This window comes from Chironomus tepperi, unplaced genomic scaffold (assembly GCF_022539635.2).
Source record: "Chironomus tepperi strain 1889 unplaced genomic scaffold, CSIRO-AGI_Ctep_v1 contig_455, whole genome shotgun sequence".
NCBI lineage: Eukaryota > Metazoa > Arthropoda > Insecta > Diptera > Chironomidae > Chironomus > Chironomus tepperi.
The window spans coordinates 1-72,089 of record NW_027226577.1 but is presented as its reverse complement, the minus strand read 5'-3'; the positions used below and the strand labels follow the sequence as shown (position 1 = coordinate 72,089).

At 33.5% G+C, this 72,089-nt stretch overlaps 1 protein-coding gene across 1 annotated transcript; it reads left to right on the top strand.

Annotated features, from left to right (window-relative positions):
* Positions 1–20,531: 20,531 nt before the first annotated feature.
* On the top strand, positions 20,532–71,709 carry LOC139098939 (voltage-gated delayed rectifier potassium channel KCNH8-like; the record flags this gene model as incomplete). The annotated part of the gene is given in 13 exon segments (XM_070651320.1): positions 20,532–20,602; positions 22,336–22,364; positions 25,368–25,478; positions 31,014–31,124; positions 38,247–38,366; positions 48,350–48,487; positions 64,719–64,870; positions 65,367–65,405; positions 67,421–67,523; positions 67,526–67,648; positions 67,828–67,943; positions 71,513–71,583; positions 71,670–71,709. Coding segments are annotated over 13 exon segments (1,167 nt in total), but the record flags the coding sequence as incomplete, so codon positions are not given.
* Between the last annotated feature and the right edge of the window lie 380 nt (positions 71,710–72,089).

The window sequence follows — 72,089 nt, the reverse complement described above, 5'->3', positions numbered from 1 at the left end:
GTAAGATCTCTTAACCCATCATGTATAAAAGCAACAGAATGCAGGTGATGCTAATAAAAGAGAATTAGCGGAGCCTTAAAAGCTACGTGCCGGAGCCATCTTCATTTATGTCGCCCGGGATTGTTGTATCTTGTTGAAACAATTTAATCGAATTGTCTGTTATTCTGTAGTAAAGCTTAACGAAAAGTAAGAATTTTTTTAAGCATTAGATTTTAGTTGGAATTCCGTTTGTAAATGTTTACATACTGATGTTCCAAAAAAGCCCTCAAAACCGCGTAAAACCCCAGAACAGAATTGTTTAGAATAGAAATTGTAGGCATAAAGTCGTCAAATTTAAACTTAAATCCAAAACTCAATCAACAGTTGTACAAGTTACTTTATCTTTTTATATTCTTTAAATCTTATTCATTGAATTTTATTATCCATTATGAAGCATAACATAAAAAAAAGCTTCAAATGTCATGGGAAATGAAATAATAGATAATAACATTTCCTATATTCAACGATAAGCTTTCAATAAAAATGCGAACGGAAATGAAAATGATGATAAAAAAAAATTGTACGAGATATTTCATTTTGTAGCATGTAAAGTTAGTATGGGGATTTAAATTTCCGTCTTGTCGTGAAAATAAAAAGCATTTCTTAAAGCTTTCACGTCAGTTGACTTGTTATCGCATGTAATTTTTATTTAATGCTTTGGTGGAGACAAAAAAGCAGCATCCGTAAAACGTGTGATGATTGTAAGTTATCACTTCTTTTATTTATGATTTGACACCAATAAGATTGGAGATGCTTGACATTGAAAAGTTATTCTTGATACAAACTTCAGGATCAGTTACAGATACAGCATAAATACACTTAAAGCCTTATCATTTGGCATTTAAATTCGTAAATGTTGAGTCAATTAACATTCAGAAACATCTAATTATTGTAAAAAGTTTAAATGCTTTGTTTTGAATGATAACAAAACATCCAGCGTAGGATGACAAAAAATCCTAAATTATTGAGATATATTATACAGTCACAGTGATCAACAAACTTTTAGCATAATAACAGAAGCATTAAAATTAAATTCTATCTGTTGACAGAAGTAATTCTTGGAAGGACGTGAATTCTATTTTCACAAGTTAAATTTTGGCTTTTTGGCTCATAATCCACAATTTGTTGGTTGTCTGTCTGTCGGAGGAGTTTGATGGGAAATAGATCAATCATGAATAGAATGATAGTAAAATTTAAAACGTTTCCAGAAGGTCTCGACTAGTTTATTGATAATCTTGTTATCGATATTGATGGATCAGTTTTTAACTGACTTACTATGAGCTATCCTTGGTCTTTCTTAACATTCATCAATAACTGCTGGAAAAATTGGATTGTTTTAAATTGCATTTTCATCTTTGGAAACCAGAGCTCGAAGTTGATTCGAATTTTATATGGAGTCGAGTGGACTCAAGTCGACTTTTCCATACAATATCCGGGTCGACTTCGAGCTCGGATAAAAACGTTCGGAAATTACACAGCACTAAAATAGCAATTTTAAGACCATTCCTCTTTCTCTGAAACGATTTGTACCTTAATTCTGAACCAAAATTTGTACTTCGTAACTAAATTGTATATCCTCCTTCCATCTTAACACCTTGGTGTTAAACCTCAGTCAAAACTGCACTTTCTTTATTGTATTTCTAAACATTTTTGTCGGCACACAGATTGCTGTTTTGCAGAAGTTTAGACCGCTGATCTAAACTTTACGTAATTTAAGAACTTTCTTACATGGATTTGTGTTGCTGTATGATGCTTTTGAATGAATTGCACAGATATTTTAGAGCATTTACTTAGTAATCTACAGTTTTAGACAGAATTGCCACCTATTGAGTCAAAACTGATACCTAGCTCAGAGGTCGATCGACTGATTAATCAACTAATGCCTTCGAGTTTAGCAAAAATGACTAAGAGTGAAGGTATATCGGCTTTAGATCCCCTTTTGGCCTAACTAGACAGTGCCTTAATATAATCGGTGGATAGGTATAAACACATATGTATTTTATCTTTTCTTAGTCATGCCTAGCTCCAAGTGATGTCTAATAAAAGACAGTAATCTTACAATAACAAAAAAAAAAAAACAGACACTTGGCTCGACAACTCTGCTTTTAGGCTATAATTAATGAATGATATCTTAAGGCTTGCAATTATCACTTACATAAAACACTTCATATACCTATGTATCCCTCCAAAACACTGTTGTATGCCACACCATATTGTACAATAAATTTTAATTAACGTCCTTAGATTGTACAGACTCTACAATTCCTGATCTTACATATTCTTAGGCTCCTCGTTATTACAACTTTACTTTTTTAAGGTACGACAATATTTCCCTCAATGTTTTTCTTACAAAATGCGTGTATGTGTCATATGATGATATAATGATATCATTATTTATTTCATTCCTTTCCAAAATCTTTTCTCATTTTCTTTCAAGATTTAATGAAAAGAAATGTGTTTATACTTAACATCGTTTTCTTTCCTTTCCTTACTTTTTTTTCTCATTTTCTCAGTTTGCGATAAACGAATTGAATGAAAATAAGACGATTGTATTATTGTTATGTCTGAATTGGTTGTGCTTTTTATTATAGCTCATTTTCAATGTTTGCTGTTTTTTTGTTGCTTACGTTGCCCATTCACATATAACTGTTGAACTTCTGACCGTAATGATGATGATCCTTATTATTTTTGTAAGTATAGAGGTTTTGGAATAAGGTAAAAAGTAAATTTGTTGATAGAGTAAGTCATCAAATGGTACAGAATTTTTTTGTGGATGCTTAAAGCTTCAACATTCAATAAACATGCTGGAAGAAACATGGTCTACAGGACACTGCACTCAGAACGACTTGATTCTGGCTTGAGGTTGGATTTAATCGAATCAGGCTTGAGAACGGCTTTTTGGTATACAGCTAGACCTACCCAAAGCATAAACCTACTCCTTTCTCTACTCAATTTTACATCTACACCTATCCATACCTTGAATAGAATAAAGATTAAGGTTCGTCGATGACGAAAGTGCACTGCGATCTACGATCTGTTGTTCCATACCCAAGACATACATCTATAACTACCCTTGCTCCAAGGCATACAATAACACCCCAGACATACACCTTTACCTAGCCTTGCTCCAAGGCGTACCACCACCTATTCCTCGTTATACATCTACACCTATCGCTACTCAAGCCGTGTATCTTTACCTATTCCTACCCAAAGAGTACACCAACACCTATCCTTAACCATCGCAGTGCTCTTTCGTCATCAACGGACCCTAATCTTTATTCTATCTATCTATCCTTAACCATGGCATACACCCTTAACTAGTCCTGCTTTAAGGGTATTCATACGCCAAGTGTAAGTTTAAGTAAAGCTGTAGATATATACACGTAAAGGTATAGAAACCGAGCACTGGATCCGGATACACTATTGTCTGGTATATATTTGCGGCTGTTCCAATGTCGTGTATTTTCAGGCCACGCTGTACTTCCAGGGCATTATTGATACTCTTCCAAATTCACTTGACTAAAATTCAATGTGAGCACTTCCTTCAAACTCATATCAACAATAATAAATCTAAATCTTCTGCTGTCTCTATGAGAACCTTTAATAGCTTAAAGAAAAAGACATATCTAAGAAAACATATTGAAGGATTGGATTCATGTTTAAAGAATTTATGAAATAGAATCAAATTGGGTTTTCCAGTGCCTACGCATCCAAACAATAATGTGAAGGCGTTGAAAAGTAAAAATTAGGTTACTCGTTAAACACAAGTGAAACAGCACCGAGTGCTCCTTTGAGTCAAGAAAAAAGATTGTTGAATTTTATGAGATGTTGATAAATTATGAACATTTTGGCTGAACAAAATTAATTCACGATGAATTGTTCTTGGAAATGAATATGAATATTTATGGTTAGTGAGCTTGTAGCGTAAGCTTGAAAATGATGTTGAATGGTTGAATGAAAATTTATTTGGATTTATGAGCTGTCTTGAAGGTAAGAGTGAGTATCACCTGCTTGAATGATTCTTTTTGTTCAAGACTTTTTTGAAGCATTTCCTTCATTGCTGGGTAGCACAGTCAAATGGCAAGCGCCATCAACAAACGTTTGATACCGATCAGCTGCTTACTTTTCTATCGGCATTGACAAAGACTTTGAAAATACTAAAAACTTTATTTAATTTCCAAAATTAACGCTGTCAAATGAAAATTGAACAGATGTGCTTCGATAATTAGTGTTATATCTTAAAATGCTTTACACCTCAACTGTTGAAATTCTTGAGCAAATGGAAAATTGGCACTACGCTATGGATAGATTTGCTAATAGCAAATAGAAGCAATGTAATAGTGTAGCATGTGGAACTGGTCAAATATTGGTATTTGGCAAATGGCAGCCAACAATAGAGCCAGATTCAGATGCCAATCCTTAGCGGACAAGAAGCATGCTCTAAACAGTGGATTAAACTAAGTTCAACGCTCACGAGCATGCTCATGCAGTATATTTAAGGTGAACAAGCTTTTGTGAGCATGTTCTTTGCCTGTTTTTAAAAAGCATTCATGAATCACAGTTGATCGGTATGGTCAGCGAAGTAAGTAAGTAAATAGAAGCTGCCTTCATGTGGAATTCATATACATAGCTGTCAAATAAAGGTGGATTCCTGATGGAATTTTGTAATAAATCTGCATTTACGGCAAAGATTTATCAACTGTCTAGGAATCAGCAGAGAATTGAAATTTTCAGGATTTTCCGTTGAATACCGATCCCGATAGCGAGAAAGCATAATTAGAGGTCGTTAATTCAAGTCACATAGTGGTTTGGAGACAAACTATTGTTAATTTAGGGTGCACTGGCCGAGCAAGCCGCCATTCTCAAAAGAAGGAATACCGGACTGGAACTAACAATGACGAGTAAAGCTCTTTTATCAACACTAAATGGAAATCGCTTAATTTTGGCAGCAACATGGGGGTCATGCGATGTGTGTTCTTCATGTGTGTTGCTTAGATATTGATAAATCTTTCTTTTCATTCTGTGTTGCTCGGGATGACTTACTTATTTCGCTGGTCGGAAAGATCAATTGAGATCCATGACCTCCCATCGCTGCTCGGTATCATTCTTTTGAATTCATTTCATCAATTTCAACACAAGATTTGTGTCTGCCATAAAAAACTTTTTTTTTTATCTCAAATCATAAAAGAAAAGTTTTGTTTACGACTTCAAAACTTTGCCATAAATAAATTAGCCTTCAATCTACAAACAATTTATTTTGTATTTAACAATGCATGACCGTAAACTACGTTTTAATTTATGGGAGGCAAACAAATGAGTTTTCCCATTCCATTTCCATTATTTCTTACAAATTATCACTTTAACTCTATCGGAATGAAGGAATGAAAGAACGGAAATTTTCTTTTTCGAGCACGCGAAATATGAATTCTAAAAATAGAGACTGTTTAGTTTTTGTGTGAACAGAACCACTGATGAATTTACTTTTCATGACCTACATCTCTATACAGTATTCCCTTCAGAACTGCTTGTTTCTTACAATTCTATTGTATTCAGTTCGCAATTTACTGCTTTAACTTTATTGTCATATGTCTTAAGTGAAGTGTGTCTCTATCTATTGTATGTGATGCTATATCCATATTCCTTAATAGGAAAATTACTATAGAAGATAGAAATTATTTCTTTCCGTACCAAAATCTAAGAACATCAGTGATAGTAGATGTCGGCATGTATAATCTGTTGCATTTCACACTTGTTTCATTCCAAAAAAGAATTGAAATTCATGCGCATGTCAAATGTTGTACATATAGCCCTAGGATGGAGCAATTTGAAATTTCCCCGATTTTCCAGTCACTCATACAGCTATAACATCCATAAGATACAAGTTCTTTTTTCCCTTGCTGATAAAGCTTTCATATGGGAAATTTTAATCAGTCTTCTCGGGACGGTCGATGTGAACAGTACAAAAAAAAGGAGAAAATTTTACTGCTGTACATCCAATTAAATATTTGCTTGCATCTTTTATGGTTTGAAAATCCAGACAACACATATTGTTGAAGTTAAAGCATTGAGTTGTCAATATTAAGGTTGAAATTTAAACTGAATTGAATCATATTTTGGATATAGTGTGTAATTGTGAAAAAGATTGATGGAAGTAAGGAAATGAGATCAACAGGCTGATGTGATCATGCATTAGGTAGAGGATTAAATTTGCCCATTATGAGAATCTGTGGTTGTAGATAAATAGTGCTAATAATCTTATGGATTTATTTCCAATTTTCAAAGTGCGCTCGTGAGTTAATTTTGTGTTAATAGCAGCGATTTTTCATTCATCATCAGCCATACCTCCCCTACATATGTGGAAAATAATATTTTTTGTGTCTATTGATAAGGTGGAAATTGATAAGGAGATATAATGAGATATAAAGGCTGAAACATGTGAAATGCATACGCACAAATTGTGTATGAATGAAATAATAAGTGAAGAAGCATAATGGAACCTGAAGAGATTAATTCCAATCATTTTTATAATGAAATCTAAATTTGGATATGCTGAAAATATTTATCAATCCTGCTTATATGCTATCCAATGCACATCACAATATGTGACTATGGATTTCAACTTTTTCTCAACTTTTTTGACATTTTAAGCTCTTGAAGTTTTGGAAATTTTGGTATGGGGATTAATTTCCCTCCCTGGGGATTATCTTGACTGAATTTTTATGTCGCATGCCTCAGTGAGTTATGGCTAGGATAATAAGAGTGATTTGTCAGATGAAATTTAGGCTATTGGTTAAGATATTTCATGAAAATTCATGTATGGGTCTGTTCAGCCATAAGTAATGTTTCTGAGTCATTGGAGCTGCTATTAAAGTTGTGCTGACTTTTTGAGACATTGTAGCTGGGGAAAAGAAGTGAAAAATTATAAAATCTGAGCCTTAACCGCAATCTTGAACTAATTACTTAAAATATTCTAATTAAAAACTTTGAGATTTTATTAAGAATCCATTAAAAAATTTTGGAACCGCTTTCCATTAATCATAATCCAACCATAAAATATTATTGGATGTGATTGAGTTGTGACATGAAAAATAAAATTACGGAAATTGTAGGGAAAAAAAAATATGAATGAATATTTTGTGCCTCCCTCTTTTATTGGAACTGCTCATGGAGAAATATTTAATTATTGGTTATAAAGTTAATCACTGGAGTTGTGACTGATAATTAATGGAAAATTACAGAGGGGTGATATATTTTCAATCATATGAATGGAATAAAAGTGATGATTTTGGGGTTTGATAGTTTTAATTATTCATAAAAAGTGTTATCCTGATTGGATGATATTGTATATTTGCCTACCTAGGTACATGCAATATACAGACAATATCGTAGAAGAAATAAATGAAATTGACATTTTTAAGAACTTAAAAATTTAAGTAAAGGATTTATGCTATTTTTGGTCATTTTCTGTTTTTCTACACTTCAAAAGGTTTTATTTCAAATTGGGAAATTTTATCAAAAAAATTTAAAGAGAAGATTAAATTAATTTTCAAAAAAGTTATTCGGAACCTGGCTATTGGCTTTAAGTTATATGAAAAGTAGAGGACGAGGCGATTTGCCATTTTTCTCGCGGGCGAAAATCTAGAGTGGCCAGAGGATTTTCGCAAAATATCGGGACACTTTTGGAAAAAATCTGGACACCTCTAAGTTTAGGACTATTGGGGTTCTCTTGAACTTTTTTTGGTCTAAATGTTCAAAGAACTAATTAAATTAAGTTAGAAACTTGCAAAGAAATGCAGACATTAATTGAAAGTCCGAAAAAAAAAATATTTTCAGTCCTTAGCTTGAACCCGGACTTTCAAAAGGAAAATGTTCAAAATTTGTCAAAAATAATAAAATTTGTATGGAGTTTTCGACTTCTTGAAAAATCGGGACATTTTGAGGCTTCGTCGGGACACAACAGCAAGGCTGAAAAGTACAGCAGCGTTCCGGCAAAAATACAGCAGATGGCCGCCCTATCACAGTCCGAATTTTGTATCAATTTGATCAACTCGAGTCGACTTTTCCATTCAATTCCGAGTCTACTTCTAGCTTTGATTTGAAATTAACCCGTAAATCACATAACGTCAGAAAATAATGTTTTTATGGGTAACTTTAGCGTAGATTTTTGCCTAATTTACTTGCTCAGGTCCCGAGTCATTGTGTTTGAACAATACACTCAAACTTTTTCACGTCGTGTGCCTTTCGGGCAAATTGAATTAAATTAGTTTAAGGAATTCCTACAAAAAATTATATAAAAGTGAATTTAAAAATTCACTAAAAATAACTTTAATGCTTACAATTTCAATGAAAATATTTTAGCCAGAGGAAATTAATTTCTAAACAAATATTCCATTAATTAATATGAAAAAAGCAATGAATTTGAAGGAACCATGACAGATTATTTTTACATTTATTGATTATTTCTAAAATTGTAAATCACCGAGTAGGTGTTCTGGAGAGTATAAAAATTTAATGAGTATTTTTTTATTACTTCATTATTTTCTAAAATGAAAACAGCAGCAGCGTCTATAATTCGATTAAAGTCTTTAAAAAACATTTCAATGTTCTGTAAAATTAATTAAAGGAAATTTTTTTATTTTCCCATTAAGCTGAAATGAAAAATCAAAAGAAAAGTTAATGAAAATAATCAAAAAAAAAAGAAGTACTTCAAATAATTTTTAAAGCAAATAATCTCAATGAACCCAAAAAATGTTGAATATTCATTTATAATTTAGATCCAGTCATGAGCAGAAATTTATTTTTATCAACTTTGATTTGAATTTATTTTGAGATTTCGGATGGTTCATAGCTCTATACCGAGTGACATAAATGAGCTAGGATCTACCACAAAGCCTATTAAACAGTCTAAATTTAGGGTCCATATGACACTAGCAGTATCCGAGGTGGAACAATGCTTTCTTCAAATTCCGGTCCCCGAATACTTTCGGGAAAAGGGACCAGGACCTTGACGGAGACTGACTTTCTCGGTTTAAGTCCCTAGACGGATTTTCTAGGCCTATGTCCCTTGACGGAATTTCTCGTTCCCGGTCCCGGTCCAGACACCGAGAAAGCAAAGATAGAACCCTCTTCACTTATATCACTCGAATTGTACATATTCATAGAATTTTCATGACAAAATTCCATAATGATAATGATATCAAAAATAACTTTCTGCGTGTAGCACATGTGAATTATTTGAGTTTGATGAGAATTATCTACTGAAATTTATTATCAGAGTTTAGTCTAAACATTTATTTCATACATATTTTCGTAATTGTATCAAATAAAAAAATTAATGGAATAATTTCTGCAGGGGTCTGTTCAGTTATTCACTTATAATGTAACTCAATTGTGTTAATGGTGGGGAATCATTCATTATTCGCGTCACAATTTTCCTTGACCGAAACCTTAAACAACATGCATTTTAAGACATTTTCAACCAATTTTTGGCATCACACAGACTATCCACCAATGACATCAGGTTACCCACGATTGACGTCAGGTTACTCAAGATTGACGTCAGGTTACCCACGATTGACGTCAGGTTACCCATGACTGACGTCAAGTTACTCATGACTGAAGTCAGGTTAACCATGTCTGAAGTCAGTTTACCCATGATTGACGTCAGGTTACCCTCCACCGACGCATAACCATCTGAAGAAATGGTTGAGCGTTACTAGATTTGGTTACGTCCTTTTGTCCCAAAGGGGGTGCTGTGTGTCCAAAACTCAAATTTTCACGGTTACGTAACAATTAAATAGCTTCAAAGCAGCACAACTTTAAATACAATAGAAAAAGAAGTCATTCAATTCAAACTTATAGCATTTCGCTCCTGTAAAGGAAAATTACTTTTAAGCACAAAGTGTTAGTGGTCGCGGTACACCTAATGCTTCCCATGTGGGTAATCGAAGTCGTAAAAATTTATATTTTTCTGTTCTGTAGTATTATCCAAAGCATCATTTTTTTGCGACTCTAATGTTCTTTGTTGTAGAAAAACCATCGAGCTCTTCTCAGAAGTGTATCCCGAATATTCAATGAGCATAAAATCGATTAATTTACGAGTTTTATCAAAGATTTTTTATGAATATGGAAATATTGTGTGAAAAAGTTGTCAATTTTCTCCTAAAAATTCAGTGTTGTGAGCTAGAAAATATTTGTTGGACTTCTTATTTTTTTGAAGAGGGAAAACTTCGCCGGAAATAAATTTTCATATTCCAATTAGGAACAGTTTAGTTTGGCTGAATTGGGGCAATAATTTAGGACACATTTAGATTTTTATCGCTAAAATACTTTAATTTTCGAGGGAAAAAAGTCAAGATTCTTAAATAAACTTCAAGTTTTGTTGGAGGTGCGTGAAAAATATTTGTCAAAAGAAAATCTTTTGAAGGAAAACTTTGGAAAAACTTCAAAGAATTTTCAAGTAAAATTGGGAAAATTGCGGAATGTTTAAGAACTTTTTTGGGTTCATTCACTTACACCTGAAATGATTTTGAAATAATTAGACAGTTTTGTGAAAATATTTACATATCAAGCTGTAATTGCGCTGTAATTTGGCACTTACCTGAGCGACAGAGATGAAGAAGGCTTCGGCAAGGAACTTGCAAGGCTCTACTTATTCTTTTTTAATGACACAAACTGGAAACTGTCTATTTGTGGCAGCCAAATGGATTTGAAACGTTCAAACCGTTTGACCATTCGTTCGGCGTTTATGTGGCTGTTATCCTTTCACGCTATCAGAATTGAAATTTTTCGATCCCGAAAAATGCCGGGATTTCGAAGATTTCAATTTTGGTTTCGAAAATGTAATTGGCTCCCAAAAATAGGAGGCTTCCATTTGGTGTTAATGAAAAAGTTTTTGCGGAGCCTTTTCTATTTGTGTCGCTCGGGTTAGAATGATTTCAGCATTATCTAATGAGTCATTTCAGAGTTATATCCAGTAAATTGTATTGGGAGGACTCTACCGTATTTGTAAAATCTATACGGTACATATTCAAATGTTGCCAGTACAGCGGAAATAAACTTAGGCAATATACTTAAAGGCACTTAAAAAAATTCACGTTTTCCAAAGAAACCTGAATTTTAAAGAAGTAACAATCCAAACGATTTCCAAATTTTGGGAGACAAGGGAGGACATGCCTTAATGCTTTCCTTTTTCCTTGACATTTCTCAATGCCCTAAATCTCCCTGAGCTTTCTCATTATGGGGAAATCCCGAAAATTTCAATCCCTATTCCTATTAAGAAAATTTATCGGCACTGGGATTTTGAGAAGGCATACTCTTCCCTCCTTGGCCTCCCTTAAGCATTTGGGTCATTAACATTTTTGATAATCTTGTATCCAAAAGTCCAAATAATCAAAAACTCAGTTCCTCTCTCACCCTTTGCTTTTTGTAACTCACGAACGACCCAAATAAGCGACAAAAATCCTAAATAATGTAAATATATCCAACAAAAAGCAAATCAGAACAAAAGTTCCTTATCAAAACACTCCAACCACATACTTATTAATGTCTTATTTAATCCTCAACCATTATGATACATCAATAAATCTAAAATAACAATAATTTGTGTTTTATTAATGACTAATAAATAATATTTTGTGAATTTCATCATCAACAGCTGATGGAAAGTGATGGAAATATGATGTTATTGTGAAATAAAATAAATAATAAAAAAAGCATAAAGCATAAAAATAACAAAAAAAAAAAAAATAATATTTGAACATGAAATATGAAAAATTATTATGTGTGATACAGTGAAGGAACAATAAATAGAAAAATTGTGAGTAAAAGTCATATGCCAAAAAAATGTAGAGCAAGGAAGGGGAAATGGATGTGGATGTGGATGAGATCGTCAATCAAGCATGAAAAACCTTAATAATGGAGAGAATAAATAAAAAAAAATTTTGTGGTTACTAAACAAGCAACTGGACAGCATTCATTAAGTTCCATTTGTTTTGTGGACCTCGAAAATTAAGTCTTTATTTTATTTTTTTTTGGTATATACAGTCGTGTCTGAACATTTCAAGCCTCAAATGTTGATTAAGGTATAGGAATGAAAATGGCATGACAAAAAAAGTAAGGAAATATGAAGCAATTTGAATTTTTACGAACCAGAAATTCTTGTCAAATGGATTATACAGGATTAAGGTTTTGTTTGAGAAAGGGAGCATTTCCTTCTTATTTTTCTTTTAAATGACATGCATATCCCATTAGAGTCCGTAAAATTGTGAGTTTCATTGATTCTTTATAATCCATAACTTTATTATTGCCACCCCAAATGGTCTGTTAATTTTCTCAAAATGTCATTGATATTATTCAATTATGATGAAGATTTTATTCAGGCATACAGCTGTGCATGCCTTTGTTCGATAATTTAATTTCCTTAACCCTGAATCTTTCTGGAAACATGCTGTCAGATTTTGTGTCTATGACCTTCTAATTAATGCATCTTGAGAAAGCTGGTGCTTACTGGGTACTTGCTTACGTTGCACGTCATACCACCAACAGACAATCAGCATGGTCACCTACATGAATGTGCTCATGACTATTCTCAATCAATATATTTGAGAATGCTCCTTGAATGTTTGGGATATGAATCAATTGTCATACATCCCTTGTCTGGCTTCTTGTCTGCTAGGGATACAGATCAATTGTGATTCCTGCCCTAACAGGCAAACAACATTCTCTCGAGAGCTTGGTATCCTACATAGGTATCCTAGGTGAACACACTTTTGAGCTTACCCGGAAAGTGTAGTTTTTACTCTAACCTTGTATTTTTCGCGGCATTTTCAATAATTCTTGGCGGCACACCAGTGTACCGCGACACTCAGTCTGCCTATCATTGGTCTAGAACCTAAGTTGTAGTAAGCTTCTTAACAGTATAAAAAATTCTAAATTTTAATTCCCTAAAATTGACCCAAAATGTTCATTGACCAAAGTTCATTGACAAAACAAACGACCACCTACAGAAAAGGATGGCATAAATAAGCTGATGAACTGATTTGCAACTATTTACATGCGGGAAATGGAATTTAAGTAAGCGAAAGAAAAGAAATTTGTCCCAAATGATTAGAAATAAAGCATTAAAAGGATTTAAAAACTTTTCATCGCACGTCCGCTGAGGAAGGATTCTTTTGTTTGTGCCATAAAAGCAGCAAAAAAAAGAAATTTATCATTTAAATTTACAATATATGTGGAATGAAAGGAACAAGAAGAATCATGGTGAACATTATGGGTTGAAGTAGTAACAAGTAGCAAGTTGTAAAGGAACAAAAAATAAATTTATGGCAACAACATTCTTTACCATTGAGAATATGGTAAACATCCTGAGTAAAAAATTCTTATTTTATCTGTATACATACATGCCGTATACACATGTCTTTAAGGGAGGAATTGTATTTAAGGAACAGAAATGAAATAAGAAGAATAACATTTTGTGAATGGCTGAGCAAAGCGCTGTCGAATTTCTTTACAATTTTTGTGCCTTTCTTTTATTTTCATGACTGACTGAAACCCCTTTTTTATGTGTTCAATGCATCGTTGGAATATGAGAGATTGCCTTTTTTGAGAATCTTCGGCATAATATGTTTATGAGAAGTTGTCAGGAAGGTCAAAAGGTGTCGAATACAGATGGAGGGTTTCCGATAAAGACAGAAGTTTTAGGGGATTTGGAACAGTTGCGTTGTTAGGAGTATTCGGCAAATTTCATCAAAATACGGACATGCTGAATATGGGATGATTGTAGAGTTTACTGTCACTTAAACTGTCCTTTATGTGTAATTTTTGGTGCTTTATTATTCACGGATTTATAGCGAAAATTGTAATCAATCTTCAATATTTGACTAATAATTGGACTGAATTTAACTAATTGGACGTATTTTCTTGATTAATCTCTAAGAAAGCAATCCTCATGGCAGTCATAAATCATAATGTAGCGTTCAGAATTTACGTAACGCCTAGGAAAGGGTGGCCAAGGGGGATACAATTTTTCTAAGGAGTCCGAATTTTGGTTTAGGATTTTGTTTTAAAAAAGCGTTATGGTGAGGAATAAGGGGTCAAAAATAGCTGGTCTTAGCATTACTTGATTTTCGAATGTTCCCTAAAAGCTGATTGGATATGGTGGTACCTGCCAAATAATATAAAAATCATCATATTTATCTCGGCATTTCAATACAACTTGCAAAAAATAAGAAGAAAATCAGAAGAGTCAAAAAAATATTTTTTTTAACTCTTCCCTGAAGACACATGCATGATCTGCAAGCAACAATAAAATCCCTGAGCAAGAATAAATTTATATTTCATCATTTTTCAGTACAAAAATTGTTCAATTTATTTTAAATTGTTAAATACTTTCTGTAAATGCTTTACATATATGGGATCAATTCAGAGCTTGAAGTCAGCTATAGCTTCCGAAAGGTACGATGTGGTGAGATGCAATTCTCGCCTTTTGATATTAGCCTTCACATTGTTATCAGGGCTTAATAACGTATGAACTTAATTATCTTCGCATTTTATTCCATATTATCTATTCATCTATCAATCGAATAACGGATCCCAAGTGGGAATCGAACTCACATCTTACGATTTCCGGTCGCATGCTCTTACTACTCTGCTATGGGTGGCTATTCGATGTCATGGCATTGTGCCATACATTAATCACACATTTTCTGTAACCATTTAACTCCTGTTCTCCATATACTCCATTACATAACAGTCAACTAAAGCTTAATCAACTTCATAAATATTCAAATCGACTTCCAGCACTGGATATCATTTAAATAAATATATTGGAAAAATGATACTTTTATAAAAAAAAAATTTACAATGAATTATTTCAATTTATTCCTTTTTTACTCTGTTTGCCTCCATTATATCCATTGATTAATCGTTCAATAAAGTAAAGCAGCATCGATTAACCTCGAAGCGGAATCGATGTAAATTCAGATTCATTAAAAATATTAATTTTTTTCATTAATCAAAAGAAAGGAAATAAAATAAATTAAAAAAATCAAGTTTTTTACGATAGCGCATTTTCTTATAATCAAGCCTTAGTAATGAGAAAACTTGGATGTACTTTATAAAGGAACAGAAAGGAAAAAGTTTGCATGATATTAAGAGTAAAGTTATTGGATTGGAAAAATCGAGAATTAATTTTCTCATCAACTTAAAAAATCAACAAATCCACAGTAAATGGGTTGGGGGTTTACTGTCTTACCCCTATCCACAACTTTATAGAAAGTTTTTCCTTTTTCTGTTTTCCTTCTCATAAGTTTTTCCTGCAGATGTTTGTAAACAAGTGGGAATTTTCTTATTTTTTATCAAGTCCCACGTCTTAGAATAATGTAAAAGGATTTCATCGATAGGGATGAATGATTTTGAGCTTTGGAACTGAATATTTTATGGATTTACATACTTGCTGCCGCCATTTTTGATTGGAATTGGATATTTTGGTTATTGGCAGTTTTGTGGATAGCATTTCAATGTATGTCTACTGAGATTCATGATGATTTGTTCCCGAGCAGCACTTGATAATTTGTCAGGGCAGTGCTGGGCAACCTTTTATTTTTCGGGGCACACCTTGGTGGAAAATCTTTACCGAAACAGCTCACGGAACACGATTTATGGCATTTCAAAACATTATTGATTGCACACTAGTGTGCCGCGGCACCCAGGTTGCTCAAAATTTGACTAGGGCAATGTTTCGTCGCAGTATCAACGGTAAGACGCAAAGTTGTCCAGACAGCCCTGTGATGGCTTATTTTGACCTTTTTTTATGGCTGCCTGGGTTTGTTTTCACAATTGCCAATTACCTGTTAACTTGTACATCCATTAAGTTCCTACAGAAATGGTTGACATTTATTTTTAAAACGATCGAATTGATACTCTTAATTCTATTTCTATTTCCATATTCTTCTAGCGACAAAACTATTAAAAGCGAATACTGTTGTCTACCTTCAATTGTGCCTATGCATAATTTTAATTACCACACACACCTAATATGTAGTCTCAATGGTGTAATTGCGGTAAACCAATTATACCAAGTGAATATACTTGTACGCATAAAGCAGACTTTACCAGTTTCCGTGGAAATGATAGTGAAAATGCGTAGTATTTGAAAATTTCCATATAAATAATTACAAAGGCTTAATAGTCTTCTTATTATGAATAATTTATAGCATGGCTTTATCATCCGGAAGCGTCGTTTCTGTTTTTGAATATTTAAAAATGAAGCAAAGGTCGATATTAACTTAATAATATGTCTTTTGATCCACGTGTAGAGCAATCTATAGCTTTAAATGGAATGAGTAATTTATGGCTACTATTATTGGTTTCGGATACTTAATTTAGAACAGCGGAGAGCTTTTACTGGTGATGAAAACCGTCAAAAGTTAGTTAAAAGCTTGCAAAAAGCTAAATTTTCCATTTTCAGGTTGCTATAATCACAGAACGAATAAGATTTATCTCTTCTTTTGATGACACATAACTTATTTACTTACTTCCTTGGCTGGAGCTGACGATGGCACATTGCCGCGCGTAGGGGATGTCTGAAGACAGCTCTATCCTTCGAAACCTTCTGCCAGTTCGGGATATTAAGGACTTTAGCGTCCTTTTCAACACATCCAATCCAGGAATTCTTCGGTCTTTCTCGCGATCTTTTACCATCCACAAAGTCTGAAGTAGTTACTTTAAAGACTGGGGCGTCACTTGGCCTTCTGTGTAAATTGCTTTACCATCTCAGGCGATGGTACCTAAAGCTGGTTCTATTGCTGACTATCGTTTATCAATTTAAAGTTCTAGATGTAATACTCTGTCTTTATTAACAGCTCTCTCTCTCAGTCTCTTTGCCGGCTGCCCTAACAGCTTCAATTAGTTTTGCTCAATTAGTTCTCTAGTCTTCTATGTAGTCTATTGGGTATTTTGAATAGGTTATGATGATTCTGTCCATCTAAGGCTCAGATGTGCTTCGAATACTTTTAGAAAATCATAGAAATTGTAGGTCTTTTTAAAAAAATTTCAAATCTTGACAGTTTATGCTGTCTATGTTTTCAAATCTAAATTCTCAAAGATGTGTGATTTCTGAGTTACAAGCCTCAACCTGACAGCCATCCAGCTATTCAAAGTGAAATTATAACCACAAAAAAGGCTGCTCAACACCGATCTAAGTGCTATATCATCAAATGAGCGACATAAACATCTCATCTTTAGATTGGCTCATAGCCTGGTAATCGCACGACAATAAAACATAAAACAAGACAGACAATTTGTTAATATTCATCCATTCTCTATGCTTAAATTTATTCCACAAGAATTTATTGTTGGAATTTTATAACAAATGATGTACAATAAGGCTTATCTCCACTCGTTGTTTATTCATTATATGCTTCATGGTTTTATTTTAAATTTAATATTTTTCATGTTCCATAAAAAATACTTTTTAAGCTTTAATGCGCAGCGATGTGGCAAAATTGGAACTAAAAAGATTTCATTTAATAATTAAAATTATGAAACTTTTCATCCAGGCATTTCATCGTGCGTCCAACAGAACTTTTCATTATCGTATCAGTCCATTAGTCCTACATATATAATTTATTTTTTTCTATGATCCTACCTTGGGATTATAAAGTACACAACCGCATAGGGACATGTTAATTCCATTTAAAAAAAGTTATATGAAATGTAAATTTCTAGTCTATTCTTTTATACAGAACAAGTTTTTCTATTCCCAGTCCCTTGTTGCTTATGAAAGCAAAAACTTTATCTGACCATTCCCATTGAGATGGAAAATGGAATCGACAAGTTTATAAAAGTGCTTATAATATATGGCATAACTAATTTTCAAAAGAACAACAAGGTTATGGTTTTTCTTAATTGACCGAGTCAAGTTTATACTTGATTTAAATCAAGAATTTGCTTAATATATGCACATAGATTGATGTTATGCAAAATATTGTTTACGGATAATGGATATGGATTTTGAGGTTTTATAAGTTTTAGAAAGAGAGACTTGTTGATGAAAAAATCAGAACTTAGACACAAATCTGGAAACTGGAGAAATTGAACGATTTTACTTGATTGTCACAAATCGACAAAAAAATCGAGTTTTTTGGCATTAGATTGTCGAAAAATTCGAACAATTTGAACTCAACTAATTTTAAAATAAAAATTTACGTTACAAAGAAAAGTAAAGGTAAAGGTCAAAAATAATTTGAAAATTAACCACCAAAAAAATTTTTTGAAAAAAATTAACGGACATTCTTGAGAAAGCCACACTCTGGATATTACAAATTATGAAGATGCATCCCGAGGAACACAAATTAATTAGACTCCACCACGAAGCTTTGAAGGCTCCGTTAAAGCTCTTGTATTAAAAGCCTGCAATTGGCAGCCATTATCGACATGGAGGCAGCTTCCATTTTATCCTAATAAAAGAGCTTTAAGCTATGAGTCCTAAAAGCTTAAGATGTTTTGAAAGAAATTCTATGGAATGATTTTCAAAATATTGACTTAAAAATGAATCATTTTTCTCCATATTTCTATATACACAAGGGGATCGTTCACTTATTACGTAACGTGAAAAATTGATTAATTGATCCCTAGAAAAGCACAAGAGCCCCATAAACAGCACCATCTTCTTTTATAGCTGCTAACAAATATTTACTTGCAACAACTTAACTAGAATCATTCACTAGCCCAGCAAAGGGCCGTTCACTTATTACGTTCGCTTTTTAGGGGGAAAGGGCGGGTCTACGATTTTGTAACAGCCTAAACAAAAATTCTTTTTTCCGTGGACATTTTGTAACAAGGGGGGAGGGAGGGTCTAGAAATTTGTTTTTTTTCGTAACGTAATAAGTGAAGGACCCCAATTTATTTCCCACAAACAAGAGTCCACCTCTTCCGTTACTAAATATCAAAGCATCTATTTCATTATTTGACGTCAGGTGAGCCCCTCTTTCCCCTCAAGAGCGACGTAATAACGTAATAAGTGAACGACTACCCAAATTGAGAAAATTAATCTTCAATCAATCTCACAACTATGACTACATATTACTCATCAGGGACATATCCTGAAAGAAGAGGAAGTTTAAAGGTTTTTATGAAGCAAAATGAAGAATTTTGCACCAAAAAGTCGAGGTTAACCTCAAAATCCCTCTATCTGAATACTCCCTATTACTCATCCTGTAAACGTCACAGAACTAGTTTCCAAATCATCTTGATTTCTAAGTATTAAAATGCAATTTCAGATCCTCTATACATTGAAATATAAAACTACATATTATTAATATATTTGCTTCTAAATTGTATTGATTCATCCAGTTATTTCCAGTCGATTGAGTGCCAATAAATAATATATTAGTGAAACCAATAAGTCACATTGAATTAGGATGTTGCATCAGTAAATTTAATCATTCAAACTGTGTATTTATGGCTGCCAAGTTTTAAAACATTTTTCTCGCCTTCGATTTTTTTTCGGATATATTTCAATGGATATACTACAAACCCATAATGCAAATCTATACAAGCGTTATCAGGAATTGAATGTGAGCTAGTCAACGAGAATATATAAAAAAAATGTTGATATTTCATTTCTTTGCTTCTGTCACTCGCACATACAATTTTTATCGATTTAATCAAATATGATTTTCATTTCCAATCTAAATACATTCCCTATTTCTCGCATGGTGTGAGATTAAATGAGACTTTTTTTTTCGCTGTGCGAGTTTGATTTTCCCTCCATTTTTTTTCATGAATTTATATGTGTGATAACGTTCTAGGGCAGGGGTGCACAACCTTTTTTGTACCACGGCACACCTTAGGGGGAAGCCTCGACCAAAACTGCATTTGATATAGAATTCATGGAATTTATTGACGATGTAATAGTGTTCCGTGTCACATAGGTTGTCACCCCTGCTCTAGAGATTTTAAATATGCAAATGTTTGCTATCAAGCGCTCTGTCGTCGTAAAAGTCACAATGAATGAAATGACGATAACATTGAAAAGAAAAACATTTAAAATTTTGACATAAAAGAATTGAGTGTAAATTTTGCTAATTTTGCAAATCTGTCCACAGATGAGATTTTATGACATATTTTCATTTTAATGATCTACGGTAATGAGGTCGTCGAACAGTTTGAAAATTCATTTTACGGGTATTTTGCGGTTCATCGCTGTTTTATTTATTAACTCTGATTCTATTGACATTTGTACAATTTGAATTGCAGGCTGAAAATGCCACTGGTTTTCAATGATCAATGTCAATTTTCAGCATTAAATGCTTACTCGATGAGAATATCCCAAAAAAGCCAAACAATGAGATAACCTAGTTTGCCTGCGTATATCTGTTAGAATTTTTTGATGACTAATGACAGCAAGAATGTCTGAATGATGAATTTGTATTTTCATATGTGAGTGAGATATTAACAAGCTGGCATTCAGGTGTTTGAAATTATCGTATGATAACAAGTGACTGGCATTTTGCGTTCATGTCATTTAAAAGTGAATCTTTATATAAATGGCAGGGTTATGGTTTGTTAATGCTTTAAGAGGCTCAATATTTAAAAATATTTTATCATGTTCTCATGGTTGCTCTTTAAGTCAAGGCTGATCATTATTTTACAATAAGTCTCAATTCATTTTAAAGGAAGCATGAAATAGGCATTGGGAGACAGATATTGCTTTTGAACTTAAAAGACAAACTTAGTGTTGGCAGAGGAAACATTACTTTGCACTCAACTATAGAACCCTAACAGGCAAAGAGACCACTTTAAGGTACCGTTGAGGTCTTCATGTTCTTTGCCATTTAGGTGAAAAGGAAACAGAACAACAACATTCTAACGCTAGAGACTAGCTGTTGTACGCCTCAGTCAAAAGTCTCCTCAAGCAAGCTTGCCCGAGTATACAAAGAGCGTGCTCAGTTTTGTGAGCACGCTCCTGAGCATGCTCAAATTCATCGTTTTACGTGCTCACCTTAGCATGCTCAACTGAGCACGCTCATGAGCACACTCTGAACGTGCTCTCGAAAAATATAAAATTTTTTTGAGCGTGCTCAGGTGAGCACGTTCAACTGAGCATGCTCATGAGCATACTCAAAATCAAAATTTTGATGCACTCACGTGAGCACACTACTGAGCATGCTCTTGAGCACATCTTAAGCATGCTCATGCAAAATGGCATTTTAAATATTAGCATGCTCATCTGAGCATACTCTTGAGCATGCTCATGAGCACATTCTGAGCATGCTCATGTATTATGCCACATTTAATTTTAACATGCTCTCCAGAGCACATCGTTGAGCATGCTCAAGAGCACATCCTGAGCACAACGAGAAAATGTGGTTTATGAAATTTCAGCTTGCTCACCTGAGCACATCGTTGAGCATGCTCAAGAGCACACTCTGAGCACAACGAGAAAGTGTGGTTTATGAAATTTCAACGTGCTCACCTGAGCACATCGTTGAGCATGCTCAAGAGCACACTCTGAGCACAACGAGAAAATGTGGTTTATGAAATTTCAGCGTGCTCACCTGAGCACATCGTTGAGCATGCTCAAGAGCACACTCTGAGCACAACGAGAAAGTGTGGTTTATGAAATTTCAGCGTGCTCACCTGAGCACATCGTTGAGCATGCTCAAGAGCACACTCTGAGCACAACGAGAAAATGTGGTTTATGAAATTTCAACGTGCTCACCTGAGCACATCGTTGAGCATGCTCAAGAGCACACTCTGAGCACAACGAGAAAGTGTGGTTTATGAAATTTCAACGTGCTCACCTGAGCACATCGTTGAGCATGCTCAAGAGCACACTCTGAGCACAACGAGAAAATGTGGTTTATAAAATTTCAGCGTGCTCACCTGAGCACATCGTTGAGCATGCTCAAGAGCACACTCTGAGCACAACGAGAAAATGTGGTTTATGAAATTTCAGCGTGCTCACCTGAGCACATCGTTGAGCATGCTCAAGAGCAAACTCTGAGCACAACGAGAAAATGTGGTTTATAAAATTTCAACGTGCTCACCTGAGCACATCGTTGAGCATGCTCAAGAGCACACTCTGAGCACAACGTGGAAATGTGGAAAATCTTGGAAAAATCTATGAAAATTTTCCACCTGAAAATACAGTGAAACACCGAAAAAAATAACCAAAAAACTCTTAAAATTAATCATTAAAATACATAATATTTATATATGGTTTTTGCCATATATAAATTATTAGGTAAAATACAGCGGTGGCGTAATGGTTAAGGCGATGGTCTCATATAGCAACGAAGCGGTCTCATGTTCGAATCCAGGTAAAAGCGAAATTTTCTAACTTTGGTTTTTTCAGATTATTAATTAAACAGGATTTATTACAATAACATTTTCTAATCGTACTAATATTATAGGATTAAAAAAATACACTCTCTCTCTCTCCCCTCTCCCCTAAGTGAAATTAATTAATTTTTTTTAAATTTTGCATATTTATGCATGCTTAGTGAGCACGCTCTAGAGCATACTCAGTGAGTGTGCTCTTGAGTATACTCAGTGAGCATGCTCCTAAGTATGCTCTGAGCATGCTCAACTTTATGTCGCATGACACTTTTCAAAAAATGTCTCTTGTCACACCACATTCTAGAGCATGCTCACGATGTGCTCTGAGCACGTTAAAAGAGCATGCTCTCTGAGCGTGCTCAGAAGCGTAAAGTAGTGACATCAGGTTTTGTATGAAAGAGCATGCTCACACTAGCGTGCTCAGCGAAAATTTGAGCATGCTCTTAGCGTGCTCTTTGTACACTCGGGTTGTTGACAACTTGACATTATGTCCGGTTAATAACCAGACCTACTGTTGATTAATGACATATTTTATGGGACGTCAAGGGGAAAATGTCATTAGATGATCTTATGAATAGTTGATAGCTAGACAAGTTACGTCAAGTTATCCACTAGGGAATATAAAGTAATAGCTACTGAAAACTGATATTGAGCTGTTTTGAGGATATCGCTAGAATCATGAATAGTAAGCTGCTCGTGAATTCTTCGTGAACATCTGCTAATGGAGACGTATCAAGAATGTTTGGACTTAATCAAAGAAGATGTTGAATTCATGCCTTAACTAGAACTTAAGAACTTGGTTAATGAATCCGTAACAAAAAGGAAGAACAAGAAGGATTCAAAAAATACATTCCAATCCATTTCATAACAAATGAAAAAACTTCTAAAAATTCGCCTGCCTAATCCTTTTGACAAACAAGAAGATAAATGAGTTTGCGGTAAACAGGTCACACGAGCGAGAAAGTAAACATAAGATTTAATCTGCAATAATCAAAAATGTGGTTTTAATACCTGCTTTATCATATCATATGATAACAGTTGATCCAAATTTAATGGAAGTAAATAAATAGACTAATGATGAAAAACAGACATTCTGAAAAATCAGCACAAAATATTTATCATCAAAAATGAATCTGTAGACATTTACAGTCCCGAGTGACATAAGTGAAGGAGGCTCCGCCCAAACTCCTCCAAAAAACATTTAAGGCTCTGTCCATTTGGCTGCCAAATGGCGTCCATATGGCTGCCAAATGTAAACCAGCAAATGTCGTCCATATGGCAGCCAAATGGAAACCACCAAATGGCGTCCATATGGCAGCCAAATGGAAACCACCAAATGGCGTCCATATGGCTGCCAAATGGAAACCACCAAATGTCGTCCATATGGCTGCCAAATGGAAACTGCTATATGGCTGTTAAATGGAGGTGCCTTCTATTTGTTATCAATAAAAGAGGTTTACCGGAGCCTATAAAACTCCATGACAGAACCTCCCTCATTTGTGTCACTCGGGATTGAAGATTTTTTAGTCATTTAAAGTTGATTTTCCTCACCCTAGCTTCAAAATAAATGGAACATTTGAATGCTCATTCCATGTGTAATCATTCGTAAGCCTGACATTTGCTCTTCCCAAGGCTAATGAACTTGTAAATTAAATTTGAATAAATTTGAATCTTTATTGCGTAAAAAATTTAATTTTTCTTAACGAGTAAATTAGAGTCTATTAAATTAAATCTACATTTTATGTGCTTTAAGCATTTTGATGGGCTTTAAAATAAATTTTTATATCCAACAAATGTGAAAAATTTAATTCAATCAAAACTTTACCATTCTCATTCTACTAAATTCCTTTCAGTCATGCTTGCTTAATCACAGTAAGTTTACTAATTTATTGCTTAACGAGAAATACATGATTTATCATGATGACAGTTCAAATAAGAACTTAGCGCGTGAGAGAGAAAAATATCATTTTTTTTGTGGATGTCACTTGAATTTTTCATTTTGTTCTCTCCTGTCATTTCCCCTTCTTTATGCTCTATATGCTGAATTTGAAACAGTGTTGTCTCAGATGTTTGAATTAATCAGGATTAAAGAAAGTTTGTGAAGAGTAAAATTGTCTAGACAATGACTAGATCCTGATAGATTACAGTCACCTGGTCAATTGACCATCATGTCTAGAATCCAAACAGTGCAACTTTATCGCAGATATCGCTATGTCGTATTGTTGACGTTCACGTCTTGTATGACGTGAAGTTGCTCTGAAGGTGCTGTGTTGACTGATACTGACCCATTTTTTCAGTGGAAATTAATGTTGGCCGCATTGTGCTGCTCGTGGAGCTGGCATTTATATAAAATTTGAGCAATTGTTTGAAATTTTAATGTACAGTTTTGAATAGCACAAGTCGATTTATCAATCTTAAACTCTTCACAAGGCTGTCGTGGTTCTGACATGGTAATGGATTTAGATCAAATCTGGTAATAATATTTGATTTAAATCCCGTACCACGACAGAATCACGCTGGTCTGGACTGTACCAAAGTCAATCCGGTACCAAGATTTGACCATCCGAAACTGTGCCAGATTTACGACCAAGATTCAGTGCACAAAAATCCGGTATCGTCCCAAAAGCACGCTTACCTGGATTAAAATCCTATTTAGCACAAAATCAGAGTCACGTCCATCTGGAGCCCGATTATTGATCGATTAACCAATTTGTGCTATTCGGAAGTATATCAGGGTTGACTTGTTCCTAATGTAACTCCTAGTGAAGTGTCTTGCCAATTTTAAAATACTGATTCAGACTGATATAAACCTATAAAGTTAGCTCAAATCTTGAATCAATATGTCGAACATCATGATGACAACACTGCCTTTAACAATATTTTTAAATGAATTACTTCTTTTTATCAGAAGTGCCAAGAAAAAAAAATTAAAATTGTGAATTGTTTCTCATCCATCTTTTTTTTTTTATAAATTTTCATTCAAGGTGTAGTCAATAAATCAAAACCACGATTCATTCCGATGCCGGCACGAAAGGGGCTTCTTGCGCCCCAAAATACTTTTCTTGATACGATAGCGACACGTTTCGATGGAACACGTAAGTTGAATTGTTTTTATACTCGTTGTACTTGACACATATATCACATATGTAAGCATTCAATTCATCCTTTTGTATTCCTTTATGTACATTTTTCATTTTCATCACTTTTTTCTTTTTTCTAATTTATTCAAGACAAGAAGAGTAGCTTATGGAACATTAAGCATTCACTTTCATTGAGAATTAAATCTATTGTCTTCAAATGTTCTTCAAAGCTGATTCAAATTTTAGCTCGAAAAGACATTTTAAATGAGAGATTTTTTATTAAAAATGCTTGAAAGAATGACAAGAAAAAGTTTGTAAAGTAAATGCAATTAAAATTATTGCTGCAAAAAATGTCAAAAAATTCCATCTCAAAAAGCAATTCAAGCGAGAATTGAGAAAGAAAATGAGTTAAATTAATTTTGTGAGAATTTGAGACTGAATGTGATTGAAATTCATTTAAAATCTTAAATGCTCTGTAAATTGATTTTGAATTGAAATAAATTGAAATCGGATTAAATTCTTCTTGCATTTCACTTGCATAGTTTATGGCATGTGATTGACATGCAGGAGATTCTGTTTGCATAATTGAAAGTGTTGTAGAGAAAGTTTAGGAAAATGTGGTCAAGGGATCCATTAGAGGTTAGAGCTGAAATATAGTTTTTTGGTCTAAATCAATATTTATGTTCTTGTGGATTTATCATTGTTTGTAATCTGGTTTCTGTACTTAATATTGTAGAGATGTCGTAAGGATGAGGAAACAAAAGTTTCAATTTAGAATGCTTTTAAGTAATTCGGTAGTCATTTTCTAGACCAAAATATTGTTTCTTAAAAACTCACCCGATTTCACCGTATTCGCTGAGGCAACTTCACGTCTTTCTGTTAATACGACGACTTAACGGAATTAAAATAGTTTTCGCTAGGGCCGTATTAACAGTAAGACGTAAAGTTAATACAAAGACAATCTTTCATCCAGAACAGTAGAAACTTTCATTCGCTTTCATCCAGAAAAATAGAATCTTTCTTCCGGATGAAATTCAGTGTCAATGCCTTGGTTGGCATCGTGTCGTCTGATTTCGATCCATTTCACGGCAATTATGGAATTTGCCGTATTCTGCAACTAAAATTGTAGGTTTTAAAAGAAACTTGATTTTCAGATTTTCAAAATTTGAAAAACCTTGCTAACGACTGTTTCCCTACCCGAACAGACATGAGCATGCTCATGAATATGATCACAAAATTGAGCATGCTCAATTTCATTGATTCAGTGTGCACATGTGAATGCTCATTCAGATGAGTACGCTCATTGTCTATCAGAAATTAAAAAAAAAAATAGTAGACTTGGCCTCGACCCCAATAAACGAACGTTTTAAGTGAACGAATCCTACTATGATAAACTTTAAAAGATTGACAATTGCAAAATAATTTCCTAAAGGATACATAATAGACGTAAATAACAATCAACAATGTGATAATAGAAATTCAAAATAGCATGCATATAATGGCATAAACATTAAACCAGGAAGCACTTATGACAGCTTTAATATGTTGCTTTAATTATTGACGTATTTTATGAATTAAAATTGTCCTAATTTTGGAATTCAATACAAAAAATAATCAAAAATATTGTCAAATAACTGCAAATATTTACCTTACAATAATATTTGTGTAAATCTTGTTCTGAATAAATTTAATAAAGGTTTATTTATAAATCAGCCTTTCCTTTTATGACGAAAAGTACGGTTCAATTCTTGGATTTCTATATCGAGCCAAGCAACAAAAAATATTTAAGGACATTTGTTTTGTTATTTTTGAAGCAACCTGACACCCAATCAAAATTATTCAAGTACTGTCCGTCACAGTACAGTAAAGAAAAGAATAGATTAATGACATTTGGACAATTCGACTTCGTGAGCACGTAAGCAAACATGATATCTTGTCCAAATGTGTAAAAAATGATAAAAGAAAGCAAAAAAATTCTAAAAATATTATTGAATAGAACGGACATGTGAACGTGATATGGAATAAAAAGAATTTAAACGATAGAATTACTTGCTAAGAGGTCGAAATAATTCGAGTAAATATTGAAATGGTGAAATTGTTCGTTATGATGTACTTCTAAGTATTTTTTTGATTACATTTTCCAAAGGTGGATAAATTTGTCTTTAAGTTGCGTCACAAGTGGTGGAAATACTTTGTTATCTTGATGACTGAAGGTGAACGCAATGTAATATCGTTTAAACATATTAGTGCCTACCTTAGCAACACAATTCATAAAGAGAAGTTCATACTTTACTTGCTTACTTCGCTGGTTGTGCAGATCATCTGTGATCCATGGTTTCAATTGGCATCTAAAACTGGTTCTATCGATGGGTGTCCTTTGTGAGTTACCATTACCAAATGCTTCTCTGTCTTTATCAACATCTTCTCTCAAAAAGTTCTCTGAACATCCTTTTGCTCCCCTTCTGTCCGAAGAGGTGTTCATATGGGATCCAAAAACACGCATAACTCCATTTGGCTTTCAAATAACTGTTAAATACAGCCATATGCTACATGAGTTAATATCCGAGCGACAAAAATGATGAAGGCTCTGTTATGTAATTTTTAAGTCTCCATCATGGAAACATAAAACCAAATAAATATAGCTGTTAATAAACGTATCCATGAAGAGATCTTCAAGCTCTATGAAATATCATTGTCGTGGATTTTAAGCTTTATGAAGAAACCATATTCACTCGGGATAGTTGTTTAACTCATGAAAGTTCGATGCTTAGTTGATCTCATAAAGTACTTACTTTATAAACTACACTTAGAAATCAGCTCGGAATCAAGTTTGAGCTTAAGTTATATGAGACAAACCGGATTTTTTGCAATAGAATGGGTCGAAATCAGCTGTCACGGTGCAATCATTTCAACTTTGCATTTTGTCATTAATACGGTGATATATGTAGCGTTGCCCTAGCAAACACGTAGTGCTGTTTGGGAAAGTAAAAGATACTAAATCAATTTTGTCATCAAATGCAGCTAAAAACATGTGATCAGATATGAATTTTTACATCCATAAGAATCAAATCCACCTATCAAGCAACCACAAATCATTAACAATCATACGTCATGTGGTTGAAAACAATACAAAAGTATACAACAAAATTTCAAGTGATGCTTTTAAGATTTTTTTTATTTCCAATGACGCAAAACATTCAGCAAATCTTGATGAAAATTCTTTGAATAGCACATCAAAAGTAACTTTACATTTTTTATGTACTTCTGCCATTAATGTACTTATCAAAGTTTTCTGTATTTTAAGTAGTTTTCACTTTTGTCGCGTAGGAGCTGAAAAGCTTCAATTAGACAATTTTTCAGCATGACTAAATATTATTTCAAGTTCACTCAAAACTGAAAAAGTCCCCAATTGAATTATGTGAACCATTTCCAGTACATTTGTAGCTTGTGGATGTACAGAATGAGTGCTTGATATTTTGAATGGAATTAAAAACCATTTAAATTATCCTTCAAAGCTTGAAAGTGCAATTATAAATCTACAAAGGTACAGTCTTAAATGATTCACATTATGAAGACATGGCTCTCATCTCCATCCTTTTAAATCTAATATACGATTAAATTTAGTAAAAAATGTATAAGCTGAGGATGGTAAATTAAAGATGAAAGCATACCGCATTTAATATTTTATACCTTAGAGGGTAATTTAGCGACAATATAGTAAGCGACATCATAGAAAATTACATTCAAGGCTCTCGTAAATGAGTTGTTGCCAATAAATGTAGTAGCGTCTCCTTTTAGAAAGCTATAAAAATTCACTAAAGAAAATTAATTTTGTTCTAGAACTGCATCATGTTGTCAATGTTGTAGGTGTTCATCGGTAGCTAACAGCAGCTTATGGATTAATTTCATTGTATTTCTTTGAAATGTGAATTCTATCTTGACGAGGATTTGCTATATATATTCAGTAAATCATTAACAATCAAATCTTCTGTAGTCAACGTTTTTCTATTGTAGTCTTCAAGGTATTTGAAGCATTAGAAATTTTTTTATTCAACTTTTTTATTTGCAGAGCTGATGCTTTGTGTTGCAAAATATGTGAAGATTATATTCGTCTACAAATATTATGGCACACGATGTTTTCGTAAATTGTATTGCTCATGGATGTAAAAATGGTTTTACTGAATCAATATTTAGGAACCAACCTACATAGCCCCCCTAACAGAACCTCATTAGGTGGGCTCATGAATATACCCAATCAATATGATTGATCATGCTTAATTTTGTGACAAAACTCATGAGCATGATGCTCCTTGTCTGTTCAGGAACCTAAACAACGATTCCTCATTTATTGATAATCCTTAAAAAACTTCAAAGTATAGATGACAATTTTGGCAATTTGTGCATTTAATTTTGATACACATTAAGCACAGAGCACCTAAAAACTCAGAGAAATTGTATTTTACTTACTTCGCTGGTCGTACAGATCAGTTGTGATCCATGACCTCCCACTTGGCTACCACTTGCCAATTACCGATACCAAGTGCACTCAAAATTGCAAGCCTGCAGGTAAAAAACGCATCTAAAAAACAGGAAATACAAGCCTGTGGCTCTTGGCCGAAACATAATTTTTAGAATGTAGCCAGAGCAGCACAAATCGGGAAATCGATCAAAAATCCAGCTCCAAGCCAGCAAGACTCCGGCTTCAGGTCTGAGTGACTCTGGGATGAGACTGATGTGACTCAACGATGAGGCTGGCGTGACTCAACGATGAGGCTGGCGTGACTCAACGATGAGGCTGGATTTAAATCGAATCCGGCATCATGACAAAATCATGCAGTCCTGGTGTCAGATTCTCTAACGATTAACTGACTGTTGCTATTCGGAAAGTGGTGCTGTGATCTTCATTTTCCGAAAATGAGTCAGGAAAGTCGACAAAATGAAGAACTTCTCTAGCTAAGTGTTGAATTCAGGAGGAGCTACGTCAGTGTCGCAACAATTAACCCTCACACAACAGAATTAATTATGCAATTTATAATTATTGACCATTATGTCTCATAATTATTGCACAAATATATTGGAAAATCTCAAACAAATGCCAATCAACAACTCATTTCCTGCAGACAATTTATTCTGCATTGATGAATAAAACTTTTCATTGTAAAAATAATTTCCTCGATTTTTCTTTTTTCCATTTCAATATTCGCTATTATGATTTTCAATAAAAAAGCTCTCTCTTACTTCCTCCAGTTTCTATAGTATCATTTATAAGCATGACAATATTTTATCGCATTATTCAGACAACATTGTCAATATCACTAGTCATAAGCATACTTTTATTGATTCATTTACTCATTTTATATCTTGTTATAATTAATATTTTCTATTCAATTGATTGGAACAGATGCATCTTACTCACACTCTTATGATTTCATGAGAAATTCATTTTAATCCTTATGAAATCTCATCAATTTGTATTGTTCCTCATAAGTCTTACGAATCCGATTTTCAAGAACTAATATTTATGCAATAAAATTTCTGTTCTCTTTACAGATTCAAATTTTGTGCTGGGTAACGCACAAGTGACCGGCTATCCGATAGTTTATTGTTCTGACGGTTTTGTCGAACTATCAGGATTTAGTCGGGCACAAATAATGCAAAAAGGTAAATATAATTTAGAGTTGTGGATTTTTTTTTGATTATTTTATTGGTTCTGTGTTGGAAGTTGGATGGTTAATATCTTAATTAGAGTAAGACTAGGAATAAATTTAAGATTAAATCCGGAAGGCAAATGGCGTTGAAATGGCCGAAACTCCGGCCCTAGATCAGAATAACTCTGTCGTGAGTCCAGATTCAATAAAATCAGGTCTTTGGTCAAATTTAAGTCAATCTGGAGTCAGATTTTTGAATATTTCTGCTCTGTGTGCTTACCGGGAAAGCAATCCTTTTAATACTTTAAAATTCATTAATGCAGCTTAACACGTAGTACTTACTGTAATTAATATGAATGAAGTCCAGCTTTATAAAAAATCACTTAATAATGCAAAAGATGTTTATTATTGGACAATTGAAAACAAACTAAATATTTCAAAGGGGCTTACAACTACAATAGGGGATATCAACTGCTTAAATTTACAAATAGAATTTAAATATCAAAAGACCGTTGACATTATTTTCTACAGATTTAAATTATAATAAAAAGAGTTCGATCCAAACTACAGTTCTACAAATCCGACCGATCGGCACTCTTTGAAGTGTTGTTACCACGGCGACGAGATAGTAGGAGATACTAGGAACCATTTGACAGCCACTTAACAAATCCGGTTGTTTCCGTCAAGTGGCTGCCAAGTGTCGGGAACTGAATCCGGCAACAAATCAGAGTCTTATTGACTTGGAGCTAGATTTTCGATCGAATAACTTGTTTTTTTATATATCGGATCTGGTATATATTTAGCTTCCTTCGTAAAAACAGCTGCTGACAAATTCAACAGCAAAAAATTTGCTTATCCTAGAATACAAATCAACTAACCTGACTATCCCACTTCCAACACATTTTTTTTTTTTTCTATTGTTATAAATAAGCTGACATACAAAGGCCAGCTTGAAGAAGCAAGCCTTAACAAAAAGTGAACAATCAGAATGTAGTTGACATGAGAGCTGCTTTTATCAATTATATTTTATTATATACAAAAGCTCTTTGTTGTTATTTAAAAAAATGTGTGACTGACTTCAGCTTTAAAGTCAACCTTTTTCAGTCTTATTCTTCTATCCGTGGAACAAAAAATATGTTAAAGCATAGAAAGGAAAACTTAATCTTATTTAGATATAAAAGTGGATTTTTTTGTTCATGCTAAAAATAAGAAAGCCAGACTCCGGTAAATTTCAAAAATTTTACGCTTCTTTGATCCTGTTTGTTGAATATTTCACAGTGGTATGAGCTACACATGCCTTTATCTCTCACAGTTGTATGTGTTTTTGTATTTTTCGTACGAAAAAAGCACACGTGCTTAGTTGTGGATGAATCATAGCGTATTTTTATCAATGCTTGGGTAAATACAATTTACATGAAATTTCCCAAGAAATATTTAATCTAAGCTTACCTGGAAATTTGTTGTCGCGTACTGTTTTTAATGGTTGTTTACGAAGAATATCAAGGAATTCTTAAATGTATTCAAATTCATGGCATGCTTTTGGTATTTAGTGTGGTACAAATTCTTCGGTTCCTTAAGAAATTGAAGACTTTAATGACTGTGTTCATCGGATTTCACCACATAAAGTCTCTTGACATTCCTTTCCACAACGATTTATGAAGAAAATATTTACAGAGTCACAACATTTAATTAAAAAAAATATGATAAATTATGTCTAATGCAGTGGTGCGCAACCTTAAATTCTTCTCGGTACACCTTGGTTAAAGCCTTAACACTGCATGCGATTTATATCATTTTCAACAATTTTTGACGACACACAAGTGCACCGTGGCACACAAGTTGCCAACCACTGCCTTAATACATCCCTATTTATGTCTTTCCTTTAGATTTAAGCATTAAGTGACTTTAAATATTCAAGATGAATGGCGATTAATTTCAATTTACGATCCACATGGAGGCACTTTATTTTAATTAAGTGAAAACTTTAACTAATTTCCCGGAAGCTATTTTAAGGCACAATTAAAATTAATTGAAATAACAAGATGGAGGTGGTTTTTATAAATTTAAATTTTTAATGGATTAATCTTGTGGAGCTTTAAAGAGATTTTGATTGTCTTGAAAATGAAATTAGTGTGTTATGGATTACATAGATGTGGAAAAGTAGAGATTGAAGTCGATTCGGGGTTTTGTATAGAAAAGTCGAGTTGAGTTGACTCGACTCCATACAAAATTGGCATCGACTTAAAGATCTGATAAATAATTGGAAAATTGAAAAATTAGGTGTTTGACTTCTTTATAGTAAATTGTTCTGAATAAGCTCCCTGTTGCAAATGTAATGGAATCTTGCCAAAAATAAGATTTTCTTGTTTCTCAATCAGTTGTTGTTCAAGTTAAAATGATTCGATTGATATACCAAATTTTGCTCCTACAATATAATGATATAAGATTCCAGCAGTTCCTTTACTACAGTAGAACTTACTGGGTTACCAGAATTGCTCAAATCGGTTAATTGATCCAAAATCTGGCAACAGGTCAATTTGACTCTGACATATTTTCGTTTTTAAACTGAATCTGATACCAAATCAGAGTCACTTCAGATTGAACTGGTTCCAAATCAGAGTTGCCGTATTTTTGACCAAATGACAGATTTGTACTATTCGGGTTTCTATCCGAATGGACAAAAATACCTTAGAAGTACCCGTTTACTAGACGTTTACCTGCCATTAATTAATAATGGCATATTTCTGTCCACTTGTATTACTTACTTCACTAGTTGGACAGATCATTTGTAATCCATGACATTCTTAATATGGAGCCTAAAGCTGGCTCTATCACAAGATTCCGTCTGCTAATTTCCGATACAAAATGCAATACTGTATCAATAACAGCCTCCTTCCTTGAATTCTTTGATCGCCCACGAGATCCTTTACCGTCTACAAAGTCACATTTAAAGACTTTAAGAACATTTTAATTCATTAAAGAGTTTTTGAACTCTTAAAAAATCCATTAGGGCATGCATTTAGCTATTTCCAGACATGTGTGCTATAAATCTACAATTTGCTCATGAAAATAGCTTAATTATATGTTCATAAAGAGAAAAGGATCATTAAAGGAAGAACATTAATTAAAGCATTTCAAAAAACAATTAATCAATACCAAGAAAAAGTTACAAAACCTCACCTTCATCATCATTATGAAGTATCTGGCATCAACTTTATTTTTTTCTATACACCTCCTCAATTTTTGAGGCTTGCTTTCTCAATTCATTCTATAAAATTTATACCTTTCAGTAATTCTACATAAATTGACGTATGAAATTCAATTTACGAACCGAACATCCTCTTAACTTACGTCTTAAACGAGACATGTTGAATAAAATTAATGATTTTAAAACTCCAACAAATCATTCATCGTCGAATATTTCTGTTTAAAAAAAGTTGAGAAATGAAGACGGATATAGTCACGATCTTTTTTCTTCACGCTCAATGTTGAGGAAGCAAGCACCAAAAAAATGTCTATGGTATATTTTTCAATTTCAGTTCCCGAGTGACATAAATGATGAGGGTTTTGTCACGGAGCATTTAAGGCTCTGCTAAATCTCTTTTATTAACATCATATGGAAGCCGTTTGCATTTGGACGTTAAATGAGTCGTAGTGGCTCAGTGGCTGAATACTCACTCGATACCTAACTATTATGATACCAATCAAGATGTCATGGGTTCGAGACTCGGCAGAAGAAGCTTATTCACTTGTTCTTTTTCTAATCATATGCAGTGGAAACGCGGCTCACAGCCTCCCTTTGTAGGATTATATACAATAGGCTGACAATAGCGTTACTAAAGGAGTGTTTCTGATACCACTATGAAATCTAGGTCTACAGAATCCAATGATCTGGCGCACCCTCACTCCTTAAGTAAGCATTAGCCACGAAACGTTTAATTGCAACTCAGGATCTCAATGATCTGAATAGTTAAATATTGTTTATGAATGTCAAATGAAGGTGACTTCCATTTGATGTTAATAATAGTGCTTTGGATCACGAGGTAGACCCAAGAGCTCATGGAATTGTTGTGTGAGCAATGATGCCCAAGTCCTGGGGGATAGAATCTGGCAGAAGGTTATCTAAAGACAGATTCAGCTTTCTACGAAGTCTGAATGCGACAATAGGCTCTCGTGTGTCTTTGTCAAGGAAGTAATAGAGCTTTGGTAGAGCAACAAAGGCTCCGTGGCAGAGCCTTCTAAAATTCGGTCGCTCGGGTTTCATATTTTTTGAAACAGAAAATATGCTTTTTCCATCTGCTTATGAACTTATTCTCTTACACACACGCGCTAGTATTCCATCCATTCTATTATGCTACATATTGTAGCAAATGACAAAAAGAGTAGGAGAAGAACATCTTCAAACGACAAGGAAAAGTGAAAAGAATAGAATCATATTTTTTTTGTATATTTCAAAGTAACAAAAGGCATTTCATTTACTATATTTTTGCTACTTGACGATAATAATGTTACTCTCTTAAAAGCGTCTAAAAAAATGTAAAGGAACAGAAAAAAGGAAGAATAAAAAAAAAATCTTCTTTAAATGATTAATGGAGGATTTCGTGCGAAAAATGAGAACAAAAAGGTTTCCCAATTTTTTGATGCTTGATGCTGAAAAATGTTGAGTCGAATGTGGCGGTGCACATTATTATTGTTGAAAATAGCAAAAGGATGCCATTGGATTCATATGCTACAATGCTCAAAAGAATCATTATTATCAGTCTCATAAAGAAGCTGTTTCAATTTTCACATCATCATAATTACATGTTGTATGCTTGACTTATTTGTTCCTTTTGATTTCGGGTTGCATGGAGTCATCTGTTCTGAATATGAAATGATGAACAAACGGGAAGCAGGAAGGGGTTGGTCACTTATGGTTCTACAAACGAAGCAGTTACTGCAAACTTTAGAAAGTTTGTAACTTCCAGTTGACAGGATTTGACATAAATTTGAATTTTTGAGGTTTGATTTTCCTTTTGACTTCTTCTAGTAAGCAATGGACATTTGGAGGTAAAATGTTGTGTTCTGAGCTTAAAACAGACTATACAAAGTCTACTGAGGACCTAAAATATTCATTTTGAGCTCCTGCCATACTATGAACTGTCCATCAAGTGTCATTGATGTGCTTTTGATTCCTTACTACTATATTTCTTGAAGAAGTTTCCGACATGGAAGTTTTGAGGCTCTGCTACTTATTTACTTAGTATGCTGCATGTACAGATCTATTGTGATCTATAGCTTCCTTAATTTGCATCTGAAGCTGAATTTATCGCTGGCAATCGCTTTCCAATTACCGATGCCAAGTGCATTAGTTCTATGGGACAATCACGTGATTGCTTGACTTCTATAAGATTAGATTTAAAGACTTTATTAATTAGGGCCTCAACTTGGATTCAACAGTTATATTAAAAATATACTCAACCCAACGTGGTGTCTAATTATTCCGTCTGGCTACGTGGTCTCTAATTATGCCGTCCATATGGCTTCAAAGCTTCGAAACGAACCCTTCTTCTTTCGTATCGCTCGGGTCTGAATCATCTGTTTTTCAACATCATTCCTAAATCATCACGACTGAAATCAATTTACAATAAAAATTAGTGAAGCTTAGAATATAACCCAAAAAAAAAACTTTCTGTTCGGACACGCCAAATTAATTCCAAAAGCCCCCATTTTTACAAAAATAAACTGATCAAAATTCATTTACTCGACCATTCATCAGAATTACTTCCCATTGAACTAAAACAGAAGTCTACTAGACAATGATGGCATAAAAATTATAGCTTTTTACATCCCGACATCCGCAAAAAAATATTCATAAAAAAGTTGAAACATTCCAAATATCTTTACTATTGAATCATTTCCTTTCTTCTTTTCAAGGGCACTGTTGAATCTTTATGAGACCGTCTATTAGACCCTAAGGGAAATGACTTCTCAAAACTTTTGTAACGACCGAGAAATAACTTTTTATAACAATAATTTTTTCAACTTTTATTATGTATGAACTGAATTTGATGACTGTTTTATAGAGCGGGCTGGTAGAGGCAGTTGTGAGAAGTTTCGGTTTAATTTTTGTTATGTTTGGGTAATTTGTAGTAAAAAAAGGCTGTTCATTGAAAAATCTAAGTCAATCAAAAACTGAAAATGAAAAGGAACAAAGCTTTATGATTTAAAAGGTCAAATGTGATGTTAAATTTGTTGAACCCGTGTAGCACAAAGCGACGAATCTGATGTTTTGCTGTAAGAATTGGTCAAAATCAGCCGCCTTGGTTTCAACATGAAAAATGTTCCCTAAAACATTTTACTAGTACCAAATGGATCTGTTTCCGTTTGCCATGCATAAAGACACCTTTAAAATACAGTTTTGGTGCCTCCAACATTTGTGTCGCTCGGACGTCTGATCAACTTTGCATATTACCGTCCCGATTGTCACAAATGTTTCTTGGCAGGTAGGTGGCTGTCATATGACGTGCTTACTGCCATAATAATTGCCATTTAGAAGCCATGTGACTGCCACATGACGTGGTAATTGCTATTGTTATGTGAATGTCATGTGGCTACCATATGGCGTACTAACTGCCATAGTAATCGCCACTTGGATGCTTTATTGCTGCTATAAGGCGTGTTAATTGCCATAACTAGGGATTTCAATACCGGTCAAAATTGATTGAAACCCCTAGCCATAACTAGCCATAACAATTGCCATTTAAATGCCACGTAGCCACCATGTGTCTGTCATCTATAGCTTGTTTCGATAGTGCATTGATATGGTGACATAGCGTTGTCATAGCAAACACTCTGTGTTATTCGGGCAAAGGTATTGAGATTGAAATTAAAGCGATCCAAAACCACAATAATTTCGATGAAACTTAATAACTGCTATGGAGATGCTATAATGAAGTTAGTCACCTTAGTGGGTGTCTTGTAAGATTCTTAATGAAATTTTGGTTTTGTAACTTTTAATTTTGATACTTTAATTAAAAACTGAAGCATGCTCATGTCAACTGCTAATGATCAAGTCAAGCATCCTCGAGTCTGATATTTTTTTGGACAAGTATCTTCCTTCATATCTAATATTATTATTTCTTCTTTTTCACAGGCTGTGCGTGTAGGTTTCTTTATGGTCCTGAAACAAAAGACGAACACAAGGGACAAATTGAGAAAAGTTTGGATGGTAAATTGGAGCTGAAATTAGAAGTAATATTTTATAAGAAGAATGGTAAGTACATCAAATGTTTAGACATGTTTAATTCCCCTCCCATCCATTTACTCATCTTACTCACTCATGACATCAATTAATTTTGATATGATATAAGCTGGAATGAGTAAGATAAGCATTTACACTTTGAGTTTGCTTTTCGTGAAATGAGTTTGAGTTGTGTTGGAAGGATAATTTTTTTTTTCTCAAAGATTATCTATTTTATGGCAATCTTGTAGTGCGAAAGTAAAAGGATAAAAGAAAAGTTGAACAAAATTAATTATAACTTTCTCGCATGTTTCTCGAAGAGGATGAAGACATTATTAATTTAAAATAAATGGGCTGATATATGGAGATAATGTAAAGGAAGACTAGAATAGTCACGCTTTAAACATGATGGATGAGATTAGACATGGATTATTTGTGAGAAAATGAAGGAGTAACTCAGAGGTTAATCACCTTCTAATTCAATGGTTTTGAAATATTTCAATATGCGGCACACTATATATAATGTATGGAGAATTCAGCTTTATTAAGCACTTCGAAAATCAAGGATGACCTGGAATCGAATTCAGGATTTTTGAGATGTGATGACAACACTCTGCCATTTAAACCTATGATTTTATTTTTCGACTAACCGCCACGGCTCAGTACTGTAAGGTCCTATCACTTACAGATTTATTTATGGCTGCTAGATGATAGCCATTTTACTCACAGCAATTTAGATCCCACCATTGCCGAATAGTTAAGTGCAATTTTTCTTCTCTTTGCCTCACATATTCCTTTAAAATTCGATCTAAATTGCTGCAAGGGTTGGTTTTTATAAATATATACATGACGGAAACCATAACCATGTTTAGTGTGTCGTCAAGTTTTTCTGGGTTGTACTGGGTCACGAAGTATAATTTGAGTAAAATTGTTCAAATTTAAGGCCTTGTTCATCGAGGATGTTCCACTTACTGTCTCTAGTATCGTAATTGGGTCCCCAGAATCTGAATCTTACTCTGCAGAAGGTTATGTTGGTATCGACTGCTTTTTCACATTCTTAGTCAAGTAGTACGGTTTATTGTTATGATGCCCAAATAAATGATAGGTCAAAGTAGCTCAATGTGGTTGTAAAACATCATTCCATTACCGTGTAAACCTCAAAACTGAATTGAAAAATTGAAAAGTTCATTAATTTAAGATTTAATAAATCTCGTTAAGAAATACCCTGGAATAACCACATCATAAACTTAGAAACTGACAGATTAATCACGCCAATTATAGCACTAATAATTCTACATAAACAACATAAATCTATGAAAATTTGTTCTTCATCTTATCACATCGTAATTTTATGCTTATTATCATTTAACAAAGTTAAAAGAGACGTGTCGAATAAAATTCTATGGTAACTCCATGTCATGGCACTTCCCAAGTATTAAAACATTTGTATTCATTACCTTTCTAAATTGATAACAAATTGACACAAAAAAAAAATCACAGCAAAAAGTTGAAACTTTTTCCATCTTTTTTGACATTACAATCTCCATTTCAGTGTCTTTCCTTCTTCTTCCCTTCTTTTGTGGGCTGTGAGAAAGAATGACAGAGTTGAATTGACTTTTTTGAGGAATGTCCCAACCTCAAATGAATCCTCATCACCAAAAGAGTCAACTCATCCCATCCACAACCCTGTTCGACAAAGTAAAAGTGAAAATTTTTGGGGTTTGAAGCCGTATGGCAGGTGAAATAAACAGTTCGAAAGATACAAAAACTCAATTTATTTTCATGATGGAATGGGAGATGGAATCTAATTTATTGCAGACCACAAGCCATAGGTTAAAACTTTTCTAGCTAAAGTAAAACTTTTTGATCCTATTGCTCAATCAACAACTTTTAGCCGTTCGTTGATGCTTCTCGAGAATTCTTTCTGTATGTTAAGGTTTAGATGGAAAATGAAGACAGTCGTTAAACTTATAAACACAATAACTTTAAGTGAGGGTATGGAACATTTTGTGGTAAAATAATACAATTGAAATTTGACTACGACATGACTTCTTTATGACTTTTTGTCAATAATATTCAACCTCATTGAGGGTGAATGGCAAGGGCAAGTGATAAATGGAAGGAAATGTTACCATAAATTATCAATTTTCAGGCCCAACAAATTAAATGAATTATAAAATTTAAAATCATTTTCTCAGACATTACTTCCATATCAATCAAACTCAAATACAGCTCAGAATTCTATTCGCATTAACATGGGATATCATCTATTGTGTAAGTGATTTCTCTCGAATATTTTGAGTGTTTGATGAACATGAAAAAAGCAGAATAGAAGAGCATGTGTGTATGAAAACGAAAGTTTTCTTTCAATATCAAAACGTGACATCTTTTATAATCTCAACTTTACTACTTGAATCAAATGATTTCCATATGGGGTCGTCATGAGGTTACGGCACGTTTTGAGATTGAAGAATCAGAAAGCACTAGACGTATTTACTTACTTTGCTGGTCGTTGAGATCAACTGTGATTCATGATTCTTCATAGATGTCGTGAGTAACTGGCTCTATCCAATTTCCATTGTCAAATGCAACACTATTTCTATCAAAAGCTTCTTTTCAAGAGTTATTTGGTTGTCCACAGTCTCTGTTACCATCTACACGACTTGGATGGCTAAAAATCCATTCCCAGGTCGATTCGATTCTGGTGTTACGCCTGAAACTCTGGTTTCAAACTGGTTTTTAGACGAATTTGCCAATTATAGGCCGAAAAGCTTCCGGAAAATGTTTTGAATATTTTTAAAATAATTCCTGATTTGAAAATTGATATTTCTAGGATTTTAAGTTAATAAAATATCAGCAGAAAATTTCAAACCCTACTGCCCGCACCGCTCTGTGCTCTCTGACTAGCTCCTTTCTGTCTTCCTCTCTTCCTGGTTACCCTCTGCTCTCTTCTTTCTACTTATTCTATGTCAAATTACATTTAGGATTACTAGAGGATGCTAGAGGGTAAAACATAACTCATTAAAATAGTTTGCTGCTGTACCGCTGATTCTTAGAATCTGATTTTAAGGTTACGTAATTTATAAATTACCCCATTTTTAAAAACTTTCTTTATAAAATCATATCTAAATTTCGAAAAAAAATTTATTGTAAAATGAATAATACGTAACCTTCATCTGTACCTAATTTATTAAATGAGTAAAGTTTTTCACGCCTTTTTATTGACGACAAATAAGTTCGAAATCGGCGACATGATAAAAATATTTCTACTTTTTCTTGTTCCCAAGGGGTAGGCAGTAAAGGTGAAAAATTCTCGGAAAGCTCATTATTGTTCTGAAAGCTTTGAGTACTAAATAAGGATACTTGAAATATTAGAAGAAAATGAAAAATTCATCACAAAAATGATGCGAAGTAATTTCCGGAAAAACATCAAACTTTATTTGTGGAACTGGAACCATTTTTATCGAAAGTACTCGATCATTCTGTTCCTAAAAGTGTACCTTCCTCAATTATTAAAAGCTTGAATTTCTGCGTTATAAGATTAGGAAAAAAGCGATAAAAATGAACGTCTTTTGTTATTGATGATGTTGACGTGATGGAACCATATGCGACAATTGTTATGTATTGGTTCACAGGTGCTGATAAATACAAAATAAAAGGGTAACTTTTTTTGTGAACTGATGTGTAAGGAAAGAAAGGAAAAGTTAGTAAAATGCGTAAAAGTAAGAGTTACTTGAGTTTTTTTTTGAAGTTTTCTCAAAGATCTGCCGTGTCTATGTATAGCATATCCTTATTTTTTTGTGATTATGTCGGGAAAATTCGAGTCAAATTCAAGTCAAGGGAGCTCAAGCGACACAAATGACTTCACTAAGCTCCGGATCGCAACGGAACTCGATTGGACGATTCCATTTGAATCCGGCTCCAGTATAGGAGCTTCCTTATTGAAGTAATGCCACATTTGAATGAAATAATGAATTTATTTATGAATTTATCATCAAATCGCAAAATTTTGAATTTAAGCAACAACAATTTCATTTACATTGACTTTAATTTTTCATAAATCTCAGAGAAATATGAAAATAAACAAGCCCACGAAGGTCGTTGTTGTAAGAAAATTTTGGTTGCAGTAGACTTTTTCACACCTACGCACATTGGGCAAAAAAGTGAAAAGTATGGCAATAATTGTTTTGATATGGCTATATTATAGACACTAGTTAGTAGTATACTGGAAAAATATTTTTTCCCGCCATAAGTCCAAAGTCCACCAGATATGACTTAAAAATTTTTTTGTGTTTTCGACATATTCAAGATGTTATAACTCTTTACTAGCTCATCCAAAATTTTTCAAACTTTTTTTATTTGATAGATATAAGTAAGTGCTTTTGATTAATAACACACATGATATACTTTTGACCCACTGTGGGATCAAAAAATTGAAAAAAGTACGAAAAAATGTGATTTTTTGCACCTTTTCTATTACTGTGACCGCATGGTGTAATAATAATTTTTTTAAGTTATACTATATTATAGATCTTATCTATATCTATAATAATTGCTTGCATTGTGTATCAAAATATTGACGTCTATATGGTCAAAATCGACTTATAAGTGAAAAACTCATAGGTACGAACCATTTAGAACCATATATATCCCACGGTGTAACCCAGCTGTTCTATTTTATTTTTGATAATGTTAGAACTTTGGATGGACTACTAGATAAAATAATAAAATCAAAAAAATACCACCAACAAAATTGTCAAAAATCGACCACAAGGGGGTCTAGGGGGGTACCATGAAATTCAAACTTTTATAACTTTTGCCACTATTAATGAAATTTGATGAAAATTTCATATGATATTTATACATCCATTATCTTAATACTTATATTCGAAAATATTGTTACACAGTGGAATTTTGTTGAATTTTGACAATTTTTGTTTTTTCATGTTTTTCAATCTATTTCATGAGGGTTAGGTGGACTGATACTAAATTTTATAAAAAAACTTGTTTATTTATGCATAGCAGATTGAATTACCTTTCCAACAATACAAAATACGTAACATAAAGTTTAATCTTCTCCGAAATATAGTGAAAAGTTTGAAAAAATAGCAAAAATTTGAGGGTTTTGAAAATCTACACTTGACATTTTTGCTCATAACTTTAGTAAATTTGAATTTTATGATATAAATTTGGTATTTTTAGAAAGGTTAAAGTATTTTTAAGACGATAAAAAAATATTTTGGGATCAAGAGTTACTCAGTGCGCAGATTGGCTAAGTCCAAAATGTCAAGATTTGATTACCTCTACCAGGAGCAATGTGCATCCGATTTTTATTTTTTCGTATAATTTCCATGTTTCTATACTAGAACTAAAAGTATTTTACCGTAAAAGGACTTTGTTCTTCATTTAAAGGTGCAAATAAAAAACCGCCTTTTCCAAAAAGACTCACATTTTCGAGATTTTCCTATTTCTTGATTTGAACTTTCAAGAATGAAAAAACATTTATATGGCTGTTATGTGTTAGTTCTAGTACAGAAACATGGAAATCATACGAAAAAATAAAAATCGGATGCACATTGCTCCTGGTAGAGGTAGTCAAATCTTGACATTTTGGACTTAGCAAATCTGCGCACTGAGTAACTCTTGATCCCAAAATATTTTTTTATCGTCTTAAAAATACTTTAACCTTTCTAAAAATACCAAATTTATATCATAAAATTCAAATTTACTAAAGTTATGAGCAAAAATGTCAAGTGTAGATTTTCAAAACCCTCAAATTTTTGCTATTTTTTCAAACTTTTCACTATATTTCGGAGAAGATTAAACTTTATGTTACGTATTTTGTATTGTTGGAAAGGTAATTCAATCTGCTATGCATAAATAAACAAGTTTTTTTATAAAATTTAGTATCAGTCCACCTAACCCTCATGAAATAGATTGAAAAACATGAAAAAACAAAAATTGTCAAAATTCAACAAAATTCCACTGTGTAACAATTTTTTCGATTATGAGTATTAATATAATGGATGTATAAATATCATATGAAATTTTCATCAAATTTCATTAATAGTGGCAAAAGTTATAAAAGTTTAAATTTCATGGTACCCCCCTAGACCCCCTTGTGGTCGATTTTTGACAATTTTGTTGGTGGTATTTTTTTGATTTTATTATTTTATCTAGTAGTCCATCCAAAGTTCTAACATTATCAAAAATAAAATAGAACAGCTGGGTTACACCGTGGGATATATATGGTTCTAAATGGTTCGTACCTATGAGTTTTTCACTTATAAGTCGATTTTGACCATATAGACGTCAATATTTTGATACACAATGCAAGCAATTATTATAGATATAGATAAGATCTATAATATAGTATAACTTAAAAAAATTATTATTACACCATGCGGTCACAGTAATAGAAAAGGTGCAAAAAATCACATTTTTTCGTACTTTTTTCAATTTTTTGATCCCACAGTGGGTCAAAAGTATATCATGTGTGTTATTAATCAAAAGCACTTACTTATATCTATCAAATAAAAAAAGTTTGAAAAATTTTGGATGAGCTAGTAAAGAGTTATAACATCTTGAATATGTCGAAAACACAAAAAAATTTTTAAGTCATATCTGGTGGACTTTGGACTTATGGCGGGAAAAAATATTTTTCCAGTATACTACTAACTAGTGTCTATAATATAGCCATATCAAAACAATTATTGCCATACTTTTCACTTTTTTGCCCAATGTGCCTACATGCAAATTCTTATTTTGATGTAAATACGTAAATTCACTTTACTTTTTGGAATTCGCTTTCAGTATTTTTATATGTAAATTATATTCTTTAATAATTGAATCTTTAGTGCAACTGTTGCATTTGTGTATAAATTAAAGGCTGTTCGTTTGTGTCGCCCGGGAATTGTTCATAATTTTCCACCTTTAACATACAATTTAGCCATAAACTTTTTGACGGTAATTTAAATAGTATCTAACAATTATAACTCATTTCTTACTTCTATTACAACATTAGATTCCTTAACATTGTTCCTCAACTGTGTTATAGACGGTTTATTTATCCTAAAAAGAAACAAAATGCCGTTTTGGGTGTCTGTAAAATTTGCATGCATATTATTCTCTTGTGCTATAACCCAAATACCATAGTACTAGACTTTATGAGAGAAAATGATCGCTTTAGGGAAATGAAGGAACGAAAAAAAAAAAATAAATAGAATATGAAGCAACAGAGAAAACTCGGAGACAAAATATTTAAATTTGGTTTAGATCATAATTTTATTTGTAAACACGAGGAAATGTCTCAGTGGGGGATGGTAGGCTGAGTAAATTATCAGAACATTCAATATTTTATTAACCTTTCCTGTATCGTTATGTTGAGCCAGTGGTGGGGAACCTGTGGGATGTAGGAGACTAGTGTGACATAAGAGCGACACTAGTGTGACAATATTGCAACAATATTGTGACATTAGTGCGACATTACAGCAAAACTAGTGTGATATAAGTGCGATACTAGTGTGACATTCGTTTCACATTAGTACGACACTAGTGTGATATTAGCACGACACTGTTAAGACTTAGTGCGACACTAGTGTGACACTAGTGCAACAATATTGTGACATTAGAGCGACACTAGTGTGACATTAATGCGACACTAGTATAAAATGTTGGAAATGTCATAAACGGAATGAGATATGGGGTTTTGAAATAGGTTCACCTCCAAGGTGTGTCACGACACACAGGCTGCCCACCACTGTGTTAAGCTAAACATCTAGCTTGACTTTTTTAATTCGAGAATATTTTGGATGTTCCCTTTTTAGGAAGGATTTTTAATTAAATTTTTAATGCATAATCCTCAACATTAAAATTCACAATTTTGGGTTAATTTCATGTAATTAAAATAAAAGGAATTAAAGACTGACTATATGTACATGAGAGTCTATTTACAAAAGGAAATTAATGTATATACAAGATTACAAAAGAGCATTAATATGAGTATGTATACACATTTAAATAGATCATTGTACGAAGCATATATACACCGTAATTATAGCATTATTCGATGCTTTATGCATACAATTCACGGATAATGAATAGATGGTGAATAAAGGAAGCAGAAAAAAAAAATTTATTTGCGTAATCAACTGTTCATTTAGATGTAATCAATCATCAAAGTCTCTTCGTAGTCACTCATGAGTGTATATGAACACGACAGATATATGCTGAAAATGAGTTACAGTTAACATAATCAAATTGATTTAATGATTTATCATAGATTATGAAGATGTATGTGTGCATGTATTTAAGACAAAGAAGAAACAAGTAAGAAGAAGCCACTGAGTTGATTGATATGGAAGCATTTGCATATGTTGGAGGAATTGTATGAAAATTTTGATTTATTTGTCAGAATTTTGGGTATTTACTGAAGCTTGCACATAGCCCAACATCATTTTATAGCTAAAAATAAAAGCCTGTGTCCATGATACAATTTGGATGACATAGAACTGGACTCTTTATTTATGAATTTACTTCTTATCTTGCTCTGGAGAGCCCGAGCGACACAAATGTAGATGGTTCCGTCATGGAGTCTTTACGACTTCATTTTACGTCCCATATGGAAAACCAGAGCTTTAGAAAAGCTTTTAAAGCTGCATGGCAAAGCCTTCCTCATTTGTATCACTCGGGTATGCCTATGTACATACTGTACAGAATTCCATTCGCCCAAAAGTCCGAAATGAAAACAATTTCTTCATTAAAAAAATTCCACTTCCATTTTTTTTTTTTGGGGAAAAATTCTTTAAAGGCTATCTAAATTCATGAGTAAAGTAATCCCAAGAGGAGCTTTTCGTGTTAAATTGACCGGTAAATTCAATGGAAATAACTGTAGGTGGAAAATTTGAATAAGAATAAAAAATTGATGAAGATTGATACCTTCAGCTTCATTGAGGAAAACAGATAAGATCATGAGAAATATTTTCCAATAATTTTGGCTTAATGCTCGGTGTGTTGGTTGCGTTTGACGCGAGACAACTCGAAATTTGCATGGAAAAACTTTGAAGTTCTTCAACGTAAGCATTATGGATATTAAGACAGATCATTTTAGGGGTTCTCTATTCGTTTTTGTCTTTAACCCGACCAGCACAGTTGTTTTATGTCGACCAAGTGATCATCTTATCCTGGTGTCCAGCAATTGATGCTCATTAAGCTTCTGCTTCATATTTCCCAAATATACAAGGAGCATACTCAATTATAAAAATGGGCACTGGTCGGCGGGAACAGCGATCGCAGATGAGCGTCGTTTCTGCTCTGGGCGGTACCGACATGTCAACTCTAAGTCACTATGCTCATTGCTAGTCAGGATTCAGTGAGAAAATTCACACAATACTGGCTCAACACACAAAATGCTCCTAATAATCAACCAATAATCTACTTATATAATCCAATAAGAGCTGTCTTAGACTTCCAACCTCTTGCATGATCACACAATGGGAAGCCGCTAGCATCAACAAATATAATAATCAATAAATCAACCAACTTTTCTCGCCTTCCGTATGATTTTGACTTGACTGCAATAAATCTCCATCTACATCTCACTCTTCATTGAATATTTCCTTAATAAGAAGGAAGAAGTTAATTTTTTTGGGTACGAATAGCAGTCATGCATGACACAACCTCGAGGAAAATTCGCTTACTCACTATCAATGCTCAAATTTATGTTGCACGGTGCTTAGACGTCATCAAATGATATTACAGTTTATGCCATAAAATCTCATCTTAAATGAGTGACTGTAAAGTGTTATCAGTTCCAACAAAAATTTCACAACTCATTCATCCATTCAGTCAAATATAAAAACTAGCTTGTCAAATTTATCATTCATAAAAATGTGCTAAAAAGGAAGATTTACGATAAAGATTATGACGTCTTAATATCATTTTGTTGTGTCCCTTTTTATTTATTCAAGACTTGCTGTGTCTCATACCATTTACTGACATTATTTTCTCTTTTTCAGGAACACCCTTTTGGTGCCTCTTGGACATTGTTCCAATCAAGAATGAGAAACGTGAAGTTGTCTTATTTCTTGCATCACATAAAGACATTACAACAAGTAAAATGGCAGAGATGTCATTATCAGATGAATGTGATAGTGGTAAGTTTTTGCAATTTATCTTCCCTGTATAGTCTGACTTATTGTTACTGTTATAACAATGCATATGTATGATGAGTACGAAAATGTATGTGAATGTTAATAATGTCATACAATGCATTGTGACCATTTTCTAGCCAAAATAATGGATGATATAAAAAGATATTAAATAAAATTAATGGATCTTACTCCTCTTATTTCCTTCCCTTACATCCAATATACATAAAATAATAAAAAAATTGTTTTGTAGCAAAATAAAATTATTTTAATTATATAACTTAAATGACAGAATATTGTAGACGGTCATTGTTTTAGTGAAGCTTAATGTTCGTTTTCCCGTCTCCCTAAATTAAAGAATATAACTGTCCGCAATGTCGCTGCTGCTGCTGTTTTGAATTGAATTCATTTATTTCCCATTTTTTACTCTAGTATCTCCTTCATTTATTTATTCATCTATCATTTTCACCCCTTTATCTATTTTTGTTTTAATTCAACTAAAAACTGTGTATAGAACGTTAATATTTATTTTAATGCCGCAAAAAGTAGCAAGATAAGCTTTAAAGCTTCTTCTTCTTATTTCATTCTCCTTCTTCTATCTTGTTTCTCTACATTCGTTCGTGTATACTTGTAACAAACATTAATGACTAGTTAGACTAGTTGCTAAGAGAAACTTGCCAGATAGCGCATTTACAGTGGAGCAATCAGTAGATTAATTGTTGTAGCTTAAGCTTTACATATTCCGGAAAGTACATGCTGTCAAAATGTCTGAAAATCTGGCGGCAGACTGACTTGACTCTGGTTTGAGGCATTTTGAGGCTGGATTTAATAAAATTTGACCCAAAACCATGCTGACCAGAACCAGATTTTCAGTCATTTGTATGTCGTGTGCTTTCCGGATATTTTATTTTCCCCAACAGGCAAAGAGCATACTGTCTGGGTACAGAAATATCTCTAAGGTACCTACAAGCGGTCTCTTTGTCTGTTATAGCTTGCAGTCATTAGTATTAGATGGATTATATTAGAAATAGAAATGACAAATCAATGAAAATTTGAAGATGAGTGATTTGGATATGATAATGGAAATCTTAAGTTCTTTTAAATGTTAGGAAATATATTTAGATTTATAGTCTTGTGAGATATAACTTTTTAAAGCTATATTGATGTAAATTCAAATGTACACATATTTGTTGCTATTTTGCCAGGTAGACAAAATCTAGAACCATTTGCGGTAGTTTACCAAATTATCGCTAATCCATTAAGGATATCATAAAATCATTTGATTAATCTCTCCCAAGCGGTATAATATTCCCTAGCTGATAACGAGGAAGAACATTCTCTACTTAAATATACTAGTAAAGCATGCTCGCGAGTGAGTTTTTAGCTTCCTATGTTCATAAGAGCATGTGCTTTGTCTGCCAGGATCACGAACGTACTCTTTTCAGATATGTTACACATGTTTCACATATTTAAAGTGAGCAAGCTCTCGAGAGAATGCTCTTTGCGCATTAGAAATAGCCGTTAAGTCAGTGCTTCTCAAACTATGCTCCGCGATGCACAAATTTAATCGTTCATCTCATTTTGGACTTAAAAAGATCATAATTATTTAGACATGAATTTCAGGAAGTTAAAAGCTGAAAAACTTGAGAACCACTGCATTGAGACATTGCTTCTCCGCTGTATAAACGACAAAACATCAAAAATCTCATGAGGATGTCCATGACAGCAATCTTCAACCTTTTTGACGGCAATAAATTATATTTACCGTATTGAATCACTTATGTTCTTAACTTCTTACTGACCCAAAAGCCTAAATTGACAACATTGATCCTCAGACCAAAAGCTTTGATATAAAATACCCTCCAGATACCCAAATGTCACGAAATTTTCGGTTCGTTTAAATTCTCATTTTATTTTGACCCATTTGAATTTAAAATGCAATTTAGTTGGGGTTTACCATAAATTGGTCACTTTTTTGTGTAGACCACATGTACAGCTATAAATTTCAGCTATGATTTTCATTACTAAATTTAAATTAGGATTAAGGCTTTATTTAAGATTCAAGGGACAATAAATGCATCAAAGTTTGTACCTTTTACATTTTATATGAGCACAACCTTTAGGTCATAAAGGTGTGTGTTTCACTTGCCACATGAGTCTTCGAGGCATCCAAAAAAAGTTCTTCTTAACTTTGCAATTTGAGCTTTTACACACGAAACAAATTGAAACAGATAATGAAATAAAAGTGCCCTTTATCACAGGCAGAAACTCAATTATTCATGCGTAATTTATTCATGAAACAGTCAGACATACAAAAGTAAGATAAAATGAATCCGTGCGGAACTATATCTCAACGGAATTGCGTTTAACAAACTTGATAAGCATTAAACAGAAAAAGGGAAAAATTATGAAAAACAAATTTTTTAAAGCTTTTTCGTAAATACAGTTCCCGAGCAGCACAAATGAAGGAGCGTCGGTCAAGGAACTTTGAAATGAAGGCGTCCGTTTGGCATTCATACTTATCTTCTTCGCTGGTCGTACAGTTCGTGATTATGATCCATTGATTCCTTCAGATGTTGTCTTAAACCTAAGCTCGACTCGACTTCGAGCTCTGCCTTAAATTGGCTCTATCGCTGGGTTCCGTTTGCCAATTTCTAGGTTGTCAACAGCGTTGTTAAGCGTTAACTGCTTAACATGAACTCTTTGAACGTCCTCGTGATTTTTTGTCATCTACAAAGTCAGATTTGAAGACCTTATTCAGAAAAGCTTCTATAGACGTCCATATGGCTGCCCAAAAAAAACAGAATCTATTATGTCGTTACGTAAAACGACAGTTTTCTAATTATTCAAATATTTCAGTTGTTATATTATGAATTAAGAATTATTATTCTATTTAATCATTTGTTTAACTTGAATTTATGTACAAATGATAATTATAATTATAATAAGCATTTTGTTCAAGCTATTATGTTACAAATGTACAATTACTATTTAACGGTCACTCAAGATTTGAAAGTTGAACGTTATTCTTAAAGCGTTACTTTAGTAAGAATTCGTTTATAAACTTTCTTTCCCTTCATAACCGCGATTGAGTGAAGTCGTCACAATTTTTCTAAAAATTTATATTCCTTCATATTCTTTAATATATATATAATTAAGGCTAAAGCGCCAATAAAGTGAATTAAATTAAATGCAATTGATTTCGTTACTTTCGCTGAATCACATATTTTTAGAAAAATTAATATTTTTAGAAAATTTTGAAATAAGTGCAAATTTGTGAAAAAGTTGGATCAATAGATAAATCTCGTGCTCTATCCTATTAACTTCATATAAAGTGTTCAATAATTAGTGAATATTGTGAAATTTAGTAAAGTTAAGTGAGAAATTAAAAGTTTCATAAAAATTCCGGAAAATTTTCAGCGTGTCAAGTTTCGCGAAAATTTCGGTCGCGTTATATTTAAATCGCATCATTTAAAGTCGTGTGAAGCATCTGAAGGCACGAAAAGAAGCCAGTTGAAGTTATCGAATCATAGAAGGAAGCACTTGATAGATCCAGTTGACCAGAATCATCAGAAAATCTCTGTAGTAAGTAACAATAGAATTTTTAACCTTTTTGTTTTTTCTTCTCTTTTCACGAAACAACAAAACGATTTGCTTACAAGAAGCCAATCCCCGCTAATTCAAGACTACAGAGATACCATTTCTGGTCAACAAGTCAGGCAAAAGACTCACGTCAAGTTAATCAAAGCACATTGACAAGTTAGGAATCATCTAAAGTCGTTGTACAAGAAACGACTTTTACCGCCAAGCAAAAGGCACACTTCACTAGTTGTTCACCATTAAAGTCGTCATACAAGAGACGATTTTTACCGCCAGACACGAGGCACCATTTAAGTTGAAAAGTCATCGTAGTCATCAGAGGCAAGACGCATTTTAACAGTCAGTCACCACAAAAAGGTGCAACCAACCGTCAGTCACTTTTCAAAATAAGTGCAACCAGTCGTCAGTCACTTTACAAATAAGTGCAACCAATCGTCAGTCACTTTACAAATAAGTGCAATAATTTCAAGTCGTCGCACAGCCTCATGAAGTCACCGAAACAACAGTTAGTCACTTACAATTTCAAAAGTGCAATGCAGTAGATGAAGGGAAAGCATCGAAAGCATCACAAGTCGTCGAGTAATAGGACGCATTTATTCAACGTTATTTATTGCCTACAAGTAGCATATAACTATTAAGTCGTCAAGTACTGAGACGCACCTTTTCATAATTAATTATTGCCAACAAGAAGCAAATAATTATTAAGTCGCCAAGAATTAAGACGCAAATATTCAAAGCTAGCAAGTAGCAAATTATTAAAGTCGTCAGTAAATAGGACGCATATATTCATCATTAGTTTAAGCTAACAAGTAGCAAGTATTTACTGCAGTTGTGAAAGAGCGCATCACAAGTTTGACATCAAGTCAAGTATTATAACATAGTGATCAAGTCACATCAGCAACAGCGCATTTAAATTAAAGAATCGTTATGAGAGCTGATGGATCAGAAGTTGATGTTCAATTAACATCACATAATTTAGGAATCAACGAAAGCAAGTTAAATTTCAACGCGAACAGTCAAGGAATGTCGCAGAATTTGAGGACTCATAGGAAGTTCAATTCGATTGATAAGTCCAGCAAGGAATTGAAGCAGATTATATTGGCACAGACAGAACAACTCTCAAAGATATTGGGATTATTACAATCATCGTCGTCTTCAAGTACTTTTGGAACAAGATCCAATAGTAATATAAAAGGAACAGAAGATCCAGTGAGGCTTCAACAAATCTCAGTCAACAATGCTTTACTGCATACAAATAAAGCATCAGCGCACATAGACGATAAGGCAAGGTATCATCAAGTAATATCAGCATCAGTGAACAATAGCGCATCGAGTTCATTTTATAATTATGATGATTATAAGTATGAAATTCGTGACAATAAGATAGCAATATATTTGGGCTATAATTTAGAAGCAGTTCAACAATTGCCAAAGCAATGTTTGATTTGTGCAAGAACAAATCACTACACGATAGAGTGCAAGACTTATCGTGATATGGAAGCAGATGCAAGGTATAGCATAGTCAAAGCAAAGAATCTTTGCATGAATTGCTTATTAACATCAAATCATAAAACAAAGGATTGTGATGTAAAGGCAGGATGCGGCTATAGATTCGATAGGTATTCAAGATGTACGGCAAGACATCATATTACACTTCATCGATCAAATGAGGATCCAAATGAACGTGAGGAGTCAACAGATTCAGATTCAAAGGAACATGAGTTGTCACAGCAAGAAGAAACAGGAAGTCAACATGAAGCTTCGTACTTAAGTAGCTGTGTATCAGCACATGAAAAGCAGGATCAGATAGTGCAAGACTATTCTGATACAACATCAACAAACGATGTAAGTAAACCTTATACATTATTTGCAATTGAAGCACTGCCAGTAAATAAATTAGAAGGTAATTATAAGTCAAATAAAGAATCAAATGAAATTCGAGAGTCGAATGAATTATTGGAACCGAATGAAAGTTTTACATCAGCCTTGTCTATACCTGATGTATTGAATAAAAACAATAAGCTTTCAAATACATTAACAAATCTAATCCTTCATACTGACAAGCAGTTTGAAGAGATCAATAATGAGTCAACAATTAGAATGGAATCAAAACAAAACTATAAAGCGTCAAGTAGCTTGCATAGTCACCTCATTGAGAATGGAAATAAGAAGGTTCAACAATTAAAGCTTGAAAGAAAGCGGACCATAGAAATTGTTCGAATAGCAAACAGCAAAGGACGATATAAGGAATGGAAGATAGGATAGTGAAATTTGGTCACCAACATCCAGGAACATATTGGCTTATGACGGTGCATACTATTCTTCCGGCCCTCCCGAGGATGTCGTTACGTAAAACGACAGTTTTCTAATTATTCAAATATTTCAGTTGTTATATTATGAATTAAGAATTATTATTCTATTTAATCATTTGTTTAACTTGAATTTATGTACAAATGATAATTATAATTATAATAAGCATTTTGTTCAAGCTATTATGTTACAAATGTACAATTACTATTTAACGGTCACTCAAGATTTGAAAGTTGAACGTTATTCTTAAAGCGTTACTTTAGTAAGAATTCGTTTATAAACTTTCTTTCCCTTCATAACCGCGATTGAGTGAAGTCGTCACAATTTTTCTAAAAATTTATATTCCTTCATATTCTTTAATATATATATAATTAAGGCTAAAGCGCCAATAAAGTGAATTAAATTAAATGCAATTGATTTCGTTACTTTCGCTCAATCACACTATTATCTGGAGCTTTCTACATTTGTGTCACTCGGGAGTCATTCGAAGGAACTGAAAAGGAGATAATAATCTAATTTTTGATAATGTTTCTTTCCTTTTCCTCTAACTAAATTGGGGTATTTCGTTTCTATGCCTACAAAAAGTCTCTTCTTAACTATATAATTTGAATTTGTAATGAAAATAATGTTTAATAATACCTTCAATAAACTAATCTCTTTTTAACAACCTATTCAACATGAGTAAGAAGATGCTAATGAAAAAGGAAAGCATAAATATTGATGAAGTAAAAATATTCAGAAATTATGCATAAAAAAATTCCATTACCCACAACATCCACATGTACAAATCTGATTAATGATGTTGTTTTTTTTTATGTTTTTCTTGTGAAAACTTTACATGAGGATGTTATGGATATTATGTAACTTAGAGGAATTGTCAGTTATTCTAAGAGGCTCGATGGTGGAATGGTTTAGTACTTCGGTTCACAACTATTGCAACACCGAATCAGTGATCATGAGTTCGAGACTCGGCATGAGATTTCAAATCATATGTAGCCGAATCATAGCCTTCGTAGGCTATAGGCAATAGCTTTCGTAGGCTATAGACAAAAGCCTTCGTAGTCTATAGACAATAGCCTTCGTAAGATATAGGCAGTAATGTCACCAAAGGAGTGATTTTGATTCCACTATAAATTGTTCGTCTTTTGAGTGCAGGTGTCTGTCGCACCTTCACTTGTCAAACTGGCATTTGCCACATATCGTCCGTGAAGCTATTTCATAGAGAGTTTGAATATTGAAGGCACTTATGTAACTTGTAAATGTAGGAACTCTCTCTTGTAAATGTAGGAACAGGTCGTTTTAGTCATCAAATTAACTGAAAGACATAAAGTTGCTCTGATGGTACCCAAAAATACATGAATCTGACTTGGTGTCGAATTCGATTTAAATCAGACACTATGCCATAGCCACGTAGGCCTAGTGACGAATTTCGGATCGATTGAACGACAAGTGCTTTTTGGGACATCGTTATGACTGACTTTAATCCACCTTTAAAGCGAAAGATGCGATTAGTTTCATTGCATCGTTTGGATCTAAAGAGGACACAAGGCTTAACAAGAAGGAGATGCATTTGCATACACTATGCCTCACTCAGGATCTAACTAAGCGTTACGTCTTATCGAAATAGCACCTTACATGAAGAAGAAAATAGAGATTAGTTTAGTAAAGATCTATAATGGAAGAGCATGAAGAAATTTCATGTTTACATTCAATAAATTCCTTCTTCTACATCCACATCCTCACATGTATACATAATCAATATTGACAACAGTTTAATATGTTTAAATGCTTTTTCATGAATAAGAAATGGTTGCATGCTGAACCCTTTTTAAGTATTTAATCGCCGTTTCGGATCGTCTTTACTATGCCTCATTGCTTTGCCTATGAAATTCCTGACAAATTCTTTGGAAAAAATCATTTTCATTCACAAGTTTTGGGGTGTGGATTGATTGTTTATTCTGGCTAGGATTTGACAATGATGTGGACAGATTTTGTACATCCTGATTGGAATTCATGAATTTTTGATGGCCCATATGTATTACATTGGAATTCTCGTACAGAAGGATAATGTAATGGATATGGATGATTTTGAACAGTATGTCAATATTTTACAATGTCTCCAGACATGATAAATTAAGGCAAACTTTAAATATTTTTCTTGTAATGTCATTAAAGCTGTCTATTGTCATCCAATCTGCATATTTGCACAATAAAATCCGGAATTCAAGTTCTATCCAAATAATCCCCAATTTTTGAGACAGAAGACAGAAGACCCCTCATAATATCACATCCTTATTCCATCCAAGAAATGGCATGTGAAAGATTGAAGGCAGTTAAATGTATGTCTAGGCATCCGCATTCAATCATCTCCATTTCTTGTATCTGTTTCCTCTATGACAATTGTAAAATGTAATGATTTGGAAATTGTTTTGTCCTTCTTTTATTGCGTCTTAGCATTTCAAAGGATATAATAAATGTGAAGAGCATAAATTCTCTCCATTTCGTCATCATCATCGTCTTCGACTCGAAATGTGATATAAAGGAAGGAAAAGAAGGAATTCACTTAAAGAGAAACATTCTCTTCTTTTATTTTATCTTCTATTAATTTGTTGAAAACAAAATAAGAATACTTGAAATGCTTTTCTTTTTCTTTACTACCCTATGTACTTAGAAAAAGGGGGAAGCATCTTCTATTTAGCATTATATTTTTTTGTATATAAAGGTTTGGATGCTATGTTTGGAATCTTTAAGATAGATATTTTATTTCAAAAATTTAGAAAAAATTCCAAATTTCTTTAATTACGCCAGCAGTGCCAACGTATTGCCAGTCATGGCTCTTTTCCAGCCGAGCGACAAAATTGAAGATTATTCCGCCATGGGTCTTTCAATGTTCTGCTAAACCTCTTTTAGTAACACTAAATGAAAGACGACTTCATGCGGATACCGTATGGCTGCACTTTAGAGTAGTTACTTACCTTCTTCATTTGTGTCGCTCGGGAGCAGATCTGTTTGTTAACCGACCGAAACGTCCTTCTTACTTACTTCGCTGATCGTACTGATCAGTTGTGATTCATGACCTCCCACAGGAGTCGTCTGAAGCTGGCTCTATCGCTAGCTTCCACTTTTCAATTTCCGATACCAAACGCAATACTATCTCTATCGACAGCTTCCTTTCAAGAGTTTTTTAGACGTCCACGAGCTCTTTTACCGTCCAGAAAGTCAGCTTTGAAGACCTTAATTAATGGAGTTTCAATAGGCCTTCCAATAACATGTCCGGCCCATCGCAGTTCGTCACGGAACTTTAAACGTACTTTAAGGTCCTGTCATATGGCTTCAATATGGAGTCAGCTTCCATTTGGTGTTAAAAAAAATTAGTGGGTCCTTTAAAGGATTCGTGGCAGAACCGTCTTCACTTGTGTCACTCGGGATTACAATTTTAGCCTTTTAACCTGACATCTAGCTACAAAATTTTAGTTTCAAACATTATCATACAATTTCACGCCTCTTTCCTGCCTAATTGAGCATCAACAATAACACAACTGTTCCAAATACAAAAGCTTAATTCCCACAAATTCCACATCCAAAAACTTGTCACTCAACCAAACCACAAATCTGAAATTGCATGACATACATCTTAAACATCCAAAGTGCATAGTGATAAATGAAATAAATATGTAAATATCATTGCGACACCTTCACACCACTTCCACTTCAAGATTAACACCTACGATGTAGCGTACAGACAGCTGGCAATATTTTTCATTGTGTGATAAAAATAAATATCAATATAACCATAGCTGCTTGAAATTTATGGCTCATTTCCGTGTGGAGAATTTTTTTTTTCCTCGATGAATAAAGCTCAAGCGTCTGGAGGTGGATAAAAAATGTTGGGTTGTTTTTAAAATATGATGTCATATTGCTGAAAAGCTTAATGTTACAACAGATGTCCTGGAAGTATATTGTTATTAATAGACTTTGATCGTGTGGCAAGTGTTTTCGACAGAATTTTGATAGAAATTTCCGGAATCTGCCAAATAAAGCACTCGATTTTCTTGAATTTTAAATCCTTCACTTTGTTCTGTTCCTTAAGTAGAAGTTCCTTTCGTAAAATGGCCTTTAATTTAATTAAATAACTTAATTTCAAATAATTTCTCACACAAAATGTAAACAAAGAGGGCAAAAACTACTTTCGTTAAATTTAACGAACCCAAATCAATCAAAATTCAAAAATAGAAAAACCGTTAACTTAGAAATAATTTAAAATGATTTAGTAAACATTGAAATTTCAAGCAATAACTTCAACAACAAAAAAAAAGAAAGCAACAAGTCACTTATTTACGTGTTTAGGAAAGTTTCCAAAAATAAATAATATTTATTTTTAATCCATCACTCATCTTTCGGCTAAATAGGGTGAATATCTCAGAGGGAGCAAGTGCCAATCATATCGTATATTACACATTATGCGTTGGTGTTTGTAGGAATTCATCGGAAGTTTTTAAAGTAGAAATCGATACACCTACTCATTGAATTTTCATCCTTAACATTTGCTTTTGGGAGCAATGTTATAAATGCTAAACTTTTTATTGATAATTTGAAATAAGCAGCTAATGAAAAATCTAAAAATATTCATAAATATTTATGCTGTAAATACTAAAGTAATAAGTCAGTATTGAAGTGAATTCTAGAAAATTTAAATTATCCAAAAATCAATGTAAGAGGTCGAAGACAAATTTAGTTTGAAGCAGTTTGCTAAGAACCGACTGAAAGTTGTATGAAATGCTATACTTCAAAAGAGTCATCAGAAAAAATACCTGCAATTTTCAATCGGATTTTATCGAACAGAGGCGAACTCAAGTGGATTTCGATCTCTGCGAATTTTATTTGAAACATCGTTACTAACTTAGAGCTAGGTTAACTATACTCTATATCAGTGTTGCGCAACCTATTATTATTCTCGCCACAACTTAGTGGTAAACTTCGATTAAAACCTCACACAGTTAACGATTCTTGGCATTTCAAAAGTTTTTTGACAACACACTAGTGTATCACAGCACAAAAGTTGCCCATTACTGCTCTAGACCAGTGTTGTCCAAACTCTATGCCGCAGTACAATAGAGTGTCACCAAAATTTTTGAAAATGTTATAAACCTAATTGTTGCTTGCGGTTTCGGTCGTGGTTTACTACCAAGATGTGCTGCATCACACAGGCTGCCCACCACTGCTCTAAACCATTTGAATGTCTCTTAATAGAATTCCTTCCTACGGCTTTCAATCCTTTCTATCCTTTCTACAACTCTTAATTTTGAATGAGAAAATTTCCTTCAATGCAAAACGAGCACTCGACATTGTTCTCCTTGCCATCAATTCAATTATTCAAATATTTGAAGAAACAAAAAAAGAAAAGTAAAAGTGAAGCTTTTTACTTATAATTTGATAGCATTAACAAAACAAACGCTTTTTATGTCATTAATCTCTTCTTCTTCTTTCTTTTTTTTTCTTCTTCTAACTTTCCTGTTTTTGTTTCCTCTTTTTTTTTCTTTTCATATGCGCCAAAAAATGTGTTTGTAATAAAAATAATTAAATTTTCGCTTGACTAAATGTGAGTGTCGAAAAAATATTTCTCACAAGACCGATTTTATGATTTTCAAATTGGAAAGATGAAATTAATCCCATTAAATGTAATTATGAATAATCTATACTTTGTTTTTAATTTAGATTCCTACTTCTATTGCTTTATTTTTGAATTTTGATGCTTTTTTGTATCATTTAATCCAGTGGTGCGCAACCTTTTGTCTTACGCGGCATCCCTTACAAAAGTTGCTTATAGTATGTCACGTGACAGCTTGCACACTAATATGTCGCGTCACACACATTACACACTAGTATGTTACGTCACACAGATTGAACTCTAGTATGTCGTTTCATACAAGTTGCACACTAGTATGTCGCGTTACTCAGTATGCACACTAGTGTGCTGAGTGACACATGTTGTTCACTAGTGTGTCGCGTAACACGATTTATTCACTAGTATGCTCGTCATACAGGTTGTACACTAGTGTGCGGCGTCACACTCGTTGCACACAAGTTTGATGCATCACACAAGTTGCACACAAGTGTGCCGCGTCATGCGGGTTACTCACTAGTAATCTGCATCATTCAACATTGAACCGATTGCTCACTAATGTTGCTCACTTGTGTGTCTCGTCACACAAGTTGTACACTAATATGTCGCGTTACACAAATTGCACACTAGTATGTCGCATCACATAAGTTGCATACTAATATGTCGCGTCATATAAGTTGTACACTAGTATGTCGCGACACACAGGTTACACATCTGTTTATCGCGTCATACAAGTTGCACACTAGTATCTTTGGTCACACAAGTTGCACACTAGTGTGCCGCGTCATACATTTTGCCAACTAGTGTGCCGCAGCACACAAGTTGCTCACCACTGATTTAATCTGTCTGCAAATCGATTAAGTCAATATTATGATTAATATTTCGCTTATTTCCAATAATTGATTGAGTTTTAAATTTCACTTTAATTCTTATTTTCATGATTATTATCAATATTTATAGCTTAATCCTGTATAAATAATGCTGATTATGATTTATTTGAATAGTTTTATTTGCATGAAAATTCTCTAGAGTAAACCAAAATTTTTCACTGTTTCTGTTGGAGGTTCCAAAATTTAATTTCAACATCTGACTCGGATTTCAGAAGAATTCTTCTGATTATGTTAATGGATAATATGTTAACGATAAAGATTATATTGATTTTAATGACTTTTGTATAGAGGAATTCCGATGATTTCGAAAATGAATTTATCAGCAATTTTATTCATTATTCGCATCAGGCGTGAATGGCAAAAGCTGAAAACTCAAAGCAAATATTCTGATTATCTTTTTATCCAATTAATCGAAATCATTGGGAATTATGCGAGAATTTTGGTACAATATTAAGTCCTTATTTGCATATATATTGCTGAAAATTAATTCATTTTTGATGATTTTATGCTACAGAGTTTGGACAGTCTTATATGTAAATTTCATAACGTTGATGATATGGACATGAATAAAGCAGCCTAGAGATGCATGGCTCATAAAGATAAAACTGAATCACACATAAAGCACCTTGATTAACCGACGATTTAATTAACTTGCTTAATCCGCTGGTTGTATGAATCAGTTGTACTCCATGGACACCCTTAAATGGTTTCCAAAATTTACTCTAAGCCTACTCACTTACTTTGTTGGTCAAACAGGTCGATTGTGATCCGTCGCTTCCCTGAAAGAGCTTTTAAAGTTTGCCCAATCGCGGGGTTCCATCTCCTAATGTCTAATTCCTAGTGGAATACAGTCTGTAACAACAGCCTCCTTTCATGAGTTCATTGGTCGTCCACATGGGGTGAACAACACCCCATGTGGAAATTTCCCAATAACTCGAGTGGACAGAAATATGATATTAGTTGATCCACAAACGAAAAGACGTTCTGAAGTTTAAAAGGCAACATTCTAAAAGAATGTCAGTTAGATGCATAATCGGATAATTTGTACAAATTTCGTGGCATGGCCAATTGGGTAGCAAGTTCAATATTGTCTCTTTAATATACAGCCTTTTTAGATTTGCCTGAATATGAAATATCCAAAAACTATCCATTCTAGACATTCCATTCCAAAAACTTAACAATTTATCGCATTGCTTTAAACTTCTTTCCATAATTTCCATCCTAATTGATATTAAGCCATTAAATTCAATCTAAATGTGCCTGAGGTCATTAAAGGAAAATTCCATCCACAATTTCTAAATGGACTTCTCGAGATGATCCGTTGTCGACTTTACGATACGGTATATCCTAAAATAATCTTTTGAATGAGGGTAGATTATATGAAAATTTAAGATAAAACCCTTTACAAGCTACTCGAGATACCCAAAAATATGTTATTTCCTTTGCTAAATGGTGCTCAGCAAAGAGAAGATGTTTTCTTCTTTAATGGTACTCTGGAGAGTATATCCTTATAACGTACGATCTATGTCCAAAATAAATATATTAATTAGACTGTGTTAATGACTTTGGGATACTTACGAGTATTTGTGTGTTTGAGGGCAGATGTCCTTTGAAAGTTGATTTTGTGTATAATATTTGATATAGAGCATGAACTTCCTCTCAAGTCTTTTAAGATAATAATCATCATCTTATTCAGTGGTGAACAACCTTTATTTTTGGGGGGACATGTTGCTTGTGAGTCTCACACATGGAATACAAATCATGGCATTTCCGAATATATGTGGGAATACACAAATGTGCCGCGGAATAAAGGTTGCCCACCTCTGATCTAATTCGATAAAGTTTCCACGTGAGTTTTCAAAGTAATGAGATTTTAATAGCAATTACTGTAATGTTATCAATATATGAAGCTATAATTAGAAAACCTATCGGTATCGTAGCAAATCATCCATAACCATCTTTCCGTCATTAAATTTGGAACCTCCACTATTTTCTTGCCTACGTTATTTTTGGGATAATTACGAGTCCTCGTGTATTGATCGAGGGCAGCATGTCCCAAGATCAGTAATTGATTAATAAGTCACTTTGATAAACAAGACATGATTCTAACTTCCTCGAAATGAAATCAAGGATCCAGTTTTCAAAACAAGAACCGGTAGGATCCAGGTCACTTCCAGAACTAAAACACAAGATCCAGTAAGATCCAGGTCACTTCCAGACCTTAAAACCGAGATCCAGTAAGATCCAGGTCACTTCCAGAACTAAAACACAAGATCCAGTAAGATCCAGGTCACTTCCAGACCTTAAATCCAAGATCCAGTAAGATCCAGGTCACTTCCAGACCTAAAAACCAAGATCCATATAAAACGTCCTCAAATTCAAGAACATCATCATTTAACGGATTTTCATAATTCAAACCTCATAACGGTCAAAAAAATTCAAACATTGTACAGTAAACACTGTAGAAACATCAACAAACATTGAAAAACACTGTAAAACAATGAAAAAGCGTGTTGTTGTTTTTGTTGTTGTTGTATATGAAAATGATAAACTGTTAATTATAGTATTTATGCAATGATTTGAAACTTCTAAATGATCGATAACCCAATAACTTTATAGAACGAAGCTATTAACACAAACCAGAGCTCTCTACGATGTCTAGTTTTCGAGATCTCGCGTTCCAGCCGAACAGCCGAACGAACGAACAAAGTGCATTATTAAGCTCCCTTTTGTAAACAAGTTTACAAAAATGCGCTAAAAAATATGTGGAAGTGGAAAAAAAATCACAACATGAGGGGATATAAAGTACGTGAAATAATTCTATGTGACTCTTTCATGGATATAAAAATGATCACAACCGTGAAATCACTCCGACGATGACTAAAAAATTATTCTTATATCATTCCTTCCTTATTAAATTGGCACTATATTATATATAGCTGACGTAAATGAGATTATCTTTATGGAAAAAGTCTTTGAATGAATATAAGAATTATGATGAGCGACAAGTGTCGTATCTCATCGTATCGTTTCATTTAGCATTAAAGCTAGCCTAGTAAATGACGTTGAGGATATTTTATGGTATATAAATAATTTTCTTGCTTCCTTTAGGGTATTTCGTGCTGAGCATTATGTATATGTGCTTTATTTTTATAGTAACCGTAGTTTTGATAGGGGGTATTTAGGAGTAGCTTAGAACTCCCAATCGTACAACTTATAGACATTCAGACCCTCAAACCTCTAAATTCCCAAACTTTCAAACCCTCAAACCCCAAACCAACAAACCGCAATATCATCAATCCTTCAAAATCACAAATCCATCCCTAAACCCCCTTAAAGTTCTAAACCCTCAAGTCCTCAAACCCCAAACCCTCAAATGCCAAACCCTCACTCCCTATTTGTTTGGAAATCGCTTCAATTTGCTAGGATATTTCATGGAAAAGTCCCGGATTGTCCATACAAAAAATATTCAAACCTTTACTCCCTTTCCCCTTTTCCTGGATGATTCATTTTCACCTTTGGTTGCTATACTCCTCTTCGTCCCTCCCGGCTATAGCCCAGACTATGCTTCCGCTTGCTGATTCCATGACATAGACACTGTAGTCTTATCAATTATCGAATTATCAGATACTTCAATCCTATCATGTTGTGGTTTTTTTTGTCAGTGTATTAGACACAGCAATGTAGCTTATCAAATCAAAGCTTTAGTTTTAATAACTTTTTTTTTATATTTTTTCTCTATAACCCAATTATCCTTGGAACTTTGCTTATTAAAAACTCTTTTCTTTTTTAATCTAAAAAAAATTATCGATAGCTGCTCTACTAGGTGCTCGTTTTCGTTCGGCTGATAATTGTTTAAGTGCAGATGATGGAATTGATGGAAATGGCCCTCTTGACATTCCAGCCGGTTGTAATATGGGAAGACGTCGGTCAAGAGCCGTCCTTTATCAACTATCGGGACATTATGTAAGAATAATATTTATTACTGCTGTAAAACTTATAAGATTGGTCCAAAACTGCAGGCCTGTATGCAAAAATTGCAGATTTGCAGCCTTGATCGAACTATAAGTTAAAGCCGAAAACTGCAGGCATGAGAGCGATTTTTCCGGGACTGGTACGGTAGATACACCACTTGTATAGATACACCACTGGTATGGTACACTTGACAAGGCAAAGAGGTATGCCTGGACCGAACAATCATACCAACGGTGCACCATTGGTCAGTGCATTGGCCACTGTACCAGACTTACAACTTTTCAATACCAAAATATACCACGGTACCATACCAGTGGAATACCTATATTTTACTTTAGCATGTCGGATCGTACCGTTCCAGTACCCAAGAAATCGACCCCTGCACATCCATTATGCAGGATTGCAGCTTTAGTCCGAACCCAAAAAATAAACATTTAATTCATTATTCTCTTTATTACATGCAAATTTGCTCATGTTTTGAAATCAGAAACCGGAGAAAATCAAGACTAAATTGAAACTTAATAACGTAAGTTCACAACTTAATTTATTTTCACCTCGTAAAGCTCTCATCATCATCACCCATACACATGTGTCTAATATTTTTGTTGTTTCTGCTTTCATCTATCCTTTATTCTCATCATCATCATGTGTATATATTTTTTTTGGTACATTGTGTGCTCTCTCATGGGAAATGAAACTTGAACACTTTTTTTTTTCATGCTCATATGATGCCATATGTATTTGTGTACGAGAAAAATGGGGAGAAAAATGTGTAAGAAAAGTAGGAGATGCTTGATGTGAAAATTCAATTTGTGTAACTGAATATTTGTTCAGCAGGTATCGACATGATCCTTTAGCTACAAAATTATGTATGAATTGAAAGTTCAACTTCTTTTTATAAGCCATAAAGTACTCATTTTACAGGCTGGGATTTTCTCGTTCCTTTTAAATTCATATTGAGTCAGCATGCATTCATATTAAATTACTTTTATGCTGATTCTATTGGTATATAAAATTGCAAATGCTGTGATTTGCAGTTTCATCGGAAGTTAGCAAAAAATTGGGGGGATTATTTTTTTGTGGAAGGGATCTAAAAAATCGATAAATATCCAAAATAGCTAAATCAATTTTTGGTTTGCAGGCATATCATTATTTTAGCCCAACTTTATTCTGTGAATGAATCATATAGTAAGCATTTTTTGAGGGGAAATTGAATACGCAACAGTAACCTGTTGACTTTGTTGCTTTATACTTCAAAAAATACAAGGGCGTATCTGATCGGAAGGAAAAAAGAGTTAAATTCAAATTGAGGAATGGAAGCATCTAGTAATATATAGGGAAATCTGCGAAGGCGACAGTAAGATTTTGTAGGAGCGTGGGTTTGATTTTCAGAGATTGATCTCTCAAATTCAGAGTTGATAATCAAAGGCAATATTGCAATTTATATTTTAATTAAAAAATTTATTTTTCGGGGCTGTTACGAATGGTAAGCAACACAGTGTCCCCGCGGTTTTATGGCAATAAATGCGGTCGATCGCAGTGTAACGGTCGGAAAAATATCAGATAATTTCCCATAAATTTAGCTTTATTTTAAACCATTTTGATAAAATTTACAGACTGTAATTGTTCAGCATGCAGTGTTTGAATATTACACGCTTTTATTCAACTCACTTTTTTGCTTTAGATTCATTTGATATTCAACGGTCATTTGATATTCAAATTATATTTATCAAATATTTATATATTTCGTAGTTGAAAACCCCTTGTTTATAAAATGTCACTCTATTTTTAAACTCGGAAGAATAAACATCAATGTGAATAATTAAATCTTCTTAAAAGTTGTTTAGTTAAACGTATCCATTAATAAGCTTTGTGGTACACATTTCTACATTTAAAAAAATACAAAACATACCCTCGTAGCCAGAAATTGACCTTAATTGTTGAACAATGACTGGATTTTTAATTTGGAAAATTGAAAGAGTTTGACCGAATCTTCCAGGAAAATCTTTCAAATTCCTTTATTGTTTTGCAGTTAAGATCAATTTTCGGTCTCCTTTAAACACAAATTCCATCAAAGTTCGTTCTAAATTACTGCAACGGAATAGTTTTGCAGACTTAAAAATTACCATGGATTGTCAACTCAATCATTTAATAGAGTCCAGTCAATTTGACAGTCCATCAATAATATACTCCCCAAGACATTTCATACAATAATTAACTTTACTGCTCTGAAAAATTCATCTCTTTAGGCATCTTATAAATATGAGTAGAACTTCCATCAGCAATATTTTCCTAAGCCGTTCTTGACCTTTTCATGTTATTCTTTTCTAAAATTAAATTAAAAACAACCCCAAAAAATTTATCTTCCTTAAAAAAATCAAGCCTTATTGAAAAAAAAATTTTGTTTTACTTCCCATGAGTAATAAAAGCGTCGCTTTAAAAATTTATTATTTCAATCCCTCTCGTAAAAGTAAAAATCCATACCAAACTTGTCCAAAATCAAAATTTAATTTAAAATTTTTTTTGTATCCCTTCCAACAGAATCTTTTACACACAACTATTGAACCATTGCCTGAGTATAAAACTCAATCGTTAAAAAAATCTCGTTTCATTCTATCGCATTATGGAGTTTTTAAAGGATTTTGGACTGGCTTATACTCGTTAGTACATTTTACGTTGCATTTGTTGTGCCATACAATGCAGCATTTGTTCAAGCAGATCGCGCTACAATGGCCAGTGATGTTGTTGTTGAGGCTTTATTTATTGTAGGTAAGTTCTTATATCCATAAATCTTCTTCTTATTGATTTTTTTTATTTTATGGACATAACGAGACAGTTTACTTCTGAGTAGCATTAAAGTAACCTCATAATCATTAATAACGTATAATAAATTTTACTTCCATTTTTTTTTTTCGTCTGCTTTTCCTTCTTCTTCCTACACATCTCAGATATTATTCTCAACTTCCGTACGACTTTCGTATCCAGTAAGGGCGAAGTGGTGTCGGACTCGAAACTGATTTGCCTTAATTATTTACGTGGTTGGTTTGTTGTCGATTTCCTAGCTGCAATACCCTGATCATCTTTATGCTAGTAATTTATTATCGGGTGAGGTGAGTAAATACATAAACACGTCTGGTGTATCCATACATAAGACAATAACGGACGTTTTGATGCGTAAAACGTGCTTGTGTTACAACACATACGATTACTATTTAATTTAATATGAGTCAGTTACATTGGTAGAGATAACAGCAACGATAACTGAACATAATGACCATGCTTTTGGCAAGGAAATATTGCAGGGTTGATAATTGACTGAATCATGGATGCAATTGGTTGGTTAAAAAGCAATTTTATAATTTTTGTGCCTAATTCGAGAGTATTCGGATATGAGAACATGATGTACTTAAAGGATATTAATAAATTTAATTCAATAACTAGTTACTTTCCAATTTTGCATCCCCAAGTCTTCGCGCACCAAGAAATTTCTCAATCTTGTTTATGCAATTGATTCAATCATAAGCTCTCTAAATATAGAAAGCAAGTTCATGTAGACATACTTCAAATCGAGGTACCTTTGGGCATTTACATGTAATACACTCATTTCATACTTCCTTCGTATTTGAATGATTTGTCTTTGTATAGTGGGTAATAGAAGAAATTTACTTCCAAAAATAATCATAAGTTAAATGTTACAAGTGTGTCTCAAACTTCTAAGCCCGAGCGACATAAATCAAGGAGGCTTTATCATGGAGCTTTTAAGGCTCTATTCAAGCTCTTCATGAACAAAAAATCGAAGCAGTCTCTGTTTGAGGTCCATATGTCTGTCAAATATAGACGGCTTTTGATTGATGTAAATAAAGTCAAGTAATTTTGTAAGATGTAAATCAGTTATATAAAGGAGTCTCTGTCAAAGTTTGTAGATGACAAAAGAGCACGAGGGCAATCACCGGTAGTATTTGCGATTGGAAAAGACAGCCATCGACAAAACCAATTTTAGACGTCAACTGACAGAGGTCATGGACAAAGTACAGTACTGTACTTACTGTATTTGTTGAATTTATATGAAATTACAGTCAGTACAGTACATTACTTACAATACTTACTGTACTTGTATGAAAGGACTGTACTTGGTCATAAATCACAATAGATTCTTACGGCCAGCGAAATAAGTAAGTCACACGGAACCTCTTCGTCTATGTCGCTCGGAGTCATTTTCCTGACCTTCTCAGAAAGCAGATATAAAAGCTTTGTTTATTAATAATTTACATAACTAGCCCAAAAACTCAAACAAAAAAAAAAATGCCAGCAGTTATCAATGAAGTTGAAGAATTCAAATAAAATTTAATAAAGTCATCTCTTTGACAACAAGACATCCCCTTAATGTTTGATCATCTACCAACTCTGATGTTATTCATTCTAATAAAAGCTCAAAAAAATGTCTTTTTTCATATTTAAGTGATGTAAAGGTAGAAGAGATGATAAAATAAAATAACAACAAATGAAATCGTCCCCACTTTACCTTCTTCACATTTTTTTCTTTATCTTCTTTACTTTTCATGCCCCATCCACTTATGAACGTCTAAAAGAAAAATAATGATGAAAGAGATTTTGCTTTCATTTTTCATTTAAATTGCCTTTGTTGACTTTCAACTTGAACTGGCCAGGAAATGGCAAGGGGCGTAATTTCTTTCTTTTTTTTGAACATTCTTCTTGTGCCTTTATTTACATTTGTGGCTTGATGAGTTGGGCGTAAGGAGGATGAGAAAATAAAATATACCTTTTTAACGTCACATTATGAAACTTAAACCCTCAGTCATATCTCACAAACAATCTTTTTGTCATCAATGTCATCATTTTATCGTTGTCTGTCTCACGGTCTCTTCCTTTTACCACGAGCAATAGTGTGGGAGTGTACAAGTTTTCGTTAATTATTATAATTATAAATTATAATTAGAAACACTCATCCGATTTACCTTAATAAATAACTCGATACAAGATTGCAATACAAGTTAAGGGGGATTTGATTCTTTTTAAAGTAATGCTTAAAGCCATAACAAGGGGTTATAAGATGAACTTATGATAATTAATTCTTTTAAGTGTACCCGAGTAGCTTATGATAATTATATGAAATATGCTGTCAAAGCTTTTAGAGCTTCAAGGAAGCACACTTGAGTCGATTCATCTCAAACCGATCTCGAGTCAATTAGTCGATTGACAAAATATCGATTCAACTAGACTTGATTTTTAGCATGAAGAGTTTCTGAATTTATTTCAAGTTTAATAAATACATTTAGGGAACTACAACTTTTTTTATTATGTTTCTAATATTTTTTGTCGACACTCATTTTCGACCTCAGTCATTTCAGATACTAAATGTAAAAATTGAACAAATATTACTGCGATTTTTTAATAATTTTTTGTCAGAAAAATTTTTCTGTTAAACTACCCAAATTATTAAAAATCGCGGTGCAATATTTGTTCAATTTTTACATTTGAATTTATCCCAAGATGACAATTAATAAAGGTCGAAATAATTATCGATAAAAAGTAATAGAAACATAATAAAAAGGATTGTAGTTCCTAAAATATTGTTATTATTAATGTTATGTTGAAAATGGATCAAATTGATATTTCAAGTTTTGCAGTTAACACTATGCTTTCCCGAGTCAAATCCCGGGAAAGCTTCCCAAAAGATTTTGGGGACTCGGGACGGGACGAGAATGGTATGAAGAAAGCATAATTAACACAACAACTCAGTACTAAATATGACTTGCCATTCGGGATAATGATTTCAAGTAGATTGTAAGAGCACTTTTAGGACATTAAGTTATTCAGGGTGCGATTTTGTTTATTAGTAGAACTCGAAATCTTCAAGTCCTGCTTATTATGCAAGACGCGTAAACTTCTAAAAATCCCAAAAATATCTCAGCTTTTTTCGACATGATTTAGGAGTCTTTTTGTATATTCCTTATCTGATCATCTGGCTACTGTAGTAGGAATATCCAAAGGGTTTTTAAAAATCTTGTCAGGAAGTATTGGGAATTTACGGGATATTTTGGAATATTTGAAGTTTATACGCATCGTTAAGGCTTATGCTAGGCTCATCTCATTTTAATCCCATTTTTCGGTCAAACCTCTGATATTAATACTAATCGAGGCTCCTAACAGGCAAAGAGCATGCATTTATGATACAAAAATACCACTACGGCACCCAAAAGCGGTGTCTTTGTCGGTTGGGGGTATGGCAATGGTAATAAAATTGATATAATTGCCCAAAGCTTCCAGAATTATCACTACAACTCTATCATACCCATGAGCAATGTATTGAATTAGATATACAAAGTTGCTTGCCTGAAGCCATTCGGATGCTCTCAATTCAATTGTCCATGCATTTTACAAAACAACATTTCATACCATGTACTATGGATATCAATTTGTCTTTAAACACTTTTTATCTACCAAGCAACACAGTGAATAAAAACAACCAATGAATGTATCTCAGCAGATTACAATTAAGACTTTGTGTCACTTGGAATTACAACTCTACATTAAATAATCCTCAATCGTTATTCTACAAACAACTGCTACCACATAAATAACTCTATTGTCATTTTCTATTTCCTTCCACAGGAATCGCATATACATTTAGTAAAACTAACTCGTCTTCTACGCTTAGCACGATTACTTCAGAAAATGGATAGGTATGAATCATCACTAATGAACCGATTCATCCGTAAAAAATATTTCATTTCTCTTTTTTCTCACCTCAAAAAAATTATGAAAACAGATATAGTCAATATACGGCAATGATTTTAACTTTATTAATGGTAAGTGCTTTGTGGTTAATGATTTAAAAAATATATACGATTGATAAATATTATATTTCATGGGGTGAATTTTCAATTAGCATACATTTATTAATTTATTTATTGCTGCCATCGTCAACATAATATTTTCGACTGTGTGGCTTTCTGGTCCTTGAATATAAAAATGTCCGATTTATGACCGATTTTCACAAATTATTCATGGTAATTATGTGACTGCCACATGTCATCCAAGTGGCAGCCACATTTCGATTAAGTGATTGCTACATGTCGTACAAATGACTGCCACATGTCGTTCAAGTCACTGCCACATGTTATCCATGTGACTGCCACATGTCGTCCAAATGACTGTCACATGTGGTCTAAGTGGCTGTCACATGTAA